This window comes from Hibiscus syriacus, unplaced genomic scaffold, assembly GCF_006381635.1.
Source record: "Hibiscus syriacus cultivar Baekdansim isolate YM2019G1 unplaced genomic scaffold, ASM638163v2 tig00109980_pilon, whole genome shotgun sequence".
NCBI classification, from domain to species: Eukaryota; Viridiplantae; Streptophyta; class Magnoliopsida; order Malvales; family Malvaceae; genus Hibiscus; species Hibiscus syriacus.
In genome coordinates, this window is record NW_024062547.1 from 254,960 (window position 1) to 327,048 (window position 72,089).

Below are 72,089 nucleotides of genomic sequence, written 5' to 3' on the forward strand. Positions count from 1 at the left end.
TAGGACCGGTCCGAGCAGAACGTCGGTGGTGGCTATAAAAGCCACTGAGCCCCCTGCCAACAAAAAAAAAGAATAGGAAGCAACAAAAAGAAAAAAAAAAGAGATAGCAAACATTTACACCAACGATCCCAGATAACACCAAACCGAAGAAAAAAGGAGAAGAAGTCTAGAGTCTTGCCGCCGAGAAAAGCAACCGTCGCCGGAAACAACCAAAACCCGAAGGTATTTTCATAGATTTGCTCCGATCGGAAGCTTTTTAAGAAAAATGGTCACCGGAACCGTCATTAGGACGGTCCGATCTACGTTTTGGTATAAATTAAAATTTTCCGGCCACCGCATCCGGTGGCCGGCGGTGGGGACAGCAGAGGTAGACGGCTGCCGGCCGATAACCGGCTTCCCTCCGGTGAGGGAAGCTAGAGAGAAGTGAGAGAGTTTTCTTCTCTCTCAGTTAGAGAGAGAAGAGAAATGAGAGTGCTGGCCCTTCGGGCCATCCGTTTGGGGAATTTATACCCCTTCCCAAACGACGCCGTTTTGGGGAGGGGTATATCTGTAATTTCTCTTTTGGCCAAACCCTTTCCGCAGTCATCTTAGTTTTATAATATTCCATTTTAGTCACTGAAATCAAATTCTAAATGTTTTAATTTGGTCTTCTAATTTTGTTTACTTTATAATTTAATCATTAATATGTTTATATAAATATTTTAGGTAAATTATTGATTTAATCCATTAATTTTAATAATTAATATTTTAATCCCGAATGCATGTTTTTAATTTATTTTAATATGATATTCGAATTTGATACAAGTTCATTTTAGTCACTAAATTAATAAATTGGTAAAATAGCATGTCTAATCCCTATAGTTAAAAAATTAATTACAAATTAGGTATTTAATTTATTAGATTATAATTTAGTCCCTAAGCTTAATATTTTCATTTATTTTACAAGCTTTATTGCTTTTTATATTTTAATACTATGTTTTAATTTTATTTATTTTAAACATTGTTTAATCATATGTTACTTTTATATACTTATATTTATATGTATCGTTACTATTATTATTATTTATTATTTATGTCAATATATATATAAATAATATTTATTTAGCATAAAATAAATATATATAAAAATAATATTTATTTTATGAAATTACTATTTATAAATTTAATATATTAAATCATTTTAATCATATTTTAATATATATTTATTAATGTTAAGAAAGGACATACTTAAAGCAACTGGATGTCCATTATCTGATAAAAATAAATATTTTAATATATAAATCTACTTTTATATTATTTTTAGATAAATGTTTTATAAAAATTTATTAATATTAAGAAAGGAGCTGTCTTAAAGCACCTAGAAGTCATTTTCTGATATTTCTAAATAAATAAATATCTTGTTTAATAAAATATATATATTAATAAACTTAACAGAATTATGAATTAAATATATTTGAATTTTTAAATGATAAAGATAATTTATAATTAATAAGTACCAATTTTTGGCGTTGTGGGGGTGCTAATCCTTCTCCAAACATAATCGACCACAAATCCTTTTTTATTATTAAAAAGAACGAATTTTTGGCTAAATGCAGACCAGTTTATCTTTTAACTGATGTTTTCTTAAAAACTCTTTTAAAAGATTGTTTTTAGGTATTTGACCTACCTAACCCAAAAAGGTCAATGACGACTCCTTAAAAATTTTAAAAAACCATTTATTCACATCACTTTTCCCGCCAAGTAAAAATTTCGTGCCCAAAAATCGGTTACGACAGCTTGGCGACTTCACTGGGGACTGGTCAAGCTTTTAAAATCAATTATAAATTGTCTCTATTAATTAGAAATTAAAAATTTATATATTTAATTTATAATTTATTTTTTTATTTTTTTTAAAAAATTATATGTATTTATTATTTTCATAATATTTATATTATTTTATTAATGTTTTATTTTATTTTTCAAGTATTAAATTTTATTATTTATTGTCTGTCAGATGTTTGAACATTTCTCCTCACACACAAATACATGCATTGCATAACATAAGCTTTTTAATCAAGCTTGTCCCTTTTAAGTGGGAGTGAAAGTGACGTCTTCGTGAGAATTTATTCTCCGTGTCAGACCTAGCAAGTAGCTTTCGGGGTTCATATGCTCTATGTCTTCGTGGGAATTTATTCTCAATGTCAGGCATAGAGAAGTGTATCCCCTCGAATTGAACTCGATCCACTTTAGTCTGTGATGGACTAGGATTGAGGGTTAGTAGCCCAAGGGGGCACTAACAAGGACGATTCGGGTACCTTTATTCTTAGATCTGAAACCCTGCATATAATAAACCCTAAAAACTCTTCCGATCTGAAGCCATGCCGAAATTTTGTCCAAAATAGGTGTATACACAGGAGAAATGAATTCTACTTTTTTCCTTTTTATTTATTTATTTATTTATTTTCTTACTGAATAAATTGCATGTGAATTTAAATTATTTAAAGTATGAAGAAAGCATGCTTAAATAAAGATATTTAGGTAAACATTATTATTAAATTAATTTTTTCCTTTATTATGTGAACTAATTCATTTCTTTTTGTGTGTTCTTTATTTCTTCTGTTTGCATAGCATCATACAGGATAAAAGGCATTGATCCTCGTGTTAATCGTCTCATTGGAAAACCTTCATCTATGGATAAAAAGTGTTCAAATCAAATAGTTCCAAACTCAGAAGTAAGACAGTGGGCTGAGGACTTACAAAGACAAGGGGGAGACAGTCTGCAAGATGACTATGTATCTGAGTTAGTCAGTTATGCTCCAGTTTCGCTAAAAAGAAATGATATGCAAGATTTACGAGGCATTTGGGAGAGTTAGGACTCAAACAAAAAGTTACAGTTTTATCATACTTACGGGGACATCCCATATTTGCTCTATGTCGAAGTTAATGATGACTTACTTCGAGCCCTAATTCAATTTTGGAATCCAGGGTACAATTGCTTTACTCTTAATAAGGATGACTTGATTCATACTATTGAAGAGTACACAACTTTGCTACATATAGAAGGGGCTTTGGAGAATTGAATTTATTCAAGGTCAATTAAAACTCAACCTTTTCGAGTTAAATTAGCAAAGATTGCCGGAGTACGAGAGGAATGGGTGGTATCCCGTACAAAACAAAAGGGAGAAAGTGAAGGCATTGCTTGGACCAACATTAAAGAACTTATTCAGAGTCATCCAGATGATAAAGTACGATTCTCTCTTTTTGCTCTGGGTATGTATGGTATGGTCATCTTCCCGAAAGTATTGGGATATATTAAAGCTGTAGTAGTAGATTTGTTTGAGCAGCTACCAAAAAGGGTTAATCCTGCTTCTGCAATTCTAGCAGAGACTTTCATATCGTTAAACGCTTGTAGAAAGCTAGGAGGTGGACGATTCTCAGGATGTGCCCAATTGTTATATGTCTGGATTCGTAGCCATTTTTGGAGGACAGAAAAAGTTTCATACTGGCGCTTTAATACGGACTACTCACCATTGAAAGAATTTTTGGAGCAAGAATGGTCGAAAGAAATTACGAAAGATATGTGGATTAATGCCTTTCGAAATCTGCAAAGCGATGACATTGTTTGGCAAACCCCGTGGCAAATCCAAAGGGAATTCTTTTACAAATGTGGTGATTACAACTGGGTAATGTTGTTCGGATTGTGGGGAGGAATCAGATATGCACCACTTCTGGTCATAAGGCAGTATGAAGGTCGTCAATTGTCGTAACCGTCTTTCGGTTGGGCCCCGGAATTGGGTTTCGACTTGAAAAATGTGGATTGGGAGTCACCACCGATCATTTATTTAAAACAAATGGGTTGATCGGATACCCTATTTCTTACCTGATCTGCGTCTTTCCAAAGATGTGTCGGGTTCGGGAGTCGGTTACGGTCAAGGAAGGATTAGCACCCTTGAACCGCCCTTTCGGTACTACGTAATTTCCAGTTGTCTTTGATTAAGAAAATTGCAAGTTAAATTAAAAGGTAAAATTTGATCTGAATTACTTACCCTTAATGAGTTTACGGAAATACCCTTAAAAAATTAAAATAAGAGGTTAAAAGAAAATAATAATAATAAAAGAAAGTAACAAAACTAAAGAGTAAACCAAGGAAATAAATGAAACCAATAATAATAAACATAAAATAATTGGATGAAACAAATATTTTAAAAAAATGAAATTGAATAAAATAAAATAAATGAAGAAAAAAATATATATACAAAAAAGAATAAGAAAGGTAAAGTGTTTTTAAAAAAAAAGAAAAATAATAATAAGAGCAAAAAAACTAAAAACATAATAAAAATAAATAAATAGTATAAATAAAATAAAAATATATAAAAATATATAAAAATATAAAAATGTATGTATAATAAAATAAAATACTAAATAGTAACAATAATAATAAATAAATGAAAAATAAATATACATATAATATTAACTAAAAAAAAGTAATCATAGAAATATAAAATAAAATGAAGTAAGAATATATATATAACGTTAGGAAATATAGTAAAAAAACATAGTAAATAAGTAAACATAGATAAAAAATAATATATATATATATATATATATATATATATATATATAATAGGAAAATAATATAATATAACGCAAAGAAAAATGAAAAAAATTATAATAAATAAATAAATAAAATATAATTATATATATATATAAATAATAAGGGTTAAATTAAAATAAAAAATGAATTAGGGGTCAAAATTAAAAGTCAATCGAAGAAAAAAATGACAAAACACGCGGATCCACACGACCCGTTTATAAAAATCCGAATAATTTTTCAAAAACACAAGCCTCAGGGACTAGATCTACAAAAATAGATCTCGAAAACGCCCCCGTTCATCGGCCAAAAACACTTCTCTCAATTTTCTTTCGAATCAAAACAGCAAGGTAAGGAAAAATAACATGCGAAGGTATGAACTTTACCTTTCAAAATAAATGCTTCGAAAAATGGCTACGAGTTGCTTGTAATTTTTTGCTTGGTATTTCGTATATCCTCTTCCGAATGTGTTACAATAGTGAGTTACAATGACTATTTATAATGCTTGTGGATCCTATCTTTAGGAGTTTAAAAATAGTAGAACTCTATCATATTTTTAGGAGTTTGAATCCTAGCAAAATTCTATTATATTTTTAGGAGTTTGAATCCTAGTAGGACGAAAAGGTGTGTTGACAGCTGCCCCTCTTTGCCTATAGTCGTATAACGGGGATAGGGCAAAGATTAAAAGACACACTTTTCGTTCAGTGGAGTTGAAAATTGACTCTGATGTTTCAATAACTCCCTGTCGAATTGAGTTACGAATGACTCCTCCATCGTGAAGTCGAGTTCATCTTGAAATGATATGAAATTAAAGCCGTAGTTCAGAATTTGAATCAACACGTGGCTTCCCGTTGCCCTTCGGTCTTCTTCTCGATTTAAAGACCTTGGATCGGAATCGAACTCAAAAATCTTCATTGACAGATAGCTTTTTCTTTACTTAAGCTATGCTGCTTGAAAATGGTTGCTTGTCACTCAGGCACGGCTAACCCAGGTCTTCTTCTCGACTTGAAAACCTCGACTGCAACCGGAAAATAGTGCGATTGATGTGTCATCGAGCTGAATGGAATCGAACTCGACAATTTTGATGGCAGATAACCCTTCTAGCCTTGAGTTATATTGTAAATGATGTGCCTTGGAGCTTAGCGTAGTCGAACTCGAAGGTCTTTGTTGACAGATAATCCTTCTTTGAGTTGGATATCCCTCGTCGTGAAGTTGAAATCCAATCTAAAGAGGGATGATGCTTGTGTGCACGATTCCCTTCGTCGTGAAGTTGAAACCGCGGGTGGCCCCTTCGTCGTAAAGTTGAGCCTGGAATTGGATATCCTTCGTCGTGAAGTTGAAATCCAAGTAAGTAGCATTGTTCCGAGTCCAATATCCTCCGTCGTGAATTTGAAATTGGCTCTGGAATCGAAAAATTGTTTGTTGACAACCAGCCATCCCTTCGTTGTGAAGTTGAACTTGTGTTGCCTCGAGTCCAATATCCTTTGTTGTGAAGTTGAAATTGGCTCTGAAATTGGGAAGTTGTTTGTTGACAACCAGCGGTCCCTTCATCTTGAAGTTGAACTTGCGTTATCTGGAGTCCAATATCCTTCGTTGTGAAGTTGAAATTGGCTCTGAAATTGAGAAGTTGTTTGTTGACAACCAGCGGTCCCTTCGTCGTGAAGTTGAACTTGCGTTGTCTGTAGTCCAATATCCTTCGCTATTAAGTTGAAATTGGCTCCGAAATTGGGAAATTGTTTGTTGACAACCTGCGGTCCCTTCGTCGTGAAGTTGAACTTGCGTTGTCTGGAGTCCAATATCCTTCGCTGTGAAGTTAAAATTGGCTCTGAAATTGTGAAGTTGTTTATTGACAACCAGCGGTCCCTTCGTCGTGAAGTTGAACTTGCGTTGTCTTGAGTCCAATATCCTTCGCTGTGAAGTTGAAATTGGCTCTGAAATTGGGAAATTATTTGTTGACAACCAGCGGTCCCTTCGTCGTGAAGTTAAACTTGCGTTGTCTGGAGTCCAATATCATTCGTTGTGAAGTTGAAATTAGCTCTGAAATTGAGAAGTTGTTTGTTGACAACCAGCGGTCCCTTCGTCGTGAAGTTGAACTTGCGTTGTTTGGAGTCCAATATTCTTCGTTGTGAAGTTGAAATTGGCTCTGAAATTTGGAAGTTGTTTATTGACAACCAGCGGTCCCTTCGTCGTGAAGTTGAACTTGCGTTGTCTTGAGTCCAATATCATACGATGTGAAGTTGAAATTGGCTCTGAAATTGGGAAATTGTTTATTGACAACCAGCGATCCCTTCGTCGTGAAGTTGAACTTGCGTTGTCTGGAGTCCAATATCCTTCGTTGTGAAGTTGAAATTGGCTCTGAAATTGAGAAGTCGTTTGTTGATAACCAGCGGTCCCTTCGTTATGAAGTTTAACTTGCATTGTCTGGAGTCCAATATCCTTCGCTGTGAAGTTGAAATTGGCTCTGAAATTGGGAAATTGTTTATTGACAACCAACGGTCCTTTCGTCGTGAAGTTGAACTTGCGTTGTCTAGAGTCCAATATCCTTCGTTGTGAAGTTGAAATTGGCTCTGAAATTGAGAAGTTGTTTGTTGACAACCAGCGGTCCCTTCGTTGTGAAGTTGAACTTGTGTTGTCTTGAGTGGCACGATATCCTCCGTCATGGATTTGAAATCGTGAATGTTTGGCTTCGAGCTAGATATCCTTCGTTGTGAAGTTGAAATCTACTCTCGAGCAAATTGTGAGTTCGAGAGAAACTTTCAATCTGTCGAGTTGGTCGAAGTGTAGCTTCTTGCTGCTGAGTTAAACAACCAACATGAATCTTTAAAGGTGTTTTTGAATCGAGTATCCTTCGTCTTGAAGTCGAAACTTGACTCTAAAAGCTGCAAAAAATTAAGTATGTGGAAAATGATAAATATGATGCTCTAAAATATATGCATAAGATGCAAGTAACATGAATTGGTTATATTTTATCTCCTGAAAAAGGTCTGATAATTTGCATTAGGATGTTGAATCTAAAAATGCCCCAATATTTGATGTTGAATCTTCAAAGATGCCCCAAATGTTCCTCATTTCTTGCTTCAGTATTGATTATGAGCATGAGTTTTGTGTCTAAAAGTCACATGTCATTTACCAAGATCCACTCTAGAGAGACTGTCTTGTTCGAAAAAAAATGTTTTTCTTTCTCTTTTATTTTCAAAGTTATGAAAATATCAATTAAAAGAGTTTTGAAAAATGTTTGATCCAAAGTTTTGAAAATATTGTCACTTTCACGGTTTTACAATTGAGACGAATCATAAACTAGAGTTCATCGGATATCAAAGAATTAATTATATTGTTAATCCTTCAATGAATTATAGCTATTTGACAAGTTCCAAGATCAAAGCTATTTTTGGGAAGTGGTTAAGTAAGGAAAGGATAAAAAAAATCTCAGGTTATTATGTTTGGTCAAAGGTTTGACATTTGATGCTCATAGGTTTGGTATTTGATGCTCATAGGTTTGGCATTTGATGCTCAACGGTTTGATGGGGTAGCTTGTATGCTCCTCTACTGGAAGTGTTCTCTGACTCCCAACCTTCGTGGTCACACTCGGGTTGTGTGATGTCGTATCAAGGAATTTATGTAATCGCCTCAGTTGCACAATTTTTATATTCGAGCTGCCTTTTCAGGTTTTCAACTCGAACTCTCCTTTGGTTTCAAGACGTTATTCAGGATTTACGTCTTGAACCCCCCTTTGTTATTTTTCTCTACCATGCATTAATTACATTGTTTTTTGCAAACAAAGATTAATCTTGATGGGCGGGATAAAATCTGAAGATAATCTCTTATGTTTAGAAATCCATATATGATTAGAAGGGACTTTTAAGGCATGTAATGAAGGTCAGGGTTCATGGTTATGAAAGAAAAGGATAAATAGGCCCAAATAAGTGTTTCAGGGTGTTGAACCAAGGATCAATTCATTCTGATGCCTTCAATCATGTCCTGCTCAAAATGTCTCTCTCTTGATACTCTATGATCTTCGAGTGAAGTGATTTGGGAATGATTGTGCTTGATCAATCTCATAGTTTGAAGCTTGATGTGCCATTTCAAACAAGTGTTTCAGGGTGTTGAACCAAGGATCAATTCATTATGATGTCTTCAATCCTGCTCAAAATGTTTTTCTCTCTTGATGCTCTATGATCTTCGAGTGAAGTGATTCAGTGATTCGGGAATGATTGTGCTTGATCAATCTCATAGTTTGAAGCTTGATGCACCATTTGTCTTTAGGGAATCTTTGCATGTGTTTTTTGTCCCTTTTTCTTTTTTCTTTTTGTTCTTGTTTCTCTTTTTTCTTTGTTTTTTTGCTTTTTTGCTTTTTTGCTTCTTTTATTCTTTATTCTTGATTGGATCTTCGCACTTGCCATTTGGTCCACCTTTTGGTATCTCATCTGAATCAATGTCTTCGCTCATGTGAGCATATTTCTTCCACATTGTCCCCTAGTGTAGAGGGTGATCCTTGGTTAGGGTTGAATCAGAAGAAAAATACTACATGCTCAAAAGGGGACACAAGGGATATATATTTTTCTCCTGTTGTGAAGGGATAAAGAAAGAAAGTCTTTCATCATTTCATACATGTAAATCTTCACAGAAGAGGTATCCCCAGGGGGATAGATTTTCAAGATTAATTCTATTCACATGAAAACAGTGTAATTAATGCATGATATAATTATTTTGAATGAATTTTTCTTCTTTTTTTCCCCAGATGTCTCAATGTTCAGGCTCCCCGCGAGATGCCCCAAGTTGGTTATTTATAAGAATATTCATGTTAAAATGAACAACTCAATGCCTTGGTTTTAATGGTAAGAAAGGTTATTTTTGAGTCTAAAAAAGACAGTGGTGTGATCTTATTGACTCAAAGAAAGGTGTGAGTGTATCAAAAAGATAAAGGTAATGTTCAAGAATTTCAAAGGGAGGTAATGTCAAAATTTGGTCTTTTTGGTAATGACCATGAGTTATTTTGGGTAAAGAATCAAGGTATTTTGTTTTGGGGTTTGAGACAAGATAAGAAAGGTCTAACCTTGCCATATGTCAAAAATCTATAATTCTTGAAGAATTAAAAGAATCCTTAATTCATTTAATATTCGAAGAACTAATGATTAGAATTTGTACAATTGCTCTACCTTAGAAAGTAGCATAAATTCAATCCTTTAAAAGATTAAGCAAACGATGAAAGATTAGAGACATGTTTAAACAAAACAATCCTCTAAGTGCAAATGGTATATGCCGCCATGCCCCTTCTTCGGTCATTTATGCCCCTTAATCCATCAGGTTTTGGATCTTGCGCTTCAGTGCCTTATAGTTCTCAGAGGAATGTTTCGGGCTTCTTATGTGGTAACACCTAACAGCTCCAACATCGTAGTCCTTAGGATATGGGGATTCTTTCTTAGATCATCATGGCAGGCTTTGTCCTATATCAGCTGATCAGGCTCCCACTGTATTGTTTTCAGTTTTTTTCTTTTGATGTTACAATCTTGCTTCCATGTGGTGTCATGTGGTTAAAACCACTTCATCGAATCCTCCATGAAGAAATTTCATGTTTATGAAAATTCTTACAATGAAATGTAGATGCACAACGCAAAATGAAAAAAAATGCATGAAATGTTCGAGGCATTGATCCAGAAAAGTGTACATTATTATAAATAATCCTTATTTCGACAAAAATGTTTTATCTTGTAAGAGACATAAAAATAATCAAAGGTACATTCAGACTAAATCCTCTAGACCCCGAACAGCTTCCAGCAGGTTAACAAGTCTTCTGTTTTCATTTGTCATTGGTTGTATGCCTTGTTGGACCACTCCAGCTTCCCTTGCCAGGCCGTGTAGATGGCGAGCTGCCTTCTGTACTTGATCCAGGAAGTCTCGGATGACTGCGTCTCTGGCCTTCACCCTTTGTTGTGCTTGCTCCCAACGGAAACGCCACTGTAAACATCCGTCGAAGGGCACTATCTGAAGCTTGCTTTCTTGCTTCTTGAACCCATCTACAATAGCTTCTAACTCAGCTATTGTTTTGACATCTCTCCCATGTTGTTTCTCCATATCAGCCATCCGGATTCTCAAGCATTGGTTTTGATGCTGACTGCCTGTTAAGTGCCTCTGGGCAGTCTTCATCTGTTCCTTCCAAGCTCTCTCATTCCAGTATTTAGAAGCCATTTTCAACTTGGAGTTATTCTTGACTTTATCTTGATACCCCTTTCTCAAGTCTTCGAGCTCTAAACGGACTCTTTTTTGTTCTCTTTCTAGTTTATCTACTCGATCTTTCTGAGAGTCGGCATCTAGATTCCACTGATAGCGCTCAGTCTCAAGTTCCTTTATCCTCTTCCCAGCTCATTGTTCATAGCTTCAAACTCTGTTTTGGCTATCTCAAGTCCAGAAGGGACGGGCCTGAGATGTTCCTCCATGGTCCGGGTGTCCTCACAGTCTGGCACCGAAATATTATCATTTTTCCTCAATCTTCGCCACTCCACATAGTCCGGAGCAAGCATGTTTCTGGTAGCTACCACATCCATCCGGAATACTTTCTTCCATGAATCGACTGCTTCCTTGATCATCTCTTTATAGTTGTCACCATGATACTCAAACTTTGATTCAGCTAGTCCGCATGTTACTGGGACAAACTGACGTGCCCCATAATGTCTAAGTGCTAACAATGGAGCATACCCAACTACATCCCAAAGTTCAGGTAAGGTCAAAGTGTCAGAGTCCCCACATTGGAAAAGAACGTCATTGAGGAATAACCAGGGGGCTCTCCAAGTAATATCTCGGTCTTGATAGATGAGTGAAGACTTTCATCCACTTTTCTTTTGAAGTTCCTTCATGCCATTTCATGGTGATGAACTCTCTCAAAGGTGAATACGTAGTGTTAAATCGGCGGTAGGTAACCCAGTTAGTCTTCCAGAAGTGGCTATGAATCCAGACTTGAAGGAGCTGAACACATCCAATGAATCTACCTCCGCCAGCTCTTCGGCAATGGTTGAGAGACCGAAAGGTCTCGGCTAAGATGGTTGGTGTTGGGTTGACTCGTTTCGGAAGTTGCTCAAACAGTTCCACCACGGCTAAGTCAATGCATCCCAAAATCTTCGGAAAGATGATCAAGCCATACAGACCTAGTGCAAAAAAGGTCTAAAGTCTTCCATTCATCAGGGTGGTCATTCATTAGTTTCCTTATGTGGATCCACTGAATTCCTTGCCCGTTACCTTTGTTTTGGAGTCGGTCAGTCACCCACTTTTCATCAACTCCTGCAATCTTAGCCAGTCTGTTCTTGAAAGGCTGACTCTTGATGTGTTTGATGTAGGCTCGCTCCAATTTAATGCTTTCACAGTGCAATAGTATAGTATACTCCTCGATGGTAGGTACCATGTCCTCTTGGTTAAAAGTGAAGCAACTGTATCCCGGGTTCCAGAATTGAACCAAGGCTCTGATTAAGGGCTCACCGGTCTTAACATGAAGAAAAAGTGCAATGTCACCATACCGCTGACTGAACTTCTGTTTTCGATCATTCTTCCAATTGTCCCAGATGTCTCGAAGTTCTTGCACATTGTTCTGTTTTACGCTGATAGAGGCATAGCTAACAAGCTCTGACACATAACTTCCTTGAAGACTATCTCCCTTTTCTTTCTGAGTCTTCTCGGACCATAGTCGTACCTCGGGGTTTTTAATCTCCTGTATTACAACACCTTTGTCCATTAATACCGATTATTTATGGTTAACGAACACGTTTTTTGGTGGATCAACACCTCTTTTGAATGATGCAGATGATGGAAATAAAATAAAAGAGAGGAAAAAAAATGAAAAGAGTTAGTAAGGTAAAGATAATAATCAAAGCAATCATGAAAATAAAAGTCCTACCCCACATGATATCTACCTCACATGCTTATTATTCCTACCCGGACATGATCTCTATCCCGCAAGTTGATTTTGAACAAGTCCTAACCGTATAAATTTCTAGTTCACATGTTTTGAACAGAAAGTAAAGCAGAAAATAATTTCGGCATCCTAGGGTTTAAAACGAGGTTTTGGGGTGGGCCCTAACTCCTTGTAGTCTCCGGGTTTAGGTTCTAAAAAAAGGTACTCGAGTTCTCCTTGCCAGTGCCCCCTTGGGCTTACCAGACCCTTAGTCCTAAACCCATCACAGGCTTGTGTTGACTAAGTTAAACTCGAGAGGAAACATTCCCTTATGCCCATACGGAGAATAAATTCACACGAAGGCATAAGGTATATGAATCCCGAAGGTTACTTGCTAGGCCCATACGATGAATAAATTCACACGGAGGTATCGCTTTCACTCCCACTTAAAATGGTTTCGGAGCTCGGGTATAGAGCCTTTGGATGAAAAATATTTAAGGGCTGAAATCATTAAAAAACAGTCAGTACAACTATTTACTCGAAAATATAATCAAAAGTAAGTAATAAGGATCAAAATGTTACCTTAAAATTTAAACTTACCCTTTTCATTAAAAAGACAACTGGAAATTACCTTAGCCTGACTCAGTTACCTGTGTCCCCAGCGGAGTCGCCAAGCTGTTGTAACCGTCTTTCGGTTGGGCCCCGAAATTGGGTTTCTACTTGAAAAATGTGGATTGAGAGTCGCCATCGATCATTTATTTAAAACAAATGGGTTGATCGAATACCCTATTTCTTACCTGATCTGCGTCTTTCCAAAGATGTGTCGGGTTCGGGAGTCGGTTACGGTCAAAGAATGATTAGCACCCTTGAACCGCCCTTTCGGTACTACGTAATTTCCAGTTGTCTTTGATTAAGAAAATTTCAAGTTAAATTAAAAGGTAAAATTTGATCTGAATTACTTACCCTTAATGAGTTTACGGAAATACCCTTAAAAAATTAAAATAAGATGTTAAAAGAAAATAATAATAATAAAAGAAAGTAACAAAACTAAAGAGTAAACCAAGGAAATAAATTAAACCAATAATAATAAACATAAAATAATTAGATGAAACAAATATTTTAAAAAAATGAAATTTAATAAAATAAAATAAATGAAGAAAAATATATATATACCAAAAATAATAAGAAAGGTAAGTGTTTTTTAAAAAAAAAGAAAAATAATAATAAGAGCAAAGAAACTAAAAACATAATGAAAATAAATAAATAGTATAAAAAATAATAAAAAAATATATAAAAATATAAAAATGTATGTATAATAAAATAAAATACTAAATAGTAACAATAATAATAAATAAATGAAAAATAAATATACATATAATATTAACTAAAAAAATAGTATTCATATAAATATAAAATAAATGAAGTAAGAATATATATATATAACGTTAGGAAAATATAGTAAAAAAAACATAGTAAATAAGTAAACATAGATAAAAAAATAATATATATATATATATAATAATAGGAAAATAATATAATATAATGCAAAGAAAAATGAAAAAAATTATAATAAATAAATAAATAAAATATAATTATATATATATATACATATAAATAATAAGGGTTAAATTAAAATAAAAAATGAATTAGGGGTCAAAATTAAAAGCCAATCGAAGAAAAAAACGATAAAACACGCGGATCCACACGACCCGTTTATAAAAATTTGAATAGTTTTTCAAAAACACAAGCCTCAGGAACTAGATCTACAAAAATAGATCTCGAAAACGCCCCCGTTCATCGACCAAAAACACTTCTCTCAGTTTTCTTTCGAATCAAAACACAACAAGGGTAAGGAAAAATAACATGCGAAGGTATGAACTTTACCTTTCAAAATATAAATGCTTCGAAAAATGGCTACGAGTTGCTTGTAATTTTTTGCTTGGTATTTCGTATATCATCTTCCGAATGTGTTACAATAGTGAGTTACAATGACTATTTATAATGCTTGTGGATCCTATCTTTAGATAATAGTAGAACTCTATCATATTTTTAGGAGTTTGAATCCTAGCAAAATTCTATCCTATTTTTAGGAGTTTGAATCCTAGTAGGACAAAAAGGTGTGTTGACATCAATTTGTTCCTGTCACTGCTGGATTACATTCGTCTGAGTTTGTATTCCACAGCAAAAATTATAAATGAAATATCATGGAGGCCTTTACAGCTTGGAAAACAACTTTTTGTATCCGAGCTAAAGCAGCAAAAGAAATGTTAACTCCCGATTATGAGGAATGTAGATCTATCAGGAAAAATGAAAATATTCCTATTGCATTAAGGTGGTTCCATCAAAGATTGAAATCCTAAGAGTTGAGTTTAAAGCAGAAAGAGAAGGTTGGTCGAAAGAATTAGAGCAAATGAGACGAGATAAAGCTATGTTGGGTGTTGACGTTGACTTTCATTCAACACAATGTGCAATGCTGAGGGAAAACAAAGAAAGAGTTGATGGTAATTCAGAACATTAAAGAAGAATTACCATTAGCTACGCAAATCCCAGAGAGCATCAGGATCAAGCAAATCAACACTGCAGATGACCAAAGAATTAAACATCGAGAAAAGCCGGGTTGAAGATTTGAAAGGAAAGAATAGCCGTCTACTCAAAAACCTTGAGAAAGGAAATAAAAAAATAGAGGATTTTGAGGTCGATAGAAGAGAGCGAATTATAAAGAACAAAGCTGAAAGTCGCGAGATCATGAATGAAATGCAGAGAGAAAGGGATCGAGCCAAAAAATTAGAAGAGATAAAGAACGACATGCTTGAGAAATTTGAAGGTGAGAAAAATACCATGTTCAAGGGATTTGAATCTGAAATGAATAATCTGATTGTCGAACTTGAAGTCAGGGGCCAAAGGATTGAAGAGTTTGATGTTGAAAAAGGAAAATGGGAGCTGGAAATGAAGAATTTCAACACCAGACTTGGGGTAGAGAAAGAAGTGGCTAGCAATTGGATACAAAGATGTAGAAACAAAAATGTTCAAATCCAGAAGCTTAGTCAAAGGACACAAGAAGCACGAACAAAACTTGAAGAAGATCTGGATCAGTCTAGAAACAAAAACTCAGAGTTTAATGCTTACATTTTGCAACTTGAAGAGTCATTATTTCAAGAAAAGGTTCGTCTAGGACCTAGTGATCTTAAAGAAAGTAATGAGGAGAGTGCTTCACTGCGAAGACGCATTAGAGATCTTGAAAAAACTCTACACAATTGTCAAGTCAGAATCACTGAGTTAGAACAGACTCTCGAGGGAACTAATGAACAATGGAAAAAATCGACTAATTTCTATGTAGAAAGAAGTGAAGAAAGAAACAATATGGTATTCGAGGCTATGGTACAAATGAGTGAAGTTGCCAGATATGTTGAGGAGCTAGCTGTTGAAGCAAAACTAATTGTGCATCACGTTGATCCAGTTTCCAAGTATGGAAAGAAGATGACATGGCTGATGAAAGAAATAATAGAGCTTAATAAGAAAGCTACGCCGTATATGTAGTTATGAACTATTATAAAGAAACTTTTGTATGCCGATGGAAGTTGTTCTATGACAGTTAACTTTTTGGGATCAATACCTTTTGCATACATTCATTATTCATTGCATTATTTTCTTTATGTATAATTTTTATTAAGATAACATTCATTAATTAAAATTTGAAAAAATAATATCAAATGAATTTTCAATCGCAGTTATTCTGGCCAAACGAGAAATACAACATCACTACGGTACTAGACAACCTACTAATAAAATTATGTAGGATAAAATACAACGTATTGAGGAACAACATAACAAAGAACAAACAGAGATAAGAATGAAGCTAGAGAAAATTGAAGCCATTATTGCAAACTCACAAGACAGCATGATGCAGAAAATAGAAGACATGTTTAAAAAACAGGCTACCATTGGGAAAATTCATGAAAATCCAGTATCTTTTGACCAAGAACCTATGTATCCTCTAGGTTTCCCACCGGAACCAATTTATCACTCTGTTACTACACCTATACGAATCCATGCCCGCACATCAGCACTTCAAGAGGCCAAACCACATGAAAATCAACAAGTGGATCCTGCATCTTCAAGCAAAAATCCACTTATATCATAAATGTGAAAATAGAGGATTTTAATACTGAGCATCTAATCCCAAATTTGAATGAGCTGAATGAGAAAGAAAAAGTAAATGAAGAATTGACCAGACAGATCAGGACCTTAGAAGAACGAATGAAATCCGTAGAAATAACTGAGTCATTCTATGGGTTTGACGCTAGCGAGTTGAGTTTGGTTCCAGACCTAATTCTCCCAATCAAATTTAAAGTTCCTGAATTTGAGAGATATGACGGTACCACATGCCCTTCATCCCACATTACTATGTTTTGTCGTAGAATGGCAGGACATGTGAAAGACGAGAAATTGTTAATTCATTGCTTTCAAGATAGTTTGACAGGACCAGCCCTAAAATGGTATACTCAACTGACCAAAGCCAACATTAAATCCTAGAAGGATCTGACAAAGGTATTCCTAGAGCAATACCGCCACGTAACAGATATGGTCTCTGATAGATGGACTTTCCAAAATTTGGAGAAAAAGAATAACGAAACATTCAGACAATATGCTCAGAGATGGCGTGACACAGCAACCCAAGTTTAGCCACCTCTATTAGAAAAAGAGGCCACAGTAATGTTTGTCCATACTTTAAAGGCTCCTTATTTAAGTCATCTAATGGGGAATGCAACCAGAAATTTTACAGATTTGGTCATTTCTGGAGAACTCATTGAAAATATCTTGAAAAGTGGCAAAATTGAATCAAACGAGGGGACTAGTTCCAAAAGACCTATGTACCGGAAAAAAGAGAACGAAGCCAACAATGCAAACTCTTACAACAAGGATACTTCGAAAAGTGTTACAATAACCCAGCCAAGGGTTAAGAAAGAAGAAACAAACACTAATCGAGTAGTGTCCAGAGAATCTCGAAGGGAAAGTGAGGTTATCTTTTACACCTTTACCAGTACCCTATGCTGAGATCTATGATTCGCTGTTAAAAGCAGATGTCATACGGCCCTATCCGTTGGTTCCCATGCAACCACCATTCCCTCCATGGTATGATGTAAAAGCACACTGTGTTTACCATGAAGGAATTACGGGTCATTCTATTGAAAACTGTTTGGCATTCAAAAGGGTGGTTCAAAATTTGATCAACACTGGAAAGTTGGAATTCAATTCACCAGCTACATCAAATCATCCGCTGCCAAATCATGGAGATAAAAACGTGAACGCAATTCAGGAAGAGAATAGAAAGAAAGAAAAAACTGACGTTTCTGAGATTAAATCTCCTTTTGGTTGGATATTTCAACAACTTTCCTTATCCGATATGATTCCACTAGAATTCAAGCCAAAGCATAATGAAGGCAAGAATTATTGTGAATATCATCAAGAGAAGGGACACGAAATTCAACTATGACCTAAATTTAAGGATTTGGTGCAAAAATTAATGAATAAAAAAGAGATAGAATTCTTTGAAGAAGAACCAGGGAAAAGAGAAGATGACGTTTGCTCATCAGAAGATTCTAAACCAAAGCAGAGAACAAGTGATCCCATGATTATTAATGTAAAATCATCTACAGTGAATCCTGTACCAACAAAGCCGAAAGTAGTTATCACAACTCCTTTACCATTTCCATATAAAGACACCCGCAAGGTACCTTGGAATTATACTACCAATGTTTCAATGGTAGGAGGATCTGTTTCTCTAGAAAAAACAGAAGAGAAAATACAGAGTGTGGATTCTATGTCTGAAGCAGTGAGTGAAGTCGGATTCTTTACAAGAAGTAGGAGATGTTACTCTCCCGAAACATCAAATGCATCTGAACATGTGAAAGAAAAAGGAAAAGCCATGGTAATACCCCAAAAGGTATTTAATGATGAATCCCTCCAGCATTCAATGAGCCTGTAACAGAAAAACAAGCGCAAGAATTTTTGAAATTCCTGAAACATAGTGTGGTTGAACAGCTACATAAACAGCAAGCGCGGATTTCTATTCTTGATCTATTGATGAATTCAGAAGCACACAGAAATGCCTTGATGAAAATGCTTAATCAAACTTTTATCCCTAAAGATATATCCCTCAACAAGCTTGACAGAATTGTGGGACATATAGCCGCTGACAATTACATAACGTTCACGAATGATGAAATACCTGAAGGTAAAATGAGGTCAGTAAAAGCTTTGAATATTACCACACATTGTCATGGTCATGTTTTGCCAGGAGTATTGATTGACAATGGATCCGCTCTTAACTTGATGTCTCTGGTCACACTTCAAAGAATGCTTGTGGATAAATCGCACATGAAAAGTTACCAGAATGTAGTGCGAGCTTTTGATGGCACTCAAAAAGAGGTGCTTGGGAAAATGGAAATACTGTTGTTGATCAGAGCAGTTGTGTACAATATTGAATTTGTGGTGATGGATATCCACCCTACATATAATTGTTTATTAGGGAGGCCATGGATTCATTCTGTAGGAGCTGTTCCTTCTTCATTACATCAGAAATTGAAATTCGTTGTTGATGGACAACTAATATGCGTAGGAGCTGAGGAAGAAATCATTGCGTCTATAACAAGTGATGTTCTGTATATTGAAACCAATGATGATGCTCTCGAATGCTCTTTCCGAGCTTTTAAATTTGTCAATGCAACATTTATTGTAGAGGGAAGCAAAATTCCATATCCCAGATTGTCTGATTGCACCAAGATGACTGTACGACAGACTTTAGGCATCGGAGCTAAAACTGGGAAAGGTTTGGGAAAGAATCTTCAAGGGAGTTCAGTTCCTGTAAGTATGAAGATGAAGAAAGATCATTTTGGGCTTGGATTTAAGCCCAATTTTCAGCAAAAGAACAAAGAGATGAAAAGAAGATGCGAAGATAGAAAGGCAAGGTTAAAAGGAGAAGAAATCCCTTGGGAACACATGTTTTTCCCGTAGTTGAAGACCACATTCAGATCAAGAGGAACGGTTAATGTAGAACAACAGCTTGTTGAGGCCTTTAAAGAAGAAAAATTGACAAAATATCAAAGCATAGTTGAAGAAGATATGGAAGGATTATTTGTCAACATGATCATGAATAACAACAAGACTGGCAAATACTTGGCTAAGATTCGCCCTTGTTTTCCTGGAGAAACATTCAACAATTGGACTGCTGAAGACCTCCCTGTAGTTTTTAGTATTAACATAGAGTAATACTCATAACTAATCTTTTATGCTTTAGCCTAGGAATACGAAAACTTTTTGTTATCTTGTAAATGAAATTATGTTAAGTTCACCTAATATCAAATATAAGAAGTTTTCATTAAAATTCTCAAATGGCAATCATTCTTTACATTCTTTACATTTTTACATTCATTATTTTTCATTTATTTCATAAATTTACTATATTCTTTCAGAAATATGTCCGACTTAAATTTGCAGGTGTCACAATGTTAATGTAGAACAACAGCTTGTTGAGGCCTTTAAAGAAGAAAAATTGACAAAATATCAAAGCATAGTTGAAGAAGATATGGAAGGATTATTTGTCAACATGATCATGAATAACAACAAGACTGGCAAATACTTGGCTAAGATTCGCCCTTGTTTTCCTGGAGAAACACTCAACAATTGGACTGCTGAAGACCTCCCTGTAGTTTTTAGTATTAACATAGAGTAATACTCATAACTAATCTTTTATGCTTTAGCCTAGGAATACGAAAACTTTTTGTTATCTTGTAAATGAAATTATGTTAAGTTCACCTAATATCAAATATAAGAAGTTTTCATTAAAATTCTCAAATGGCAATCATTCTTTACATTCTTTACATTTTTACATTCATTATTTTTCATTTATTTCATAAATTTACTATATTCTTTCGGAAATATGTCCGACTTAAATTTGCAGGTGTCACAATGTTAATAGCATGCTTATTCCTAAATTTAATCAAGAGATAAATTTAGAGCGGCCCATATGTCTAGAGGAAATCAATGAGTGTGAGGATGAAATAGAATGTGATGTTCCTACTGAATTATTAAGACTGGTAGAAAAAGAAGACAAGAAAATTTTACCTCATAAAGAAGAGATTGAGACTGTAAATCTGGGAGCCGATGAAGAAATGAAAGAAGTAAAAATTGGTACTACTTTGTCAGCTCAGATAAAACGAGAATTAATAGATCTCCTCCAAGAGTTCAGAGATATCTTCGCCTGGTCTTATCAAGATATGCCTGGTTTGAGTACGAATATAGTGGTCCACAAACTTCCAATCAGTTCAGAGTATAAACCTGTTCAACAAAAGCTCAGACGAATGTGGCCAGAAATGTTGTTACAGATCAAAGAGGAAGTAATGAAGCAAATTAATGCAGGTTTTCTGCAGGCAGCCAAATACCCAGAATGGGTAGCCAACATTGTTCCAGTACCAAAGAAAAATGGGAAAGTTCGAATGTGTGTGGTTTACAGAGATCTCAACAAAGCTATTCCGAAAGATAGCTTTCCATTACCTCACATAGACACATTGGTGGACAATACTGCAGGACATGCATGGTTTCCATTTATGGACGGCTTTTCAGGATATAATCAGATAAAAATGAACACTGAAGACATGGAAAAAATAACATTTGTAACCATGTGGGGCACATTCTGCTATAAAGTAATGCTATTTGGATTGAAAAATGCAGGGGCAACGTATCAAAGAGCCATGGTAACTATGTTTCATGACATGATGCACAAAGAGATTGAAGTATATCTGGATGACATGATTGCCAAATCCCGAACCGAAGAAGAACATATTCAAAATTTGAGAAAGCTTTTCCAGAGATTAAGGAAGTATCAATTAAAGCTCAACCCCGCTAAATGCACTTTTGGGGTAACTTCCGGGAAGTTTTTGGGATTTGTAGTCAACAAAAAAGGAATCGAGATTGATCCAGATAAAGTAAAAGCAATTCAAGATCTTCCACCACCCAATACAAAAAAAGAAGTTCGAGGTTTTTTGGGAAGATTAAATTATATATCTCGGTTCATTTCTCAATTAACTGACAAATGTGATCCAGTATTCAAATTACTCCGAAAGAACAATCCTGAAGTCTGGAATGATGAATGTCAAGAAACTTTGGATATTATTAAGAAATATTTATCCAATGCCCCCATTTTAGTATCACCAATGCCTGATAGACCATTAATTCTATATTTAACAGTCTTTGAAAATTCGATGGGATGTGTACTGGGACAGCATGAAGAATCTGGAAGAAAAGAGAAAGCTATTTATTATTTGAGTAAGAAATTTACTGATTGTGAAATTCGATACCCACCAATACAAAAATTATGTTGTGCCTTGGTGTGGACTACTCGAAGACTCTGACAATACATGTTATATCATACTACTTGGTTGATATCCAAACTTGATCCTTTGAAATTCTTAATGGAATCACCAGCTTTGACAGGCAGAATGACTAGATGGCATATGTTATTATCCGAGTTTGATATTGTATATGTCAACCAAAAAGCGATAAAAGGAAGTGTCTTAGCTTATTTTCTGGCCAGTCGTGTATCAGATAATTATCAGGCTTTGAGTTTTAATTTTCCAGATGAAGATTTGTTGTGCATATCCATGAATGAAGAAGTCAGAACAAATGATGAATCTTGGAAGCTTTACTTTGATGGAGCATCCAACGCCTTGGGACGAGGAATCGGGGCAGTGTTAATTTCTCCAAAAAATATTTATTATCCTTTTACAAGCATACTGGAGTTCTTTTACACCAATAACATGGTGGAATATGAAGTTTGTGTCATGGGATTGAAAGCAGCCATAGAAAGAAAAATTAAATGTCTCAAGATATATGGAGATTCGTTGTTAGTGGTGTATCAATTACGAGGTGAATGGGAAACAAAAGATCCCAAATTGTTGGAATGCCGAAATTTTACCCTCGAATTAGTAAAAGAATTTGAGAGAGTCACCTTCAATTATCTCCCTCGAGAGGAAAATCAAATGGCAGATGCTTTGGCTACATTAGCTGCCATGTTTCAGGCAACTAAGAAAGTTGATATGATGCCAATCAAAATGCAAGTATATGAAATTCTTGCACATTGTTACAGTGTGGAAGAAGAGGCAGATGGCAAACCATGGTATTATGATATCCTGCAATATATCAAATATCAAAGTTATCCACAAAATGCATCTGAAATTGATAAAAGAACATTGAGAAGAATGGATGCTGGATACTTTCTTGATGGCGAGACTTTATACAGAAGAAGCAATGATCAAATGCTATTGAGATGTGTAAATAATAGCGAAGCCAGAAGCATCATTGAGGAAGTACACAGTGGAATATGTGGAACACATGCAAATGGTCTTTCCATGGCTAGAAAAATAATAATGAGATATGGATATTATTGGGCTACCATGCACACAGATTGCATTGATTATGCAAGAAAATGTCATAAATGCCAGATATATGCAGATAAGATTCATGTACCCTCATCTCCTTTACATGTAATGACAGCACCCTGGCCATTTTCTATGTGGGGAATAGACGTCATTGGGGCAATCACACCAAAAGCATCAAATGGACATTGTTTCATCCTTATGGCAATTGACTATTTTACCAAGTGGGTTGAAGCTGCTTCATATGCCAATATTAAGAGGTCTACAGTCTACAAATTCATAAAAAAAGAAATAATTTGCCGGTATGGGCTACCAGAAATGATCATTACAGATAATGCTCTGAACCTGAACAACAAAATGATGAGCAAACTTTGTGCACAGTTTAAGATCAAACATGCAAACTCAGTGGCATATCGTCCAAAGATGAATGGGGCAGTTGAAGCGACAAATAAGAACATCAAGAGAATCATTACAAAGACTACTGAAACTTACAAAGTTTGGCACGAGAAGTTACCTTTTGCTTTATATGCATACCGAACTATTGTTCGAACATCTACTGGGGCAACGCCATTTTCTTAAGTTTATGGGATGGAAGCAGTCTTACCGATTGAAGTTGAGATTCCATCACTTCGAATTTTGAGAGAAGTAAAATTGGATGAATCTGAATGGATCCAAGCTCGATTTGATTAATTGAACCTTATTGAGGAGAAGAGATTGAAAGTTATTTGCCATGGACAGATGTATCAGAAACGGATGATGAAGTCCCATGACAAGAAAATACATCCAAGAGAATTCCAAGAGGATGATCTAGTGCTGAAAAAGATCTTGCCTATACATAAAGATTTCCGTGGAAAATGGATGCCTAATTGGGAAGGGCCATACGTTGTAAAGAATGCCTTTTCTATAGGAGCTTTGATCTTGGCACAAATGGATGGAAAAGTTCTGAGAAGCCCAATAAACTCAGATTCTGTCAAGAAATATTATGCTTGAAAAAAAAAGAAAAAAGAAAAAAAAGAAAAAAAAATGTTGAAAAAAAGAAAATGAAAAAATAAAAAAAAAGGAGGGTCAAAATGAAAACCCGCAAAGGGCGTCTTGCAACCAAATGAAGGATTTGAGCTGAAAACCTGAAAGGGCGGCTCAAATGCATGTTGATATTAGGCATCTGGCAATTGAACCCTCTTAAAAGTTTGATATTTTCAGAAGAACTTTACATCTACAAGCATTCTGGCAACGTTTGAGATCTTCTAGACATTAGCTTACATCAGTGCTCTAAATTGTATCAAGTTGATTAATTTAGAAATACTTATGCTAATAATTGGTTGAGTCATTTGAATTTTTTCCTATGCTTGACATAACTTTGAATACAATTCTATCTATTTATTAATAAATTCTAAGTTTCTCTGAATTCAATTTATTTTTTTGAGATTCAATTTATTTTTGAAATTCAATTTATTCTTTTATTTTGTAAATGGATTAACATAATTTTGAAATAAGCTAAAGATTTCTGAATATCACTTTATGTTAATACTTTTAAGTGCATGGAATCCAAAGTAAGTCTTATCAACGTTTGCAATCATTGTTGAAAAGCAAACAAATTATTACCATCATAAAGTTATTTGGAAGTGGAACAAGAGGAAATCTATTCTCAATTGGCAGATTATGAATATAGCACCTTTTCCGTGCATCAGTACAAAAAAGCTTCGAATCTACAAATTTTGGCTCTACATCGTATAAGTACCATGACATTTTGGTCCAAACACCAACTAGAGCAATCACCATGTTATCATAATAGAAATAAGTAGGCCCAATAGCATCTTCTGTAAGTGTTCTTTGAGTTATCTGATCTGGTTCGGTAGGAACTCCAAAACTAATCATTGGATTAGGAAGATAAATTGCATGATTGTCTTCATTTAGAAGTTTCTTTTCATGCTACCTCTGCTTCTTCTTTTTCTAAGAAAAGCATAGCCCAAGTTTCGCCTTTTCTTGTAATTGGGATCATTGCATAATGGCTTCCTATCTTTTATCGGAATAAGTGCGTCAGCAGCCTTAACCATTTGAGCAGCACATATAAAATCTGTCAACTCTGCAATTGATGAATCAGGACCACATCTCTATGACTATTGAAGACTTAGCATTTAAGTATCCCATTTTCGTCAAGTATAACAGTTTACTCTCCTCATCAGAATCAGAATTCAGGATTTCCTCGGTATCAGAAGAACTATCAATATCTGTGAAATCATCTTGAAAGATCACTTCATAGTCAGATGAGTAGTTATCATAATCAACATGTTGCATGAGTGCGGGTTTTTCAAGAGCCTATACTATTGAGTTTTATTCTCAAGTGATTTTGTGACATCATGCAAAAATTCAGGCATATCTACATCTACACTCTTCAAAGATGATAGATTCTCCGTTCGAAGAGGAAAGATTTATTGGATTTCTACACAATTGAAGAAAGACTAAGTTCACCTCTTTGAAATTAAATAAAGATGAAATTAACATTCATGCATCATATTTAGACATTTGCAAAATAGGTGCATTTTTATCCATTTTATTCATGTTAAATATTTGACAGGAAATTCAAAGATTTTAGCAAAGATTTGAATCCATCATTCGATGGATCAACATTTCCAGAGAAGTTCATAATGAGAAGAACTCATTTGAAGAAGGAAGAAGAAATTCATAATGAGAAGAATTTGTTCAAACTTTTTGTTTGAATTCATCACTCGATGGATCAAATTTTCCAGAGAAAGTTCATAATGAGAAGAACTTATCTGAAGAGGGAAGAAGAAGTTCATAATGAGAAGAGCTTGTTTAACCTTTTGCATGACTCTATCACAGAAGGAGATAGATCATCATCAACACTTCCAGAAAGTTCATAATGAGAAGAACTTATCTGAAGAAGAAGAATAAGTTCATAATGAGAAGAACTTGTTCAACCTTTTGCATGATTCTATCACAGAAAGAGATATATCAACATCAACATTTCCAGAAGTGTTCATAATGAGAAGAACTCATCTGAAGAAGGAAAAGAAGTTCATAATGAGAAAAACTTGTTCAACCTTGCCTTAATTCATATGAAGCCAAATTAACAACCCTTCTTTTGAAGATTGGTATTTCCAGAAGGAATTCATAATGAGAAGAACTCATCTGAAAAAGAAGAAGAATTGATCCCAAAGAAGAATTTGTTCAACCTTTTGCTAGATTACATCATAAAATGAGATAAATTGTCATCCCCAGTGGAAAAGTTCATAATGAGAAGAACTGATCCCAAAGAAGAATTTGTTCAACATTGCCACCATAATCAAGTGAAATCAAATGGATAAAAAAAATGTTATTATATTTCCGTCTTTGCCCTCTTCTTGTTAACACAAGAATGAGCAAAGAGGGGCAGCTGAAGATACTAATTTTTTTATCCATATGTCATTTGTTATTTATTATTATTATTATTATTATTATTATCATTATTATTATTAAAAATATATTATTATTACATTTCAGGCCCAGTCTATTTACATGCCCAATCAGATACAAGCCTAACCTGAATCTAGCTAAACCCTAAACCCAATTAGGGTTTCATCATCTCAGCAGCCAGCCGCCTCAATCTTAGCCGTTGGATCTGGCAAGATTCAACGGTCCAGAAGCCTCCAGAGGGAAGCCCTAGGGTTATGATACCCTAGGGACTACAGCCGCCACCTCTGCTGCCAAGTGTTCCAACCGGCCACTGCTGACGATCCGCTGCCACCGCCTCAACCTCTGCTGCCACGACGCCTCTCCAGAAGCTTCAAGGAGCGTCTCACAGTCGCCCACGTCGAGCTCTATGGTGAGTCACCACCATATCTATGGTGACTCACCTAGGCAGCCTCCTTAGGACCAGTCCGAGCAGAACGTCGATGGTGGCTATAAAAGCCATCGAGCCCTCTGCCAACAAAAAAAAAAGAACAGGAAGCAACAAAAAGAAAAAAAAAAGATAGCAAACATTTACACCAACGATCCCAGATAACACCAAACCGAAGAAAAAAGGAGAAGTCTAGAGTCTTACCGCCGAGAAAAGCAACCGTCGCCGGAAACAACCAAAACCCGAAGGTATTTTCATAGATTTGCTCCGATCGGGAGCTTTTTAAGAAAAATGGTCACCGGAACCGTCATTAGGACAATCCGATCTACGTTTTGGTATAAATTAAAATTTTTCGGCCACCGGATGCGGTGGCCGGCGGAGGCAGACGGCTGCCGGCCGATAACCGGCTTCCATCCGGTGAGGGAAGCTAGAGAGAAGCGAGAGAGTTTTCTTCTCTCTCAGTTAGAGAGAGAAGAGAAATGAGAGTGCTGGCCTTTGGGGAATTTATACCCCTTCCCAAACGACGCCGTTTTGGAGAGGGGTATATTTGTAATTTCTCTTTTAGCCAAACCCTTTTCGCAGCCATCTTAGTTTTGTAACATTCCATTTTAGTCACTGAAATCAAATTCTAAATGTTTTTATTTGGTCTTCTAATTTTGTTTACTTTATAATTTAATCATTAATATGTTTATATAAATATTTTAGGTAAATTATTGATTTAATCCTTTAATTTTAATAATTAATATTTTAATCTAGAATGCATGTTTTTAATTTATTTTAATCTGATATTCGAATTTGATACAAGTTCATTTTAGTCACTAAATTAATAAATTGGTAAAATAGCATGTCTAATCCCTATAGTTAAAAAATTAATTACAAATTAGGTATTTAATTTTATTAGATTATAATTTAGTCCATAAGCTTAATATTTTCATTTATTTTACAAGCTTTATTGCTTTTTATATTTTAATACTATGTTTTAATTTTATTTATTTTAAACATTGTTTAATCATATGTTACTTTTATATACTTATATTTATATATAGAGAAAATAACCTCAGTGACCAAAAATGTCTTATAATATACAATTTTAACCAACTTTTTTGGGATTTGCCAAAATGACCAACTAAATCGCAATGCGATCGATAATTCGCAACGCGATCTCCGGTATCGCAAATCAGTTTCCAGATTCGCAACGTGAACTTCGACTATCGCATTGCGATTTACATATTCGAATTGCGATAGTCCAAGTTCGCGTTGCGATTTATTCCAAGTTCGTTGCGATAGTCGAAGTTCGCGTTGCGATTTATTCCAAATTCGTTGCGATAGTCCAAGTTCGCGTTGCGATTTATTCCAAGTTCGTTGCGATAGTTGAAGTTCGCATTGCAATTTATTCCAAATTCGTTGCGATAGTCGAAGTTCGCGTTGCGATTTATTCCAAGTTCGTTGCGATATTCCCAAATTCGTTGCGATATTCCCAAATTCGTTGCGATAGTCCAAGTTCGTTGCGATAGTCCAAAATCGCAACGACGGTATTGCATTTGTTTCTTAAGAATTTTCTCTAAAAAGATAGTATTCGCGCGGACGTGTCGAAGACACGTATTACCACGACCACGACCACGACCACGACCACGATCACGACCACAACCACGACCACGACCACGACCCGAGACGAGAGGAGACGAGACGGCGGCGGCGGCGGCGCGCGAGAGTCTCCATTGTTCTCTATCACTCAACAAGGAAGTGGGAAAGCCAAGCCTTAAATACCATTCTCAATAGTGTTTCCAATACTATTTGGGATTGAGCATTACCAACACTTGTTCCCAATACTATGTGGGATTGAGCCTTAAATAATGATATTATTTTTGAATGTTTTGCTTAAAATTGCAATAATCGCGATTGATTGTAGATTGACTTTTAATTATGATATATTTAATCGTATAATACTAATGCAATTGGTTGTTGATTCAGTTGTTTTAAGGTGCATGATTATTAATTGTTTCCTGAATAATCACATTGTATTGGAAACAAGTGTTGGTAATGCTCAATCCCACATAGTATTGGAAACACTATTGGGAATGGTATTTAAGGCTTGGCTTTCCCACTTCCTTGTTGAGTGATAGAGAACAAGGGGGACTCTTGCGCGCCGCCGCCGTCCGTCTCGAGTCAGGTCGGGTCGGGTCGTGGTCGTGGTAATACGTATCTTCAACACGTCCGCGCGAATACTATCTTTTTAGAGAAAATTCTTAAGAAACAAATGCAATACCACCAGTCGTTGCGATTTTGGACTATCGCAACGAATTTGGAATAAATCGCAACGCGAACTTCGACTATCGCACGACTATCGCAATACGAATATGTAAATCGCAATGCGATAGTCGACTATCGCAATGCGAACTTCGACTATCGCAATGCGAACTTCGACTATCGCATTGCGATTTACATATTCGCATTGCGATAGTCCAAGTTCGCATTGCGATAGTCCAAGTTCGCATTGCGATAGTCGACTATCGCATTGCGAATTACATATTCGCATTGCGATAGTCCAAGTTCGCATTGCGATAGTCGAAGTTCGCGTTGCGAATCTGAAAACTGATTTGCGATACCGGAGATCGCGTTGCGAATTATCGATCGCATTGCGATTTAGTTGGTCATTTTGGCAAATCTAAAAAAAAGTTGGTTAAAATCGTATATTATAAGGCATTTTTGATCAATGAGGTTATTTTCTCTTATACATATCATTACTATTATTATTATTATTTATTATTTATGTCAATATATATATAAATAATATTTATTTAGCATAAAATAAATATATATATATATAAATAATATTTATTTTATGAAAATACTATTTATAAATTTAATATATTAAATAATTTTAATCATATTTTAATATATATTTATTAATGTTAAGAAATGACAGTCTTAAAGCAACTGGATGTCCATTATCTGATAAAAATAAATATTTTAATATATAAATCTACTTTTATATTATTTTTAGATAAATGTTTTATTAAAATTTATTAATATTAAGAAATAAGCTGTCTTAAAGCACCTAAAAGTCATTTTCTGATATTTCTAAATAAATAAATATATTGTTTAATAATATATATATATATTAATAAACTTAACAGAATTATTAATTAAATATATTTAAATTTTTAAATGATAAAGACAATTTATAATTAATAAGTACTAATTTTAAGCGTTGTGGGGGTGCTAATCCTTCTCCAAACGTAATCGACCACGAATCTCTTTTTATTATTAAAAAGAACGAATTTTTGGTTAAAATGCAGATCAATTTATCTTTTAACTGATGTTTTCTTAAAAACTCTTTTTTTAAAAGATTATTTTTAGGTATTTGACCTACCTAACCCAAAAAGGTCAATGGCGACTCCTTAAACATTTTAAAAAACCATTTATTCATATCACTTTTCACGCCAAGTAAAAAATTTCGTACCCGGACGAAAATAGGTTATCTCCATTGATCTCGAATTAATAGCAACCCCAACTTTCTCATCTTTTTTTTTAACATTATTAACCCCCCCCCCCCAATAATAACTGGCAAACCCACTTTGATAAATTCTTCAAGTTCGTCTCTTTCTCTGCATACATTTGGGGCGTAAACATTTATCACTAATATATTCAAATTTAAACATGGCATTTAATCTTCCAACGCTAGGAATCTATTCATCACCATCGACTTCTTGACACAAAAGAAATCACTATTCCACATCGTGATCAGACCACCAACCGCTCCCTCAGACGACACAACTGATATTTCACTAAAATTTCTTCCTTTAATCCGCTTCAAGAGACTTTCGGTCACAATAAAAATTTTGATTCTTGAATTAGAACCATCTTCACTATACACTTAAAAAAAATAACCTATTCATTGATCTGACCTTCTCCGCTCTACATATCCCCTTTACATTCCAAGAATTGCAAAATTCATGTTTAAATTGTTTTATCACACACACTGAAAGACCACTTACCTCATCCTCAACGCATAGACCTTCCCTCCAATTACGCGAGTCTCTCCACAACAACTGCATCTGAAGCTTTGAATTCAAACCCTAGTGCTTTACCTACAGCTAGGGCTGTAATCGCTTCTACAGACTCCTCATGCTCTTCACCCGTAACTTTCCTCTGTCTTTTATTCCCTTTCGACTTAGCCTTTTGACAATTTTTCCCTTCCGATGCACCGCTCCCACAACTATAGACTCTAGGCCTTTAGGGCCGTTTGGTTCACGCCATAAAGGATTACCGGGAATGAAATTCTCATTCCTCCATTTGATTAGCCGGTAATCTTATTCTCAATAATCTTTTATTATCAACAGTGAATTTTTTTTGTATATTACCATAAATGTAATTATTCATTTCTTTAAGTATTGTTGGATTACCGATATTTTGGACTAAAATGCCATTGAATTTTTTTTTTCAAAATTCTTCTTCTTCTGTCGTTAAATAATAAAAATTCTACGAATGTTAAATTACAAATTTATCCTTAAATTATTTTAGATTTACAAAAAAAAATCTATAATTAGAATTTTATATGAAGTTCAAGGGTTAAAATAAAATTTTACCCTTTTATTAAACCTATTTATCTTTTTAATTTTGTAAAAAAATTATATAAATTTATAAATTTTAAAGAAAATATATAAATTAATTATAGTAATATTTATTGTAAAATTCAACTTGTTAAAAAAATAAATATATAATAAGGACAATTTGGTAAAATATATATTTCAATAATCTTTTATTCCTTTAACTAAACACGATAATCTTACATTCATACTGAACGAACCAAACACAAAATACAACATTGCCAGTAATCTTTTATTCTCACTGGTAATCTTTTATTCTCACTGATAATCTTACATTCCGTGAACCAAACTTACCCTTATTATATAAGGACTTCGGACTACACACCTGATGAGCACCTTCGCATGTTTTAAAAAATTCATATGTTTTAAAAAATTCATATTTTTTTTGAAATTATAACTTAGAAATATTGAGGAAAACACTAAAAATAGATTTTTAATTATATATTTTTTTTGGATAATTGCTTTATATTACTTAAAGAAACAGTAAAAACTGCTACAGTTTACATAAAAACAACAGAGATCTCAACAAAAGATATCACAACTTTTATAAAGACAACAATTAATATAATCGACCTTATCCATACTCCTACCTTGCAATTTGATTTTAATCATCTCTTTAACAGAAGAAAGGAGGGTAGTAGCTCCCATAGTCTTCTCTTTGAATAACTTGCAATTTCTTTCCTCTCAAATGGTATACACATGGGTATATGTATAGGTATAGCCACCTCAAATTATCCAACAAAAATGGAAAAATAATGTTTGATATTCAAAACAACAAATAACATAAACTTGTCCCTTCCATAAATCCCCGAGTATTCTAATCACGTTTGTTCATACATTGAAGCATCAAAGAAACATGCTATGAAATTTCACTTTTTCACTCGGTTTCTCCCAAGACCTTATATAATCTTCCCTTCATATCATCATTTCCCACGAAATTGCTTTTAAAAATATTGATTTTTGCTTCAAAAGATGAACACAAAGCCCCACTTTGTTTCGGTTTTTCTGATATTTTCAGTTCTGTTTCTCTCTTACTCAACTTCAGTTTCTGCTCAAGAAGTTGGTAATGTAAAAAAACCAGTATTGATTGCTTTGTTGTTGTTGTTGTTGTTGTTGTTTCCTTCTTTTTTGAGTCGGCCTGGTGTTGTATGATCTGCATTTCGGGCACTTGTGTGCCAAGATATGGAAATTAACCTAAGAATGTTCCCCACAGTCATTACAGAGAATCCAAACCTGGACAAGTAAAATAGTTTTTAATCGAAAAATAGCTCATGGAAACTAAACAAGGATAGCTGCTAAAATCTGCAAATTAAGTATTTCACTGACCATCTTATTCTGATAAATCTGAGGCATCGTTGTTGAAGCAATCTGAAATTTGTTTTCAAGAACGTTTTGGCAAATGGATTAAATCAGAAACGTTACATACGGCATTAAATACAAATATAAGTTGATCTATTCCATGCATACCTCTCGGTCAAGTCTCTCCGACGTTCGGGACATATCACAAAATGATTTTGAGCAAACAGGACATGAATACCTGCAACACCACCATCAAAAACCAGCTGATCAAGAATGACATACGAAATGACAGCATGACACGGGGTTGCACGTGTGCTCAAAAGACTTACCGTAAATGCCGTTGCATCTCTTTTACACATTCCAAATGTGTTGTGTGGCTACATGGTAGGACAGTTATGTCTTTTGTCGTATCAAAGAGAAACTAAAACGACAAGACGAAAAACGACAAATTACCAGCTCAAAAAAGCATACAACACTTGCAAAGTTCTAGAGAAACCATGGGCCTTTTAAACTTACCTCGAAGCAAACGGCACAATTATGATACATAGCTTTTTCAACACAATTGTGAGAGTTCTTCAACATCATAGAATAGCAACATCCTTCGACAGATTCAATCCAAACATTAATGATTGAAGATGGAGACAACAAAAATGATCCTTCAAGAGAAAATGAAGGATAAGTCGGTAATCTTACCGCATTTATCACAATGGAAAAAATTCTCCGCACCTCCGGTTCTACAATATCGAACAAAGTTAATACATGGATATCATATGCATGTAGACATAAAAAAAGTAGATTTAGCAAAAATCGAACCTGCAGATACCGCATTCATCGCAATGGTACTGATTTTTTGAGACCTTGCAATTCAAGAAAAGAAAATGTTGTGCATTATAAGGAAGCTTATTCATCGAATTGCATTATATTGAATGAAAAAATTGAAGCAAACCACTAACATCGTCATCGAAAAAGTTGCATTTCGAACAAAAGTACTCTCCCATGCAAACCCCACAGTTTATGCAATGCTGTTGAACCTAATTTAAATAAGAAAGAACAGACCAAGTTAGTAAATTTACTGCTGTTCTCATTCTAACAACAACAACAACAACAAAACCCTATTCTCATATACAATGGGATAAGGAGAGGTATGATAGTAGGCTGCCAACGCAAGGTTGAAAGCAACTTCCGTGGAAGACCTCCGGCAGTCATAAAATTAAAAATAAAGATAGAATGCAATGCATGTATAGTTAAATACTTTCATCTTCTTCTAGGTCACACAAGGAACAAATAACCTGAAAAAAGAGTTATTGAATATAACAATATCAGCTAAAGATCACAGAAGAAAATGGAAAGTGTCCAAAATTACAACAACAAAAACATGAACAAAAAAGGGAGTACAACAAGATCTGGCCCTTTTTATGTCAATGGCGAGGAACATTGTGACGATCAACAGGACCAACTTCCATCGAGTTCTGTAAAAAGAAAAACCATTTTTTTCGAAATTAAATTGCTGTTCTGCATGATGAATTACTAGAAACGACTAAAAAGGAAAACTTGAAGAGAATTGAGAAGAAAAGGAAGGACCTTGGGTTCATTATGACAATGTCTGGAGTCGAATATCTCATCGCAACAAGGAGCCCTGATATTGCACCTTCTTCTGTAGTGAGAACACCTTCAAAATCACAGCAAAAAGATTAATCCTATATGTATGTATGTACGTATGTAAATGAAGATGGTGTAAATAGAAGCTTCAGAAAGAATAAAAAGTACCCAAATTACCCATTTCCCTTCTCCATTAAAGATGAATTATTTGACACCTTGGGCTCAAAACCAACCTCCATTGATCCCCAAATTATGCTCTAAAATTCACCTGAAACGAACCCAAAGAACGAAGATGAAATCAATTTGGAAAGGAAAACAAAATTGAAGAACTTAACATCATATAGACTTTGAAACAGGAAGAAGACAGACCCGAAGTGAAACGGGTAAATGAGGTGTCGGCTTCAGTGAGCTAAAGTCTGAAGCGATCATGCAATGAGCATGGATCAGCAACAGGAAGATAAACCAAAAAAAAAATAAAGAAGATTTATAGTCTAGTCCCTTGACTTTTGAAAAATCATACTTTGTTCTAATAGTTAGATTCTTTATAAGCAAACCCTATTACGAGGCGACACGCAAACGTATTGATCAACCGACCAAAATTATTACTTTTAGAAAACGAACGGAGATCAAATGGAAGAAGAAACGCAGAGGGTTGAAGAAACGACAGCTGTGTCACTTTCAACAAATATAAAATATGATGAGAGAAAGACTAAGGTTGCGGAATCCCTTGGAATTAGAATCTAATTATACTAATTTTTTATATTTGGTTTAAATTTTCAAAGGGAGTTGAATCCCTTATTACTTCAACTTTCCATTAAATGAGAGAAAGTGAATTTCATCCATTCTATGATAGAATTCAATTTTCTTGTTGGAGGGAATTGAAATTTGAACATACTATCCTCATTAATCTTTTGATAACTTATTCATATATTGAATAAAAATATTTTTTTATTATTTCGGGTCGGGTCGAGTTCGGGTTTAGGGTAAGAAATACCCGACCCAAAAATATATATAATTTTACTTTATATATTTAGGAATAATTACAAAAATACCCCTCTATATATAATTTTTTTCAATTAAGTCATTGTTTTTATTGAATAAAAATAATTTTTTTATTATTTTGGGTCGGGTCGAGTCAGGTGAAACTTTATTTTGGTCGGGTCAGGTCGGTTTTTTTAAGTGTGATATTCGGGTCGGTTCGGGTTTAGGGTGAAAAATACCCGACCCGACCCGAAAAAATATATAATTTTACCTTATATATTAGGAATAATTATAATAATACCCCTCTATATATAAATTTTTTTCAATTAAGCCACTGTTTTTTTGAATAAAAATAATTTTTTTATTATTTCGGGTCAGGTCGAGTTTCTAATTCATATATTCAGGTCGGGTCAGGTGAAACTTTATTTTGGTCGGGTCGGGTCTCGGATGGAGGTTCCCTTGTTCTCGGGTTGGGTGGACCAAAAACCCGACCCAACCCGACCCATGGTCATCCCTAATTGGGATAATTTTAACTTATGATATTTATTAGCATGATTTTTATAATTTATTAAAATGAATAATCAATAAATAAAATTAAAATTTAATATTTTTAAATTTTTAAATTTTTAAATTTTTATAATATATTGGTACATGTAATTTATAAAACAAACTAAAATTAAGCAAAAAAAACAAGAAGGGTAATCCTGTCATTTAACATTACTGAAATCAAATTCATCTGACATGTCTGCGAACCAAACAGAATATGGAATTGGATTCTAATTCAATTTCTGCCAACCAAACAGAATATGAAATTGGATTCCAATTCATGACAGGTTTTAATTCTTTCACAGATTTCAATTCGCTCAAAAATATTCAAGCGAATCAAACACCACCTAAATAAACGTAACCCAAGAAAATGATATAAAGCAAAAGTGTCAATTTAGGAAGTGCTCAAATTGATATTTAAGGACAGGTGTTTGTGTGTTGACATAAAAACAAATGATCTCGGAGAAAAAAAAAATTATTTTTTAAAAGATTTTGTTCAAACATCAAAAATACTAAAAGTATAAATATTTAAATATTAAATAGTTAAAAAATTATCTTTAAATATGTAATACCTTATATTTATCATATATTAATAATGTTGAAAATTGGCACACCAAATTGCATTAATTGTCAACATTATGGGTGGCAATTTGGTGGCATTAATGGGTGGCAAAATTGGTCAAATTTGGCCACCAAATTGTTGAAAATTTTGGATGGTAAAACTATGCAATTAGTCATTGTAATTTAGGGTATTTACAAATTAGTCCTTAAAGCTTCAACTATAAATACCCTAGCTCATTTAGCTTCAAAACCATCCCAAAGCATTCTAGCTTTCTTCCAATACTAGAGAGATTTTAGAGAGTTTCTTGAGAGTTGTTTTCTCCTTTTTATCTAGAGAGAATTATCATTGTTTTCTCCTTGGTAGATCGAGAGAGGTTGTAATTCCTATTTTCTCATAGTGAAATTCTTCTACCGTTGTCCGTGGTTTTTACCCTAAATTTTTAGGGGTTTTCCACATAAATTTTGTGTCTCTTTTATCTTCATTTTTATTTTCTCAAATTATCAGTTGCGATTTTGCTCTATCCGATAGCCGTCTTCCGCAACAATTGGTATCCAAGCCAGATTTGAGTGTGTAATATCTGCTTATTGTCTTTGTGGTTGCCACCAAAAGGTGGATCCTCCAACATAAGAAAATAAGAAGGTATTACCCATTCTTTGAGGTTCTAAAGAACTATTCATGATAGTGAAATAGTGGGAGCTATCAATAATAGTAGCTATGGCAACGAAATTTGATATTGAAAAATTCATTGGGAGAAATTTCTCATTGTGGGAAATTGAAGATGAAGGCCATCTTGAGGAAAGAAGGTTGTCTAGCAAGTATCAGTGAAAGGCCAGTGGATGTCACAGATGACAACAAATGGATCGAAATGGACGGGAATGTTATGGCAAACTTTCATCTAGCATTAGCAGATGAAGTATTGTCAAGCATCGAGGAGAAGAATACAACTAAGGAGATATGAGACCATCTCACCAAATTGTACGAGGCCACATCGCTGCACAATAAAATTTTCCTTAAGAGAAAATTGTACACTCAACGTATGCCAGAATCTACTTCAATGACGGAGCACTTAAATACACTGAATACTTTATTTTCTCAGTTTACATCCTTAAGTTGTAAAATAGGAGAACAAGAACGTGCTGAACTTCTACTTCAAAGTCTACCGGATTCATATGATCAACTCATCATCAACTTGACAAACAGTAATGTCACCAGTCTAGTCTTCGATGACGTTGCAGCTGCTGTTCTACAAGAAGAAAATCGGCGCAAGAACAAGGAAGACAGACAAGTAAATCTGCAACAAGCAGAAGCATTGACAACGATGACAACGATGAGAGGGAGATCAACAGAACGTGGCCAAAGCAGCAGTCACAAACATGGTAGATCGAAGTCGAAAAGCAAGAAGAATTTAAAGTGTTACAACTTTGGAAAGAAGGGTCACTTGAAGAATGATTGTTGGAGTCTAAATAAAAACTCCAATCCACAAGGCAATGCCGCAAACACTTCAGATGATGGAGATGCTCTATGCTGTGAAGCGTCAACCACCGTAGAAGGAAGAAAACGATTTGCAGATATATGGCTCATTGATTCGGGAGCAACATATCACATGACCTCAAGAAGAGAATGGTTTCATCATTATGAACCTGTCTCAGGAGGATCTGTGTATAGTTGCAATGATCATGCCTTAGAGATCGTTGGCGTGGGAACCATCAAATTGAAGATGTATAATGGAACAATTAAAGTTGTTCGAGATGTACGGCACGTGAAAGGTCTGAAGAAAAATTTATTATCCTACGGATTGTTGGATAATAATGCTAGCAAGATTGAAACACGGAAAGGAATCATGAAGGTGTTCCGTGGAGCGCTTGTGGTGCTGAAATGTGAAAAGATAGCTGCAAACTTGTACATGCTGAAGGGAGAGACATTGCTAGAAGCAGAAGCCTCTGTTGCCTCATGTAGTTCAGATTCTGCAATGTTATGGCATAAGAAACTTGGACACATGTCAGAACAAGGAATGAAAGTCCTTGTGGAGCAAAAGCTACTTCCAGGCTTAACAAAGGCATCACTTGCTTTATGTGAGCATTGCATAACAAGTAAGCATCATCGGTTGAAATTCAACACATCAAATTCTAGAGGTAAAAGTGTTCTAGAACTGGTTCACTCTGACGTATGGAAAGCACCAGTTACATCCCTAGGCGGAGCAAAATATTTTGTCTCATTTATTAATGACTACTCCAGGAGATGTTGGGTGTACCCTATTAAGAAGAAGTCTGATGTGTTTTCAACTTTCAAAAACTTCAAAGCGCGGGTGGAACTTGATTCTGGAAATAAAATCAAGTGTTTCAGAACAGATAATGGAGGAGAATACACAAGTGAAGAATTTGATGACTTTTGCAAGAAAGAAGGCATCAAAAGACAATTCACAGTGGCGAACACTCCTCAACAAAATGGAGTGGCAGAGCAGATGAACAGAACCTTGTTAGAAAGAACAAGAGCAATGTTGAGGGATGCAGGCCTAGAAAAATCATTCTGGGCAGAAGCAGTCAATACCGCCTGTTATTTGGTGAATCGAGCTCCATCAACTGCAATAGAGCTGAAGACACCAATGGAGATGTGGACTGGAAAACCAGCTGATTATTCAAACCTCCATATATTTGGAAGTATAGTGTACGTGATGTATAACTCCTAAGAAATTTCAAAGTTGGATCCAAAATCCAGGAAATGCAAATTCTTGGGGTATGCTGATGGAGTAAAGGGGTATCGCTTGTGGGATCCCACTACCCGCAAAGTGATCATTAGTAGAGATGTTATCTTTGTAGAAGATAAACTACAAAGAAAAGAAGACGATGATAGTGCTGAAAAGTCAGAGACTACTCAGATACATGTGGAAAAAGAGTTTGAAGAAGGAGATTCTTCTGAAAAAGAACCAGCACATGATGAACAAGAACCAGAGAGTTCTGAAGCTCCAACAACTCGTCAATCAGATCGTGTGAGAAGACGTCCCAATTGGCACTCATATTATGTTATATAAGGTAATATTGTATACTGCCTTTTAACAGAGGACGATGAGCCATCACCATACCAGGAGGCAATAAACAGCTCAGATGCTTCACTGTGGATGATGGCGATGCAAGAAGAAATCAAAGCCCTTCATAAAAATAATACATGGGACCTTGTGCCACTACCACAAGGAAGGAAGCCAATTGGTAACAAATGGGTCTTCAAAATCAAGCGAAATGATGACGATCAAGTTGAGAGGTATCTTGCAAGACTGGTGGTCAAAGGATATGCTCAAAAAGAAGGTATTGATTTCAATGAAATATTTTCTCCTGTGGTTCGACTAACAACAGTTCGAGTAGTTTTGGCAATGTGTGCTACATTGAACTTACATCTAGAGCAACTAGATGTTAAAACAGCTTTTCTTCATGGAAATCTTGAAGAAGAGATTTATATGCTCCAACCTGAAGGTTTTGAAGAAGACGAAAAGAAGAACTTGGTTTGCAGGTTGAACAAATCTATGTACGGTCTAAAGCAGGCGCCGAGGTGTTGGTATAAGAGATTTGATTCCTTCATTATGTGCATTGGATACAACAGACTTAATGCAGACCCTTGTGCTTATTTCAAGAGGTCTGGTGATAACGATTTTGTTATATTGTTGTTGTATGTGGATGACATGTTGGTTGCAGGACCCAACAAAGATCATATTGAAGAATTGAAGGCACAACTGGCTAGGGAATTTGAAATGAAGGACGTGGGATCAGCAAACAAGATTCTAGGGATGCAAATTCACCGAGACAGAAGCAATAGGAAGATTTGGCTTTCACAAAAGAATTACTTGAAGAAAATCTTTTCACGATTTAGCATGCAAGATTGTAAGCCAATTTCTACCCCTCTTCCTATTAACTTCAAATTATCCTCCAGTATGAGTCCTAGCAGTGAAAAAGAGAGGATGGAGATGTCTCGAGTACCGTATGCATCAGCAGTGGGAAGTTTAATGTTCGCTATGATATGCACAAGACCAGACATTGCACAAGCAGTGGGAGTGGTTAGTCGATACATGGCGAATCCAGGCAAAGAGCATTGGAATACAGTAAAGAGGATCCTGAGATACATCAAAGGGACCTCAAATGTTGCATTATGTTATGGAGGATCAAACTTACTAATCAATGGGTATGTAGATTCTGACTATGCAGGGGATTTGGATAAAAGCAAATCTACTACAGGATATGTGTTCAAAGTTGTTGGTGGAGCTGTAAGCTGGGTTTCAAAATTACAGTCAGTTGTGGCTACGTCCACAACAGAGGCAGAATATGTAGCAACTACACAAGCCAGTAAAGAAGCAATTTGGTTGAAGATTCTATTGGAGGAGCTTGGGCACAATCAAGAGTATGTCTCTCTGTTTTGTGACAGTCAAAGCGCCTTGCATCTAGCAAGGAATCTAGCATTTCATTCAAGGACTAAGCACATACGAGTTCAGTACCATTTCATTCGTGAAAAGGTGGAAGAAGGAACGGTAGATATGCAGAAGATCCATACCAAAGACAACATAGTAGATTTCATGACGAAGGCAATCAATGCTAATAAATTTACCTGGTGTCGATCCTCCTGTGGCCTGTCAGAAACGTAAGCAACATGAAAGGTACAAGGTAGAAAGAATGGTGTGAAGATATAATTGTTCCAATCAAATCTTCAAGTGGGAGATTGTTGAAAATTGGCACACCAAATTGCATCAATTGTCAACATTATGGGTGGCAATTTGGTGGCATTAATGGGGTGGCAAAATTGGTCAAATTTGGCCACCAAATTGTTGAAAATTTTGGATGGTAAAACTATGCAATTAGTCATTGTAATTTAGGGTATTTACAAATTAGTCCTTAAAGCTTCAACTATAAATACCCTAGCTCATTTAGCTTCAAAACCATCCCAAAGCATTCTAGCTTTCTTCCAATACTAGAGAGATTTTAGAGAGTTTCTTGAGAGTTGTTTTCTCCTTTTTATCTAGAGAGAATTATCATTGTTTTCTCCTTGGTAGATCGAGAGAGGTTGTAATTCCTATTTTCTCATAGTGAAATTCTTCTACCGTTGCCCGTGGTTTTTACCCTAAATTTTTAGGTGTTTTCCACGTAAATTTTGTGTCTCTTTTATCTTCATTTTTATTTTCTCAAATTATCAGTTGCGATTTTGCTATATCCAATAGCCGTCTTCCGCAACAAATAAAAAAATAAGGGTGATTGAATCTTTTCAACATATATTATTTTGTTTTTACTTTAGACTTGTAAAAATGAGAAGTATTTTAAACTTAACAATTGATCTAAGTGGTTAAAGAAATTATTATTTCTCTTAGAGATTTTGGATTCGAACAGTTGTATTTGTAAAGTCTGTATGTTGTTAATAATTAAGAAAGATTTTATATAGATATTACATTGTAATCATCCTAGATTATTCAAAAGAAAAAAGAGTATTCTTTTTGAACCTGCAAGTGACTTTAGTGGTTAAAAAGAGTGTTGTTCTCGTTAGAAGTATTGAATTTAAACAGTTGCGTTTGAAGGGTGTGTGCACGTTGTCAATAATAAAAAAATATTTTTTCATAAATTAAAGATGAACCGAAGGAGTGTTGAAAGCGATATTTTTATTAAAAATAATATCTATATAATTTAAATATTTTTATTAATAATTTAATTTTATATCTTGAAATTTTATATATTTTAAAATTTTAATATAATTTCTTAAAAGAAATTGTAACTTATATAAAACATTATACCTCCTTGTGCATGAAGGTTCTTCTTCCTTGTCCCTAGGTTTTGTACCACTAGTTTTTTTTTTCCAGAAAAGAATATCAGAAGAAGAAATTGTTTCAAAAAATAGATCATTTTTATATAAAAAAACTTTTAAATTATTTTTTAAAATTTTTTAGGTCGTTTGTTTAAATCTTCTTAAATCATTATGTTCACAATCAAATTCTTACAGTCTGCATCATCATTTTCTTAATGTTCTGTTTTCTTTCTGCTACACATTTATAAGGATGAGATAATTCATGAATTATTTATATATTATCATAGTCATTAAATTGAATATATTCATCTCTTTATCTAATTTAACTCTTTTAATTTTCTTATTCAACTAATATAAAAATATGTGAATAAAATGAATCACTATATGAACATATTATGAATATGAGACGCATAAATGAATACACTGACGTCTACATAAAATGACACTGAAAATGAGGGGAAGAGTAAGAAAAATTATATAAATATTGATAAGGCTTAGGAAACAAATATGAACATGAAAATAATTAACATGCATAATGTTAAAAAATAATATGAACAAGACATAATGCATGAATGTATCGAAATTTACATAAAAATACTATGGAGTAGTCTGTCACATTTTACGAGTATCGTTGAACACTAATAACGATGAGATTTATTAATTTAATTTATAAAAATTTAAAATTTTAAATGACTTAACGTATAATTATAAATTAGTTAAAATCTTATGATAAATTATTTAAAATAAAATATTAATTACATGATTTTTCATAATTTTTTCGGTAAATTATACCACTGACCATCTAACTATTGCCCTTTTCATTTTGGCCACCATTTTTGAAATTTTATCAATCGGATCATCCAACTATTTAAATGCATTCGATCAAGCCACTTTACTTTAACATTTAACGGAAGTGCTGATGTGGCAGTTAATAAAATTTGTATAATTACATATTTGATCTTTAATATTTATAAATTCTATCAATTTGGTCATAAAATTCAATTTAATAATTTTAATATCTAATTAGATGGTGACATATCAATACCTAAGAATAAATTATTTTATTTTATATCCAATAAGGCAGTGAATAAGCAAAATGCATATAATATAATCTGCTTCTGAGGGGAATCAAACCAATGACTTGTCACACAACAAAGCACACTTAAACCACTAGGTTAAACCCTTCACTTGGTAATTGTTTAGAAATTTTTATATATAACTTGTTATAACTAATGGCAGAGAAAAAAAGGAAACTGACATACTTGTAAAGGGATTCAAACCCTATATTTGATTAAAATTTACAATATTATACATATATAATCATCTAATTGAGTCTTTTTCAATAGATTTTTTTATATTTTTAAATTATATTTATTCATTAAATATAATCATTAAATTAACTTTTCCAATATAATTACTAATTTTAATTAATTATTAAATATAAAGAAATTATATATATAAATATTATTAATTATGTTAAAAAATTAAAAATGTTCTTTAATTATATAAAAATAAATATAATTGGATGACCTTATTGACAAAATTTCAAAAACGGTGGTTAAAATGGAAAGGGACAATAATTAGGTTGTTAGTGATATAATTTACCCAAAAAATATTATATAAAATAATGTAATTAATATTTTATTTAAAACAATTTACCTTTAGATTTTTTACTAATTTATAATTATATGTTGGGTCCTTTAAAATTTTAAATTTTTATAAATTAAATTAATGATGCTCATCATTAATGGTACTCAGTGGTGCTCGTCGAGCGTTGTAAAATTTTTCAAATATTATTAACATGTGAAATATATATAAATTAACGATAGATAATACTTTAAAGGCATAAAAAATAATACAAAACACTGTCAACTAATATAATGATAATTTACTCAACCTAAAAACGTTATTATTTATTTGTTTAAATGTTTTTTAAAATGATAAAATTAACCTGATAAATATTAATTAATTAACCTATTGTTGTGTTGTCCATCTACCCTAACTTTACAATCTTTAATTCAAGCACCAAAATGATTTGGGAGATAGCTTCTGTATAGTGTATTAAAATGACAATTTTATCCCTGTAAATTATGTGTTGTGTTGTCTATCTGTTATGACCTTGTGATTTGTTTTTAAAGATAAGGACTGTACTATTTTATTAAAGTCAACTATACATATATCCGACAATGATATAGACCTCGTTAAAAAAACCCTCCTTCTGTTAAATGAAATAAAAAGAATGAATCATATCATTATCAAATAAACAGTTAGCGATACAAAAGTTAACACTAAAAATCACCAACCATTGCACATACCAGAGTTGACCAATACGAAGAAAGCTAACCCAAAGTAATTAAAGATCTAACACCTTATAGTCATCTCACCTCGAATCATTGAAAATAATTTCATTCCTGCAAGACCAAACAGTCCACACAATAGCATAGAACACCATTTTCCATAATAATTCGATTTTCAGCAATGGACAACAACCCAACCAAGACTCGAAAATTTTCCATCCATTTTTCTGGTAAACGCATTGGACACCCCAAAAACCACCCCACAGACTCCAGATATTCCATGAAGTCTCGCAAGAAAAAAAAAAAATAGATGATCGATAGTCTCTTCCTCCTTTTCACAAAGTAAGCACAAATTATTGGGAGGGGAAACACCCATTTTAATCAATTGGCACTTTGTAGGGACCCGGTTTATGAGCAATTTCCATACAGATTATCGGGAAGGGAAACACCCCATTTGAAGGACGTGTAATGCAATTTCCATGAATTTGGGAATGAAGTTGGAATATTCAAAAGTTCAAGGATCAATTTAGAATGATACTCATAGTTTGGGGATGAAATTAGAATGTTCAAAAGTTTAAGGACTAATTTAGAATGAGTCATAGTTGGGATGAAATTAGAATCTCAAATTACATTATCTTTTTGATTTGATCATTTTCTTATTCTTGTAGTTACCGGCTCTAAATGCAAACTTGGATCCATACATCCTTAAAAGGCCTTGATTGGAAAAATATTAGGGCTTGAGGATTCAATTGAAATGCTCATGCCAATGATATTCTGCCGTATCATTTGTATTACATTTCCTTCAATGATTTTACATGCAAAAAGGATCTTCCGAAATGGTTAGCTTAGTCGTCTTGTTCGAGATGACTGGCATTTTTCTTGATTTGTATTGTTAAAGGTTATTGCCTAGAAACACATGGGAACTTACTTCCTGGAAATTTTGAGGCCATGGACAAGGGGCTTGGATACTTTTTGACTTGTCAAAGTCATTCAGCGTCTTCTTTGAGCTAACGCAGTTGCACAATGCAGGGGAGATTTGAACTCCACCGATTGCTTCAGCTGCATCAATACCGCAAACGCCGAGCTCAGAAACAGCTGCATCGATGCAGGGGAGATTTGGCGCTGTTTATAAGGTATACATCAAAATAACAAAATCATAAGTTCAATTAGCATATGCTTATCATTCTGATGTATTCTCAGGGCACACTTGCTGGTGGAGATTTAATAGCAGTGACAAGGTTGTCTACAGGTTCTGCACAACGAGACCTCGAGTTCGAAAACGAGGTTCGGTTAATGGCCAACCTTCAGCACAGGAATTTGGTTAGGCTCCAAGGTTTCTACCTTGAAGGAACTAAAACACTCGTCATCTATGAGTTTGTGTCTAATGGAAGTTTGGATAAAATCTTATTTGGTACGATATACCAGTAATCCGCGTATCAACGTATTACAGAATGTATGCTACGAGATTCATTAATTTGGATTTATGGTGAAGTAGATCCAGTCAAGCAGCCCAGTTTGAACTGGGAAACACGATAAAGAATCATTCAAGGCGTTGCTCGTGGGCTCCTCGACTTTCATCAAGATTCTCGTCTCCGAATCATTCATCATGGTCTCAAAGCTAGCAATATATATTGTTGGACGCACAGATGACTCCTAAAATTGCAGATTTCAGCATGACAAGATTGCGCGCTGTTGATCAAACACTTGTGACACTAGTAGAATCGTCGGAACATAGTAAGTAGTTCGAAATCATCTTGGCCTCAAATTGCATGAACCAAACGATTCGAAAATTGATGAGTCACTGATTTTTCTTTTACGGTACAGCTTGTAGCGGATACATGGTGCCTGAATATCTGATGCACGATCAGTTTTTGGTTAAATCGGATGTTTTTGGCTTCTGTGTGCTTGTTTTGCATCATATTCATAATATGCAGTAAAAGAACTATGGTTTCACTTGTTCTGATATTCACTAGCGACTCTACCACTCTCCCGATACCCTCGGAGCCTGCATTTGTTATACACGGTGAGACTCGATCGGCTATGCAACGATCGGAGGACCTAAATTCCGGGGAGCTTTCCATCACCGAGATGGATCCAAGATAGCAACGTGGTCACATTTGCATGCATGTTTTATTGTTAAAAAGATCTTGGGATTGCCCGTTTGAACTTTGAGCTGATTACCGCACTTCCCATGCGGTAAATATGTTGGGGTTAATCAAATTTCCTTGTTTTACATTGACTAAGAGATAAAAATTAAAAAAAACTCATTTCTTCTACTTTCTTACGATTTAATCCATGGGCTGTATTATTGTTTCATTTTTCCTTGTACATTGCTTTTATTTATTTATATTGTTAGGAATATTAAATCTCATAAGATTAAGTTTGGTTTGTCGGTCATTAGCGGTTCATTGCTTCTGATATGAACGGAGAATCGCGGTTGGTAAGAGAACGATTGTTGACCGATATTTAAAGGAGAAGAGAGAAGATTATCATGAAGAAGTAGAGGTACCGACCGAACTGAATTAGTCAAAACCAAATTAATTAAATTGTTTTTTAATCGTTAATCAAACTATTTTATTAAAAAATTATTAATCAAAGCGAATAAAAATTAGTTCAGATAAATTAAAATTTGTAAAATTTAAATGTTGCATCTCATACTAGATTAAGCAAAGTGGTGAGAAATAATCAGATACCCGCCGATTCTTAAATAAAGATAACCTTATAAAAGTGAATATCAAAACACCATTCATTGATTTAAAGTTCCTAACCTTTTGAAATTTGAATCAATATGGCTTATGTAGTTATTTTCAGGCCTAATGATCTTGTTAATTGATAATAATATGCACAAATCAAACGATCTAAATAGTAAATGAATTATTGTTATTCTTTGAGGTCTCGGGTTTGAGCAACATGAATATTAGGGGTGTGAGCATTTAATTTCAAATGGTTGAGAATTCTTTGAACATATATTACCTTGTATTGATCCCATATTAATCAATAATAATAATAATAATAATAATAATAATAATAATAATAAAGTAACAAATTTGTTGTATTAGTATTAGTATTAATTATTTTTTCTTTTTACTAGCTTTTTATTTTTATTGTTTTTTATCTAAATTTTATAATTTTTAATAATTTGAATATATTTATGTTATACCCACTAAAGATCTTCCGCAAACATCATTTTCGCATGTCACAGGATGACCATAATCACATGAAGATCTTGAAGTATTTTTAATTCTCTTACATGTAGATTTCCAGAAGATATAAAAGGAATATCTTCAAAGAAAAGATCTCGAAAATTTAAATCTTATAAAGTCGTGACTTATTATATGACCTTTGATAGGTCTATAGGATCTACCAGAGCTAAATCCACTATCATCTTATTATATTCATTTAACATGCTAACCTACGGATAGTCATTATGATCTTTCAATTGATACAAGCAGTAAATGCCATTATCAAATCTCTTGAACATGATTGAGAGATGGAATGTGACCTCTATAGAACCATCTTGCTCTTATTCATTCTTGTTCTACCTTTTTGATAGAGACAATATATATCTCAACACAGACCAATAACCGAAAAACTGTTGGTTGTGAGTTTATGTTCAAATTAAAATAAGTGAACCACATATAGTCATCACAATCCATTTGGTCCATTTAAAAATGTATTTATATTTTTATAATTTATAATATTTTACATGTTTAATATATTTTTATTTTTCTAGAAATAATGATAAAATTACCAACATCAACATTGAAAAAAATAACTAAAATTAATTTAGTAGGTTTATTATTGTTATTATCACTATTATTACGTTAATAATTTAATTTTAAAAAAATTAAAAATTTAAAACTGTAAAAAAATAGTTTCTTAAAAATATTTGAAGACAAAAAATATCATGAAATTTTATTTATTCTTTGTGATAAAGTTTTTGCTTTACATGATTTCTGCCAAGTTTATATTATATTAATTAGAATATTGTAAATCCCAAGAAATTGTTCCACTAAAATGTATTATCCTTGAGGATAGATAATGTATTAATATCTACTTATCCATATCATCATACTAATCATAATTGCTCCTCAAGTTTTGGTAGTCTATAATTTTATACTCATCCATGAATTAAATGACATTCATTAAAATTTAGGGTAAATTATAAATTTCATATCTCAACTATTTTTTTATTTTTATTTTGGTCATTAAAGTTTAAACTTTTCAATTTCATCATTAAGCTTTAAATTATTTTTTGTTTCAGTCATTCCGTCGTTTAAATTACAAAATATGTATTGACATGGATTATTTTATCATTGTTTATTGTGAAATGGTATTTTTATTAATATGTAGTATAATATGATTTAAAATAGAAAGAAAAAATAAAATTAAAATCCCTAAACCATAATTATAGCCCCAAAACCCTAATTATAAACTCCATCCACCCTTAACCCTTATTGATCACCCTTAAACATTCATCGACCACCACACATATCCCAACCCTAAACCCTCATCAACCTTACCCTTATTATCCCAACCCTAAAACCCTTACAATCTATCTTAAACCTTAAACCCCAAACTCTTATCAACTTTTTTTATCACAAACCCTAAAATCCTTACAAAAAAACTTAAGTCTAAAGTTATCAGGTTATAGTACATTCAGGTCTATGATCGTAGATTCAAACAATCAAAGAACGATACGTTCAATAGAGAGTAACATATCTCAATTGGATAAATAATCTGACGGTGAAAGTTGAAAGGGAAAATCGGGGATATTTGGTTTATGTTTTAATTTGGTTTTCTTGGCTTTTGGACTGGTTTCATAGAGATATAAACCAAATGATTGAAAGGAAGAGGAAAAGCTTTCATTTGACACTTGTATTAATGTGAGTGGTGATCGGAACATGATGACATACAAAATTGATGGTATCAACGTGGAGTTTAGGTTGTTTTTCGATTAAACGAACAATTGATTGTGTTTCGAAGGGTGAGGCGAGTTATGTGGGATATTTGAAACTCGTCTACCTTTGAAGATGGTGGCCAGAATGACAAACAATGCGTTGAGCGAATTCTTTGTTGGTTTAGGTTAAGAGAGAGAAAAGGAGAAGAGGAGGAAAAAATGGAGGAAAATGAGAAAAAATATTTTTATAAGGAACCAAAACAATGTTGTTTTGAACTAAATTTGATTATATGTAAGGATCTAAAATGACATTGTTTTGTTATATATAATGTCATAACGTCGTTAATTATCTAATAATGGAGTGACCAAAACATGAATAATTATAAAGTTTAGTAATTAAATTAAAAAAATAAACTTTAATGACCAAAATAAAAGTGTAAAGATAATTGGGTGATAAAAATTATATATAGTTATTTTTTTGAACTTTTTGAAATAATTCAAATTATTTTTTAAACTTTTTGAAATTGTTCATTCTCTAATTTTTAATGGTGCACAAAATCATGTACAACCCATACATATTAAATATTATTCTATAAAAATGATTTAAAATCAAATTATATTTAATATATTTCAAAGTATAACATATAATATTAAATTATTTATAATTTTCAATGTTTAAATTAAAATTAATTATATTTAGGTGTACTTAAACTTTCAATCTCTTAAATGTTATAATAATAATATATCAATCAATATAATTTTTAAAGTAAAATTATAATATATTCATTGACCAAATAAAACATTGTCAACAATGTCTTGCCATATGCATACAAGACAAATGCATTCATGTCTATCATAAGTAAAATATAACGACGATCGACCAGTGACAACCTGTGTAACAACCTAATTATTGGGTCAGTGACCAAAATGTAAGAACTTCTAAACTCAATGGTTGAATTAAAATAATGTGATAATTCAATCATTTATGAAAGAATTTTTGTTTTGGGTATTATAGCAAATATGGATGTTTAATAAGGGTAAAATGGTAAATTACAGGGAATGATATTTTAAATTGCTTTTACATTGGATAAGTTTGGGTTAAAGAGAAAAGTGTATGGAAAACATTTCTTTTCTTTTTTCTTCTACGTGAGCTCCCTCTTCAAAGGTAAGAATGTGAATTTTTCAGTTTTACTTTAATCTTTGGGTTGATAATGGAAGTTTGGGTAGTATATAAGCTTAAGGAAAGCTTATATTGCATCAAAACAACAACCTGAGTGTTTTAGAGATGGATTTGTAAAATGGGGTTTTAGATGAAATTTTGTTATGAAGTAGTTTTTGAAGTTTTAATGAAATATTTTGACTTGTCAATAGGTTAATTAAAGGGGTTAGGAGTGTTAGAATTGGTTAATAACATGGTTGAAATCTTGGTATGATTTGAAGATTCAAGTGTTTAAATGAGAATTTGCGATGTTTGAAAGTAGTAAATGTATACAATTTGGTGTGGAAGTATAAAGGTGAGTTCAAAGGATATAGAGATGTGTTTATGAGAGTGTTGGGAGGATTTTTAGGTGATTTTCGGGATGAAAATGGTCATTCTAGGCTTAGGGTATTGGTACCCTTATGAACAGTATCGATACCCCCTGGGTTTAATATGAGTATTTTGTAAGGGTTGTATCGATACCTGAATGATAGTATTGATACCCTTGAAACATCGAATGTTATTTCAATATCGGTACCATGAGGAGGTATCGATACCCTTGAAGGGTAGTATCGGTACCATTAGGGTAGTACCGATACCTCTAAGTATGAAATGAAAATATAGGGTTTCTTGCATCCCAAGTTATTATGATTCGATATAATTGAGTTAAGAATGATATTGATTTTAGATTGTTTTATGTAGTGATTGAACGTAACTGACTTCCAGTCAGCTTGGTATTTTGAGTATTGATTCGAAAGGATTTGGATTAGACTTTAGTGAGGCAAAGGTGAGTGCAACTTCTCATTCTAGTAACAGAATTGAGAAAGGCTTACGATAAGCCAACCTCCGTGTTTTCGATCGAAAACTTTATATTTATTTTATGTTATATTTCAATGTTTTAATCAATTTCCATTATACAAACTATGTTTTATGATTATATATTATGGAAATGTGAACTATGAATAAGTGAATGTGAACTTTGAATCATTGAATGTGAACAAACTCTATGAGAAAGAAATTATGTGAATAAGAAACACTTTGAATAATGATTGAATAGTATTGTAACATCTCAAACTATGGGTTAGTGATTAAATTGTAAAATTTTAGAATTTGGTGATTAAAGTGGAAAAGTTGAAAGGTTCAATGATTTATTTGAAAGTATTTCCTGAAAGTTTTTAGTAATTATCAAAAAAAAAATAAAGGGCAAAATGGTCATTGAACAAATAAGAGAATAAAATATATTTGGGGTTATCTTATAACCCACGTGGAATAAAATGTGGGAAACAAATGTTCTAGATATTTCTCTTATCTTCTTCTTCCTCCTCCCGTGAAGGCTCCAAGGCAAATGTGAGTTTTCTGGTTAATCAATTATTTGTTGATTTTATGAGTTAGTTTTGATCATTAGATGATAACTAAGCTTCAAGAAAGCTTAAGTTATCTTAAAATCAAAAGATGAAGAAGTTATGAAAGATTAAAGATAATGAGTTTTTAAATGAATTTCTGGAAAAGAGTTGATAAGTTGAATTTGAAGTTAAATTTGACTTGTCATCAATTTAATTAAGAGATATGAAGTGATAGAATTGAAATTAGAACATATTGAAAATTGGGTATGATTCTTGAAGTTCATAAAGAGGAGAGGATTTTGAGGATAAAGATGGTTTAAATGGATATAAATTAGTTTAAGTATGTATATTTGAGTTAAGAATAGAAAAGTGAATGAAACATGAAGAATTGAAGTCGAAATAGTGAATTTTCGTGCAATGAACAGTGATTTCTGGGCTTGAACGAAAATTCCAAATTGTGCAAAGGGAACAGATACCCCCCTAGGGGGTACCGATTCCCCCCTAAAGAAAAAAATATGGAATTTTGGGCTTAAGTTATTAACATCAAGTGTAAGGTTTAGGCTTCTGATAATTGTTTTGAAATGTTATATTTATGTAGATATTGATCCTAATCAAGTTTCGGAACAATCAAAAAATTAGGATTGAATCAAAGCAAGGCTAAGGTAAGTGCAATTTATTTTGTACTTAGGTTCTTGAACAAACATTGGCTTGCGATGAGCCAATGATGGAGTTACTATGGTAAGAAGTAACTTTTAAAATGTTATGTGATTATTATGTGTGTATTAGTATATAGAAATGGATATATATATATATATATTCTTATATGTTACATGATTTACATGTTTACGTGAAAATGCACTAGTGATATATGTGATGTATTGGAAACATATGAGAACAAGAGATGGCATGATTTGTATGATGTATGAATTCATGAAAAGGCATATGGAAATATAATTTGTATGCATTATATGTCATGTGAACATAAGAGAATAGAGCATGTTATATGATATGAGATTAAGTGATGAAACATAGATGATATATATATGATGATATAAGAATAATACATGAATAAAATGATATATATGTTTATGTGAATCCATACAAAGTGATATGATCTATGTGACATATGAATATGAATTCATATCAAAAGTGACATGAATTATATGAAAGTAAACTACGTGATTATATGCACATGTGATATGTGATCATAAGAGTAATGATATAAGTACATGAATATATGAAGCAAAAGAAAAATTCTCATGTTATATGATACGAGAGCTATAGGTATAGTTGGCATGCCAAGAGTTGAGGGTCTACACGGTTCTACATGAAAATTCTACGTGGTCCTTCGGGACATATATGTAATTCTGTGGAACATGTATGTGGTACTTCGGTACACTTATTTGGTCTATTGTATTATGTATATGGTTCTTAAGGAGTGGTCATTCGGGACAAATATGATATGTGGTCCTTCGGGGCATAGTGGTCCTTCGGGATATTTCTATGCGGTCATTCGGGACAAATATTCAGTGCCCCTAGTGGGAATTTATACAAGCTGTGGTGACAGCATTAGTGCACAACCTCAATGTACCCACATACCTTCAGTTCTCAATAGTGTACATGGGATAACAAAGAAATTTAATAAGTATACTGAATATGATATGTATATGTGATTTATTATATGGAATAGATCACAGGATTTATGTAATGGTGTATTACTTGGTTAAGGCATGATATGTTATGTATAAGGGTATTAAATTATAAGAATTAATGATAATGAATATGAAATGTTAAACGTGTTGATAATGATATATGTGCTCCATGATCTGTATAGAAATGTTTTAGTATATGTTTATATGATAAAAAGAATTAGTGACATGTGTACATGAGTTTAAATGAGATGATAACAAATACACTATATATGATATGTATATTTGGTAATATGAAATATTTTATAGAAATTACATGATGATATGTTTATTCCTTGGTATAGTGATATATGTGTTATATGATGAATATATGGTAAGTAAAAGGGATTAATGATAGTATTTGCAGATGTATGCCTTTTTATATGAAATGGTTTATATATGGTTATATTATATGTTTTATATGCCTCACTAAGTCATCGAACTAGTGTGTAATTGTTTCACACGTAGGTTTGGAACGAGAAAAGAGAAATAAAGAGGAACAAGACAGGTTAGTTCTCCTTACCGAATATCATATCAGAAATGTAGATAGAATTGCATGTATTTTGTTAGAAAGAATTTAGTTGGCATGTTATAAATAAAAGATTTGTATTGGATACACTCTGATCAAGTTTTGGAATGTTTTAAAGATGTATTTGTAAATGGAAATTTTATACAAATGAAAGCTTAGAATTTTATGAGTTTTATACATGTTTTGCCGAGGTACTGTAACAGTACTGTAACAGGGGAATCGGTTCCTTGTAGCAGAGGAATCGATACCCCTTAAGCAATCTGGAAAATTTTAACATTCGGGTATTGTTCACGTTACTGTTCACGGTACTGTTCATTAATGTTCATATCATATTTTACTGTTCATAAATACGTTTTTGCATAAAAATTTTATAACAAATACAATTTAACAATATATGATCGTATTTTCTTAAAAAGAGTTCAAATGTTTTGATATTTTGTAAGATTATCGTTTTTAAAAGTTAATGTGACATCTCGGACTCGTATCCGGGTTGGGTATGGGTTGGTATGCCAAGAGTCGAGGGTCTTATGTGGTCCTTTGAGACAAATATGTGGTCCTCCGGGATAAATATGTGGCACTTCGGTGCAAATCTATATGGTCATTCGGGATAATTATGTGGCACTTCGGTGCAAATTACGAGCTGTGGTGACAACATTAGTGCACAACCTCATAGTACTCAGATACCTAGAGTTCTCAGTAGTATAGCTTGGGCACTTGAAATAAAGACCTACAAGTGTAACTGTTCATAGTATATCTTTGATATGAAAATAATGAAATCTCTTTGCAAAACATCTTGAATAAACTAAATAAGATTTTTGTTAATAAGTTAGCACTATTAGTATTGCCTCACTAAGTCATCGACTTAGCGTGTGTGTTTTTTCTGTTAATAAGTTAGCACTATTAGTATTGCTTCACTAAGTCATCGACTTAGCGTGTGTGTTTTTTCTTGCGTAGGTTTGAAGAAAGCTGACGATTGATTTGGGTTGAGGATAACATACACTTCTAAAGATCATATCAGTACAAATTAAATGTAGGTTTTTGCTTATTTTATAAACTGTTGGTATGTATTATACGTTTAATTTGAAATGCTCTGGTCAATTTTGTAAACTTATATATTTTGTATTTTGTAAACTCTTACTTTTGATAATCTATGTAAATTATTAAGATTTTATATTTAGAATAGTATTATTTTCTCTATCTTGATTGAAATAATAAATTTTAAATTTATTCCTAATTGTGAATTTATTATGTTTTGAAAAGTCAAATGTGACACATCGGATTCATATTTGGGTCGGGTACGGGTTAGCGGTGTTACATTTAATGGTATCAAAGCTATAGTTTAAGTGGTTTTAAGTCGAATTAAAGTTATTTTTGGTTTTAAAAAGAGTACATGCCAATTTTTAATAAAGTCTTTCTGATCTGATAAGGGATTAATATGTTATCCTTACCAATACCTTTAGTAATTTAATCTTAATAGATGTCGAACTTTGAAGGCTCCCGAAGTGATGCGGGAGATAGGATGGAGGAAAGTAGTAACTCACTTGCCCCTAGCAGGTAGAGTGAGGAACAGACACGACCTGGAGTGCCTGTTTAAGATCAAAGGACGTCCTATCAGATGTTGGACGCTATCCTAACGCGTTTCCAACCATCTATCTCTTCAGCCCCTAAGATGAATGTTCCTAAAGAGCTGAGAAGTTTAGGAGTGCTTGAATTTAGTGGAGAAGCTGAAGAAGGTTCGGTTGCTGCTGATATGTGGCTCAATGATTTGAAAGTGATGCTAAAGAATCTTCATTGTTCTGAAATGGAGAAATTGGATGGTGTAGTTTCGTTATTAAGAGGCCAAGCCAGGATATGGTGGTCTAATGTGACGATGAGAGTGGTAAAAGAGCATGTGACATGGTCATTCTTTCTGGATGAGTTTAAGAGAAAAAAAATACATAGGAGATCAGTTCATCCGGCAGATGAAGCAGGAATTCCTGAATTTAAAGCAAGGGAATCGCACTGTGTATGAGTTTGAGTGCGAATTTAACAAGTTGAGTAGATTTTCTATCGAGTTAGTTCCTACGGAAAAGGACTCATGTGACTGGTTTATGGAAAGATTACGACATCGACTGAAAGAATTATTGTTGGCACTTAATCTCTCTTTCTTCCAAGAGGTTGTGAACTGAGCTAAAGCTTTGGAGCGAGCTCAGAATGAAAGATTTGCAGAGTAAATGACGCAATGGAATAAAAGATATGGTGCATCGTTCGGTTCTTCGCAATCAAAGAATAGTAAAGGTTCAAGTTCTCGACCTCAGACCAGAGCAGAATCCGCAGCATCCACGGGTAGAGGATCAAATCCGGGAAGAGAAAGACAAGCTTATACAGTGGAATATGGAGTGGATAAGCCGAAGCAATGTCAGCACTGTAGGAAAAACCATAGTGGAGTTTGCAGACGGGTCTTCGGAGCTTGCTTTAAATGTGGAGAGACATGGCATTTTATTCAAGACTACCCAATGATGACTGGAGAGCCTATCCTAAAAGAGAGATCCACAGATGCACCGATGAGAGGTAAAGGTTGAGGAAGAGGAATAAATCAATATGAGTCTACCGCTCAACCTGAAGTGCGTTTTACTGCTCGGGTTTATAATCTGAAGACCAGTGAAGATTGTGATAACCCAGAAATTATTACATGTACTTTTCATATAGCTGGTAAATATGTCTTAGTTTTGATTGATTCGAGATCGAATTATTCTTATGTCAGTAGTAAATTGGTTAAAGAGCTGAACCTTTCTTTAGAGCCTATTCGTAGTGAGATGATTGTGACGAATCCATTAGGAAATAGTGCTCGGGTGAGACAAGTTGGTAAAGGGTGTCCCATAAGGATTCAGGGAATTAAATTCCCTGCTAATCTAATGGAATTACCCTTTGACGAATTTGAGGTTATTCTGGGGATGGATTGGCTTTATCATTATTATGTCAACTTGGATTACCGACTTAAGCAAGTTCAGTTAACAAGTCTAAAGGGATTGAAGTTAGTGTGGTCAGCGAAAGAATCCATCCTTTAACTAATGTGATATCGGTAATTTCGGCTCAGAAGTTAATACTGCAAGGATGTCAAGTGTACATTACTAATGTACAAGAGTCAAAGAAAGTAAGCTGGAAGATATTTCGATAGTCAGAGAGTTTCCAGTCGTATTTTTGGATGATTTGCCTGGGTTACCTCCAGATAGGGAAGTTGAGTTTCAAATTGAAGTGATGTCTGGATCAACACCGATTTCAATGGCTCCTCATAGGATGGCCCCGAAGGAGTTGAAAAAGTTAAAGACTCAATTGTAGGAGTTTTTAGATAAAGGGTTCATTAGACCTAGTATGTCTCCTTGGGGTGCTCCAGTGTTATTTGTAAAGAAGAAAGATGGTTCAATGCGCCTTTGTATAGATTATCGTAAGCTTAACAAAGTGATCATAAAGAACAAGTATCCTCTTCCAAGGATAGATGATTTATTTGATCAACTCAAATTAACGGTCGTGTTTTAAAAGATTGATTTACACTCCGGGTATCATCACCTGAAAATGCAAGAAAAATATGTTCCTAAAACGGCGTTTAGGACTCGGTATGGTCATTATGAGTTTGTTGTAATGCCATTCGGGTTAACTAATGCACCTGCAATATTTATGGACCTGGTGAATAGAGTTTTTCAACTGTATCTTGATTAGTTCGTGGTCATCTTTATTGATGACATCTTAGTGTATTCTAAGTTGAAAGATGAGCATGATATCCATCTTCGTGTAGTTCTACAAACATTGCGAGATAAGAAGCTTTATGCTAAGTTCTCAAAGTGTGAGTTTTGGTTATCTGAAGTGGCATTCCTTGGATATGTGGATTTGGTAGAGGGTATTCGAGTAGTCCCACAGAAAGTTAGAGCTGTGTTAGAATGGGAGATTCCGAAAAATGTGTCGGAAGTTCGAAGTTTCTTGGGTCTTGCAGGTTATTATCGGAGGTTTGTCAAAAACTTTTCGATGATATCTATGCCCTTAACCAAATTATTAAGAAATGATGTACATTTTAATTGGACTACTGATTGTCAGAAGAGCTTTGAAACATTGAAGAAATATTTGACCGAAGCTCTGGTATTAGTGCAATTAGAATCAAACAAGGATTACATAATTTTTAGTGACGCTTCCCATAATGGTTTGGGATGTGTCCTAATACAAGATGGTAACATAGTTGTTTATGCTTCGAGACATCTGAAGCCTCATGAAAAGAATTATTTGACGCATGATTTGGAGTTAGCAGTTATGGTCTTTGCATTAAAAATTTGGCGGTACTATTTGTATGGTGAGCATTGCTACATCTTCACCGATCACAAGAGTTTGAAGTATTTGTTAACTCAAAAAGAGTTAAATTTGAGGCAAAGAAGGTGGATGAGATTGTTGAAAGATTATGATGCAATCATTGATTATTATCCAGGAAAAGTCAATGTAGTAGGGGATGCTCTTAGTCAGAAGATTTTTACCGCTTTGCGTAGTTTGGACGCTCGAATGGAGTAAAATGAAAATGGTGCATTGATGGCTGAGTTAAGGTTGAAACCATTGTTGTTAGATCGGATCAAGGAGTTGCAAAAGAAATATGATAAGTATTTAGCTTGGTTTGATCGAGTAAAGAAAGATGGATTTGGGGACTTTGAGGTTAAGTCAAATGGATGCTTATATTTCAAAAATCTAGTGTGTGACCCTAATGATTATGAGCTGAAGCGAGATATTTTGTATGAAGCACATTGTAGTCCTTTATCAATGCACTCAGGAGGAACCAAGATGTATCAAGATTTGAAGGAGCGTTTTGGTGGCCAGACATGAAGAAAGATATTACAGAATTTGTATCAAAGTGCTTAAATTGTCAATAAGTAAAAGCTGAGCATCAGGTGCCTTCGGGTTTGTTGCAACCCATCTCAATTCCTCAGTGGAAATGGGAAAACATTACGATGGATTTCGTAACGGGTTTACCTTTATCTCCGGGGAAAAAGGATTCGATTTGGGTAATTGTAGATCTCCTTACGAAGACTGCTCATTTCATCCCGGTGCGAACGGATTTCTCTATGGAAAAATATACGGAATTATATATCAAGAAGATAGTGTGACTTCATGGTGTTCCAATCTCGATAGTTTCGTTTAGAGATCCCAGATTCACTTCAAGATTTTGGAAGTCTTTGCAATGAGCTATGGGTACCCGATTGAATTTTAGCATCGCGTTTCATCCTCAGACTGATGGCCAATCAGAGCAAACAATTCAGATTCTGGAAGATATGTTGAGAGCGTGTGCGATTGATTTTGTTGAATCTTGGGAAATATATTTACCTCTTATTGAATTTTCTTATAATAACAGTTACCAATCCAATATTAAGATGGCACCGTATGAAGTATTGTATGGAAGAAAGTGCAGAACCCCACTCAATTAGTATGAGTTAAGGGATCAAGAAGTTCATGGTCTGAATTTGATTAAAAAAGTAGAAGAAAAGGTTCAGGTGATTCAGCACAATTTGAAAGTTGCCTCCGACAGACAAAAGTCATACGCCGATTTGAAAAGAAAATAGATTGAATTTCAAGTAGGCGATAAGGTGTTTTTGAATGTATCACCTTGGAAGAAAGTGCTCCGCTTTGGAAGTAAAGGAAACTTGAGTCCTATGTTCATTAGTCCTTATTAAATTATGCAAAGAGTTAAACCTGTATTCTATCAGTTAACGTTGCTGCCAGAGATGGAAAAGATTCACAATGTATTCCATGTGTCTATGCTTCGACGGTATCGATCTGATCCTGCGCACATCATAACTCCAGATGAAATAGAAGTTCAATCTGATTTGACATATGAGGAAGAACCGGTTCAGATTCTAGCTTTTGAGAATAAGCAGTTACGGAATAAGACGATTCCACTAGTTAAGGTTCTTTGGAGGAACCATAAAGTAGAAGAAGCTACGTGAGAGCGTGAAAAAGATATGAGGATGCAATATCCCACCTTTTTGTGCAATGAAAATTCGAGGACGAATTTTCTTAAGGGGAGATTTGTAACAACCTAATTATTGGGTCAGTGAACAAAATGTAAAAACTTCTAAACTCAGTGGTTGAATTAGAATAATGTGATAATTCAATGATTTATGAAAGAATTTTTGTTTTGTGTATTATAGCGAATATGGATGTTTCATAAGGGTAAAAAGGTAAATTACAGGAAAATGATATTTTAAATTGCTTTTACATTGGATAAGTTTGGGTTAAAGAGAGAAGTGTCTGGAAAACATTTCTTTGCTTCATTCTTCTATGTGAGCTCCCTCATCAAAGGTAAGAATGTAAATTTTTCAGTTTTACTTTAATCTTTGGGTTGATAATGGAAGTTTGGGTAGTATATAAGCTTAAGGAAAACTTATATTGCATCAAAACAACAAGATGAGTATTTTAGAGATGGATTTGAAAAATGGGTTTTTAGATGAAATTTTGTTATGGAGTAGTTTTTTGAAGTTTTAATGAAATATTTGACTTGTTAATAGGTTAATTAAAAAGGTTATGAGTGTTAGAATTGGTTAATAACATGGTTGAAATCTTGGTATGATTTGAAGATTCAAGTGTTCAAATGAGAATTTGGGATGTTTGAGAGTAGTAAATGTATACAAGTTGGTGTGGAAGTATAAAGGTGAGTTCAAAGGATATAGAGATGTGTTTATGAGAGTGTTGGGAGGATTTTTAGGTGATTTTCGGGATGAAAATTGTCATTCTAGGCTTAGGGTATTGGTACCCTTATGAACAGTATCGATACCCCCTGGGTTTAATATGAGTATTTTATAAGGGTTGTATCGATACCTGTTGATGATGGTATCGATACCGTAAGGGTAGTATCGATACCTGAATGATAGTATTGATACCCTTGAAACATCGAATGTTATTTCAGTATCGGTACCATGAGGAGGTATCGATACCCTTGAAGGGTAGTATCGGTACCATTAGGGTAGTACTGATACCTCCAAGTATGAAATGAAAATATAGGGTTTCTTGCATCCCAAGTTATTATGATTCGATATAATTGAGTTAAGAATGATATTGATTTTAGATTGTTTTATGTAGTGATTGAACGTAACTGACTTCCAGTCAGCTTGGTATTTTGAGTATTGATTCGAAAGGATTTGGATTAGACTTTATGAGGCAAAGGTGAGTGCAACTTCTCTTTCTAGTAACAGAATTGAGAAAGGCTTACGATAAGCCAACCTCCGTGTTTTCGATCGAAAACTTTATATTTATTTTATGTTATATTTCAATGTTTTAATCAATTTCCATTATACAAACTATGTTTTATGATTATATATTATGGAAATGTGAACTCTGAATAAGTGAATGTGAACTTTGAATCATTGAATATGAACAAACTCTATGAGAAAAAAATTATGTGAATAAGAAACACTTTGAATAAGGATTGAACAGTATTATATGATTAATAGCCCAAAGTATATATATGAGGATTAGAGGTACAGTTGGCATGCCAAGAGTCGAGGGTCTTATGTGGTCCTTCGGGACAAATATGTGGTCTTTCGAGACAAATATGTGGTTCTCCGGAACAAATATGTGGCACTTCGGTGTAAATCTATGTGGTCTTTCGGGAAAATTATATGGCACTTCGGTGCAAATTACGAGCTGTAGTGACAGCATTAATGCACAATCTCATAGTACTCAGATACCTAGAGTTCTCAGTAGTATACCTTGGGCACTTGAAACAAAGACCTACAAGTGTAACTATTCATAGTATATATTTGATATGAAAATAATGAAATCTCTTTGCAAAACATCTTGAATAAACCAAATAAGATTTCTGTTAATAAGTTAGCACTATTAGTATTGCCTCACTAAGTCATCGACTTAGCGTGTGTATTTTTTCACGTTTAGGTTTGAAGAATGCTAATGGTTGATTTGGGTTGAGGATAGCATACACTTCTAAAGATCAGATCAGCACAAATTAAATGTAGGGTTTTGCTCATTTTGTAAACTGTTGACATGTATTATACTTTTAATTTGAAATGCTCTGGTCGATTTTGTAAACTTATATATTTTGTATTTTGTAAACTCTTACTTTTGGTTATCTATGTAAATTATTAAGATTTTATGTGAAATGATTTGATATTTAGAATGGTATTATTTTCTTTATCTTGATTGGAATAATAAATTTTAAATTTATTCCTAATTGTGAATTTATTATGTTTTGAAAAGTCAAATGTGACACCTCGGATTCGTATTTGGGTAGGGTACGGGTCAAGGGTGTTACAACCCGAGCAAGAGTGTGAACAATCGAGGCAACGACATATAGAGATGAATCACTTTGATGTCCCAAAGCATCGAACATAGAGGAGGAAAATATGAAGAATATTCGAAGTGAACGAATGAAAAACGATTTTCCTTTAACCACAATCTCATCTACCACATTCGTCTGAAAACCAACAAAATGTCATATGCAAACGAACAAAGGGACCAGTCATTGAAAAAGCAAGCAACCATGAAATCCTGAAGATCCATTGACTAGAAAAAAGACCAATGAAAGAAACATGCATCGAATGTCCAAAAGCACCGGTAGCATGATACCCTTCACTAAAAGAAGGCCAAGATAAAACATTATTTTAAATACATTAAAATATAACTAAAAATTAAAATCAAACAACAATCAATTAAAGAAAAGAAAAATGACAGAGAAGTGGCCGAAGAAGACCATCATTGCCGCCCTTGATGAAAAGTTTGTAGTAACCGCCAAGTAATTTGTAACTGCAGCAAAGGTTTTGAAGGAACTTTCAATCGATCAAATATTAAATCAACAGATTGTACTCATATTCACCCATCCAGCCTTCACAAATATGAGGCATATGAAATTGGGCAAGGGTCTCTCTCAAGTCTCAAATGGAGCTGTCTTTGCCTCAATCATTTACTCCAGTATTGAAGTAATTAACATTATATAAAAGGGCAAATTACAACACATGTTGTTCAATTATAAGTAATATTTTAAATAAGTCATTTAATTTTAAAAAGTTATAAATGGATCATTCAATTAATTTATTGTTAGAAATAAGTCATTAGGCTGTTAAAATTAAAATCGATATTAGAAGGTGTCGTTAGGGAATATTTTGAAGTCAATTATTTGTAAGATTACAAAAGGTAACTCAATTTTGAAGTCGTAAATGATTTTTAATTGGTTAATTTACATACAGATAACTCCATTGTTAGTAGGATTACAAAAGGATTGCCCAATTTTAAAAAGTCACAAACGAGTCATTCAACTACTCGAAAAAGAAAATCTATTTTGGATTTTGGACTTTTTTTGAAGACTGGGGGCTCTATTTGACGATTCAAATGATAAAGAAGATATCATTATTTGAAGGAAAAACATATCTCAAGACAAAGACCATATGACTATGAATGGTGTAGATCAAAATTCAAGAAATTTTAGAGTATTGGAGTGATTTAATGCCTTTTACGAGAAATTCTCATGAATATAATCCAATGATTCGAATAAAGAGATAATGTTGGTAAATGTTATAATGAAATTTGGGTCCATCAACCACCATTTACAAAGATCGATGACTATCAATCGATGCAGTGACATTGATGATAGTTTCTTGGTTGACTTTTAGCACATGACCTCGTTGTTGCAATCAATTAATTAAATGACATGATTATAATTATATAAATTCTAGTATTTTTAATGAATAAAATACCTCTATAAAAAATCTAATTCATTTTTAATTACCCAATAGCATATTTTGACAATTTATTAATTGAATTACTTATTTAAATTCCTTTTAAATGGATGATAACTCTAGAATCTATTTAATAAATAAGTGTAATTTACCCTATATTAAAGCAACAAGGAACAGCCGCACTCTATTAATAGGCGTCATAATCTTTCAATTAGTGGTGGTTTTAAAGCCACGTTGTCATCATCCCATTTGCACGCAGTCATAAATGTATCGAAATATATCATTCTCTCCGGCGATACCAAAAGGGCTACAAATTTGACAATGCCAAATACCTTTTAACCTAATGCTCTAACTAGTTTAGCTGTACATCAATTTAATTTAAAATATTATTATATACAATTTAAAAAAGGGTAAAGTATAGTTATGGTCACTGAATTTTTCTAAAGTTTTCATTTAGGTCCTTAACTTTTAAAACTTGCAATACAATCCTACAACATTTAGTCTGTTTGCAATATGGTCCCCGACGTAACTGGCTGTTTGACGCCGTTACACTGCCGTTAGTACGTTTGCAATATGGTCACTAACTTTTCAGGCACTTGCATTTAGGTCCCCCAACTTTTAAAACTTGCAACACAATCATCAATTTCCAAAACATGTAAAAAAATCCAATTCGTTCACGATATATCAGTCTTATAATCAACATGAACTTATTAAAAAGAATACGAGTTCACAAGACGCCGAAAACCACAGGTTGGATCAATACAATTCCCAACTAGTATCAACAGTCTCTCGGATTGAGATTGGCGATTTCACTATGTCGATATTCACAACCAATTCCCTGTTTTAAAGAAAAACTAAACAAGAATATCAAAAAAAAAATTAGCCTAGGACCCTCTTTCACTTCTATTCTGATGGACTGAATATCTTTCATAAGGAGTACTAAAAGTTTTGATTAAGAAGAAAGAAAGAAAATTAGATGGTTTTGGTTCAAAACTAACACTGAATATCCAGATCATTGACATGCAGTTCAAGAAACATAAAAATTTCAACAAAAAACACACAATGCGAGCTGAAAATGGGAAAACGCGAAAGAGGAAAAGCTTACTTCCGGATAGCCCAAAAGAGAAAATAAATAACTTTTTGCAAGTGAGGGGGCTAAGAAATAAACACAATCGGTGTTGCGTTCCAGCAATTCTTCCTCCATTTTTTTCTTTGTAAATAAAAAGTTGAAAGACAGAGCAATGCTTGGGTTTACAATTTTATATGGCGAAAAATTAAGGAACAAAACCCAAACGATAGTACATGTGAGCGAAAGAGACTAAGAGGTGAATGCGTTGTTTGAGATTTCATTATATTTGATCATTTGTTGGAAAATCTTTAACCACAAGGATTAAACGAAAAAATTATTATATGTCATTTATACAAAATAATTCCAGCTTGGTTTGTGACTTTCAACAATGATACTTAGTTCGTCTTAGTAGTATTTGTCAACTCTGCATTTCTAACCCCATTTTTTTCTCACAAGCATTTCATCAAACATCTATGTTTCACCTGAGATGACATGTATCTAACATTACACCTTGAATCGTTGATGGTCCCGATAGTCCCTTAGTAGGGTCTTCTCTTAATGGACCCTTATTCAAGTCAACACCTCCACATAATTCAAAGTTAGATTAGAATTTCCCATGCATCCCCGACTGAAAAGTTACGCTAGAAATGAGAAGAGAGAAGCGAAAAAGGAAATTCGAGATCAAAAAGAAATTTGGGGTTTATAATGAAATTGAAGACTGTGTTGCAAGTTTTAAAAGTTGGGGGACCTAAATGCAAGCGCATGAAAAGTTCAGTGACCATATTGCAGACGTACTAACGGCAATGGAACGACGTCAAACGATCGTTATGTCGAGGACCATATTGCAAACGGACTAAATGTTGGAGGACTGTATTGTAAGTTTTAAAAGTTGAAGACCTAAATGAAAGCTTTAGAAAAGTTCAACGACCATTACTATACTTTACCCTTTAAAAAATTATAAGAATTTTGTAAAATTTTCTATTACAATTAAAAAGTTATATGGTGAGTTTAGAACTTACTATTGATAATGTTACGGAGAATATTTACACATTTTCATTTATAATATGTTTCATTTAAAAAGTTATTTTATTCAATCTAAAAAATTATGTTCTTAATAAAATTTTCCATTATAATTAATTTCTATCTTTTGTTTAATCTTATATTAATAAATGATATTTTAGAATTTCCTTGCATGTCTTGGGCGATTTTGGTAATGGAATCAGCGCCAAATTTGCATGAGATGCTAAAGACATGTGGAACATTTTGTCCCATTTGAACCTGAAAAAGTGGCATAAAAATGGCAAGGAAATGAGGACAATAAAACTGGGTCCTACGAAACCAATAATTTGGGCATGGTCGGTGCATGCCAGCTGCTCCTTCTGCCCATAATTGAGAGTGATGGCAGTGCTCGCATGTTCAATTTAGAAGTGTGTAAAACTATCCTAATTTACCTGATCCGTCGATCTGTTGATTTAGACTTAAAAAAATTAGATAATTTTTTTAAAAAAGTTTATCCAGCCCGATATTTCTCATAGGGCTTGGGTCACAAAATTGAAGTTTTCTGGGTACCCGGATTAGTTTATATATATATATAATATAATATAATGAATTATTTATATTATGAATTATTAGATTTTGTATTTTAAACTTTTAAATTTTATGTTCGGATGTTGGAGTATGTAATTCGAAGTTTCGAACATTTAAATTTGTGTATATATTTTTAAAAATAATAATTTAAAAATGAAAAAATTATGGGTACCCGCAAAATTCGGATACCCGATTATCGGGTACCCGCAACATCCGAGTTGGGACACGAGCCGAGAAATCACCGACCTGGATATTACGGGTACTGGTAATCGGGTACCCGAATTTGCAAACCCCTAGTACAATTTCATTACCCTTTTTATCTTATTCTCTTCAGTAGACTATTATTATAGGGTCATTTAATTCACAAAACATAAGATTATCATTTAGAATAAGATTATCGAAATACTATATTATTTAGTATATTATTAAAAATATTATATTATATTATTTGATTTATTTAGTTTAATTTTTATTAGGGTAAAGTATAGTAATGGTCAATGAACTTTTCTAAAGCTTTCATTTAGGTCTCCCAACTTTTAAAACTTGCAATACAATCCTCCAACATTTAGTCCGTCTGCAATATGGTCTCCGACGTAACCGGCCGTTTGACACCGTTACACTGTCATTAGTACGTTTGCAATATGGTCACTGAACTTTTCATGCGCTTACATTTAGGTCCCCCAACTTTTAAAACTTGCAACACGATCCTCAATTTCATTCTAAACCCCAAATTACTTTTCAATCTCGATTTTCCTTTTTCGCTTCTCTCTTCTCATTTCCAGCGTAACTTTTCAGTCGGGGATGCATTGGAAATTCTAATCTAACTTTGAATTATGTGGAGGTGTTGACTTGAATAAGGGTCTATTGACAGAAGACCCGACCAAGTGACTATCGGGACCATCAACGATTAAAGGTGTAATGTTAGATACATGTCATCTCAGGTGAAGCATAGATGTTCGATGAAATGCTTGTGAGAAAATAATAGGGTTAGAAATGGAGAGTTGACAAATACTACTAAGATTAACTAAGTATCATTGTTGAAAGTCACCAACAAAGTTAGAATTATTTTGTATAAATGGCATATAATAATTTATTCGTTTAATCCTTGTGGTTAAAGATTTTCCAACAGATGATCAAATATAATGAAATCCCAAACAGCGCATTCGCCTCTCAGTCTCTTTCGCTCACATGCACTATCGTTTGGTTTTTGTTCCTCAATTTTCCGCCATATAAAATTGCAAACCCAAGCAGTGCTCTGTCTTTCAACTTTTTATTTACAAAGAAAAAATGGAGGAAGAATTGCCGGAACGTAACACCAATTGCATTTATTTCTTAGCCTTTCCCCTCACTTGCAAAAAGATATTTATTTTCTCTTTTGGGCTATCCGGAAGTAAGCTTTTCCTCTTTCGCACTTTCCCATTTTCATCTCGCATTGTGTGTTTTTTGTTGAAATTTTTATGTTTCTTGAACTGCATGTCAATGATCTGGATATTCAATGTTAGTTTTGAACCAAAACCATCTAATTTTCTTTCTTTCTTCTTAATCAAAACTTCTAGTACTCATTATGAAAGATATTCGGTCCATTAGAATAGAAGTGAAAGAGGCTCCTAGGCTAAATTTTTTTATCTTCTTGTTTGGTTTTTCTTTAAATCAGGGAATTGGTTGTAAGTATCGACATAGTGAAATTGTAACATCCCAAACTACGGGTTAGTGACCAAATTGTAAAATTTCAGAATGATAAAAGTAGAATACTTGAATAGTTCAATGATTTATTTGAGGATATTTCCTGAAAGTTTTAGTAATTATCCAATGAATTAAAGGGCAAAATGGTCAATTGACATTAAAGATATTTTTATCCCCTTTAATAGGAGATAAAAACGTGGGAGATGAATGCATTTTATCTTCTTCTTCATTTCTTCTTCTTCTCCAACCATGGAAGACTAAGCAAAGGTGAGTTTTCTCTTGAGCTGATTATGTGCTGAAATTTAAGTTTAGTTTTGATTATTAGATGCTAAGTAAGATTAAGGAAAGATTTATTTGCTTTAAAACAACAAAATGAAGAGTTTATGAGGATTTAAAGATTGGAAGTTTTTGAATGAAATATCGAAATAAAGTTTATATTAAGAATTAGAAGTTGAATTTGACTTGTCATCAAGTCAATTAAGGGATAGGAAGTGTTAGAATAGGAATTTGAACATGTTGCAAAACTAGTATAATTTTTGCAATTGCATAGGAATGACTAGATTTGAAGTTAAAGAAGTGATTAGTGAATAGAAATAAGTTTAAGTATGTGTATTAAAGTTAGGAGTATTAAAAGAAGTGAAATAGGAAGGTTTAAGCTAAAATAAGGTGATTTTCGAGCTCAAAATGGGATTTCTGGGCTAGGGGAATCGGTACCCATTCAAGGGGAATCGATTCCCCCTCAAACGAATATGAATTCCAGAATGCTAGAGGGGAATCGATACCCCCAGGGGGGGAACCGATTCCCCCATAATGAAAAAAAAAAAGAAGAAAGAAGAGAGACTAAACTATTAATCCCTTAAATTGGTAGGATATTAGAGGTTAATTTCAAGACTTGGGCATCTGATAATCATCTTGAAAATTATGTTTATGTAGATATTAAACGTGACTTTGCTTCAAAGTAATCGACGGGTTAGAATTGATTCAATTCAAACAAGGGTGATATATGTGATGTATATACTTAGGGTGATATGTCATGTGTTGCTTGAATTATAAGGATGTTGATAAAGATAATAATATACACGGGCAATGCAATTGGAAGACAAACGAAAAGTGAAAGTAATACAAGAAGATATGTTGTGTGTGTGTATGACATGATTATATATATTGTTATCATGCAATAGATACATGCATATTGAGATGTTATGATTCAATGGTATGAATGCACGTTCATGAATTTATTGTTATATGTTTAATTATTGCCTCACTAAGTCAACGACTTAGCGTATGATTGTTTCACACGTAGGTTTCGAGAAGAATAAAGAGTAATGCGGAGCAAGACAGGTCAGTTCTCCTTACCAAATGTCAGATCAGAAAATATATGTACTGTTTACAGAGTGTAGTTGGCATGTAATCTAAAGATATAAATGGTATGAACTCTGATATCTATTGTAAACGTTTTGAAGTAATTTAAATGTTATCAAAGTTTTAAATTACTCACTATTTTATACGAATAAATGTTTGAACAGTCAATGTGACACTTCGGACTCGTATCCGGGTCGGATACGGGTTGGGGGTGTTACATTTAATGGTATCAGAGCTATGGTTTAGCCGATTCTCGGCATAAACCGAAGTCAAAAGTGCTTTAAAAAGTATACATGCCAACATAAAGTGAAAAAAAAAATTCTGATCTGATAGTGTAAGGAGTATACTGTCTTGTAAATAGAGTTAAATTGTTATGTTATATAAGATAAGTGAATACATGATGATGATTTATGAGATATATATGTTTATATGATAGATGATCTGTGAACATATGCAAATGACATATGTTAAATTATATGAATTGGATGATCATATGCACATGTTATATGTGATAGAAGAAATGATATTAGTACATGAATATATGAGAGCTTCTAAAGTGAAGCACAAGGCAATAGACTGCAGGTAATAGCATTCACCTGCCCTGGCCAGGCAGGGAGAAGAGCGAAAAACCTCAGGGCGTGCCTATACAAGATTAGAGAATGTTTCATGATGTGGAATGATATTATGATATATTCTAATTTTATACTTCGATAATTCATAGAATGAATGTATTGAAAAGAGTTTAGAACACCCGAGTTCAAGGGTGAATTTGAGAAATGTTCCATTGTTGTGGAAAATTGATTAAATGGTAGGAAGATAATGTTAGAAGATTTTCATTTCTCCAAAGTGGAGAAGTTAAATTGAGTAGTTTCGTTAATATGTGGGCAAGCTAAAGTATAGTGAACAAATGTCACCATAAGAATGTTAAAAGATCAAGTGATGTGGTTATCATTTGTAGAAGAGTTCAAGAATAAGTACATGAATGATCAGTTCATAAAACAAATAAGCTCGAATATATGAGCTTGAAGCAAGAGAATTATACGTGCATGTGTATGAGTATAAGTTTAATAAGTTAAGCAGATTTATTACTTAGATGATTCTGATTAAAAAGGATAGGAATGATACATGTAATTGGTTATTTAGGGCTTGCGCATTAAATTAAAAGAGTGTTATTGGTTTCGAATTTATTCTAATTTCACGAAATGGTTAATTGCGTTAAAGCTTTAGAGAGAGCTCAGAATGAAAGGATTGGAGAATAAATCTCTCAGATGATTAAGAGAATTAATGCTTTATAGAGTTAAGAACCATCAAAGAATGGTAGAGATTCTGGTTTTCAACTGTAAACAAGATATGAATTAGTTGTATTCTCCGTCAGAGAATCGAATTAGATGAGAGTCAGTCAAACTAAAGCAGTAGGGTATGATATTGGAAGATTAATCAATGAGTTAATTGATAATAAGTCAGGGTTAAAGACAACCTTTGTGAATTGGGTTAAAAGCCCTGTTAGGAGTTATGTAAATCGAAGCAGAAAAAGTATTTGAAATGGATTAGATGAGTATTGAAATCTGGTGATTGTTGAAACAAGTGGGGAAAACATAAGTATAAGAATGATAAAGAATAAGGTTTTGTGCAAGTAAAGTTGATTATCAAAGTTATGAAAAGATATAGTTTAGTTATGTTATAAGAAGATTTTGATAATGAAAGGCTTAAAAATGATAAAGGATTATAAGGAAGTGAAGATTATAAGTTTGATTAGAAGTAAGAAAAGTAAGTAATGTTATATAAAGAGATTATGTGTATCGTAATACAGACAAGGATGAAAGAATGAGTAAAGTTTGGATTGCGGTGAATTAATTAGGAAATGAGGAAAGAAATCAATTGATGAATTTTTGATGTTGAGTGATAAGAATTGATGTTACTGTCTACAGGATAAGTAACATTATATGAATGAAATCAGAGTTATGAATTTGAAACAAAGGGATATTATTGTGTATAAGAAAAAGTGTGGAGATGATAAGGATTTGTACTTTAGAATGAAAGAGTTAGCGTTGACTAACAAGATTTTGTGATGAAATTGTATTGGATATAGTTGTATATTTTGATTTCGTAAATGTGATATAGTGAATGAAGTGAGGATTCGTATGGAAGTGTAAATGATAAGTTCGATATAGAAACACGAAAAGTGTGCAAGGTGATGTGAAAAATATTGTTTGACTCCTTAAAGTATATGTTTAATCACAATTGAAGAAGATTTAAAGTTGTGTTTTGGTCAAATGATGACGAAATACAAGTTTGGTATGGTTATAAGGTAATTAGAGAGTTATGAAGAAATAGATGGATTTATGATATAGAGTGATGAGATGGATGTTACTGTCAACGTGATGAGTGACATTATATGGAATTTTAGAAAGGTCAAAGGAAAAATGCATAATCGAATGAGAGAAAAGACAACAATGGATTGGTATTACTGGTTATTGTTTATATGATAAGAAAGAATAAGTCAGGGAAGCAACATAAGAACATTAGAAGATATGTTCCTATTAAGATGTGCAGTGAAAATTCGAGGACGAATTTTCTTATAAGGAGGGGAGATTTGTAACATCCCAAACTACGGGTTAGTGACCAAATTGTAAAATTTCAGAATTTGATGAT

The 72,089-nt window shown here is 33.6% G+C and overlaps 1 protein-coding gene and 3 long non-coding RNA genes across 4 annotated transcripts; 1 reads left to right on the forward strand and 3 right to left on the reverse strand.

Annotated features, from left to right (window-relative positions):
* Positions 1-32,477: 32,477 nt before the first annotated feature.
* On the reverse strand, positions 32,478-32,888 carry LOC120211659. The gene is made up of 3 exons (XR_005524624.1): positions 32,798-32,888; positions 32,657-32,698; positions 32,478-32,563 (listed from the first exon to the last, which is right to left on the reverse strand). It is a non-coding gene; the product is annotated as an uncharacterized LOC120211659 (long non-coding RNA).
* Positions 32,889-32,954: 66 nt separating this feature from the next.
* On the reverse strand, positions 32,955-33,703 carry LOC120211668 (E3 ubiquitin-protein ligase RZFP34-like). The gene is made up of 5 exons (XM_039210167.1): positions 33,583-33,703; positions 33,443-33,486; positions 33,323-33,363; positions 33,146-33,228; positions 32,955-33,050 (listed from the first exon to the last, which is right to left on the reverse strand). The coding sequence occupies exons 1-5, from the start codon at positions 33,625-33,627 to the stop codon at positions 32,955-32,957; spliced, it is 309 nt and encodes a 102-aa protein (XP_039066098.1). The 5' UTR covers positions 33,628-33,703.
* Positions 33,704-34,065: 362 nt separating this feature from the next.
* LOC120211658 lies at positions 34,066-34,675 on the reverse strand. The gene is made up of 4 exons (XR_005524623.1): positions 34,598-34,675; positions 34,397-34,496; positions 34,211-34,298; positions 34,066-34,098 (listed from the first exon to the last, which is right to left on the reverse strand). It is a non-coding gene; the product is annotated as an uncharacterized LOC120211658 (long non-coding RNA).
* Positions 34,676-45,496: 10,821 nt separating this feature from the next.
* LOC120211683 lies at positions 45,497-45,914 on the forward strand. The gene is made up of 3 exons (XR_005524625.1): positions 45,497-45,516; positions 45,584-45,794; positions 45,879-45,914. It is a non-coding gene; the product is annotated as an uncharacterized LOC120211683 (long non-coding RNA).
* Positions 45,915-72,089: the final 26,175 nt, after the last annotated feature.

Bases quoted from the DNA above. Each gene is read 5' to 3' on its own strand.
- LOC120211668 (XM_039210167.1), bottom strand. From the start codon at position 33,627: ATGGGAGAGTACTTTTGTTCGAAATGCAACTTTTTCGATGACGAT. The intron at 33,364-33,442 runs GTTCGATTTTTG...TCGATATTGTAG, and splicing joins GATGAATGCGGTATCTGCAG to AACCGGAGGTGCGGAGAATT. The intron at 33,051-33,145 runs GTAAGTTTAAAA...TTGTCGTTTTAG, and splicing joins ATTGTGCCGTTTGCTTCGAG to TTTCTCTTTGATACGACAAA.